This window comes from Dendrobates tinctorius, unplaced genomic scaffold (genome assembly GCF_039654945.1).
Source record: "Dendrobates tinctorius isolate UK_male_01 unplaced genomic scaffold, ASM3965494v1 ptg000332l, whole genome shotgun sequence".
Lineage (NCBI taxonomy): Eukaryota > Metazoa > Chordata > Amphibia > Anura > Dendrobatidae > Dendrobates > Dendrobates tinctorius.
In genome coordinates this window covers 18,073,779-18,144,719 of record NW_027361998.1, presented here as the reverse complement: position 1 = coordinate 18,144,719, position 70,941 = coordinate 18,073,779, and positions in this window count along the sequence as shown.

The following is a 70,941-nucleotide window of genomic DNA, read 5'->3' as shown; positions in this document are numbered from 1 at the left end:
TCTTATGTGCAGGATCCTCTCTCCTGTAGAGTGTCAGCTCTTATGTGCAGGGTTCCCTCTCCTATAGAGTGTCATCTCTTATGTGCAGTGCCATCTCTCCAATATTGTGTCAGCTCTTATGTGCAGGGTCCTCTCTCCTGTAGAGTGTCAGCTCTTATGTGCAGAGTCCTCACTCCTATAGAGTGTCAGCTCTTATGTGCTGTGTCATCTCTCCTGTAGAGTGTCAGCTCTTATGTGCAGGGTCCTCTCTCCTGTAGAGTGTCAGCTCTTATGTGCAGGGTCCTCTCTACTGTAGAATGTCAGCTCTTATGTGCAGGGTCCTTTCTCCTGTAGAGTGTCAGCTCTTATGTGCAGGGTCCTCTCTCTTGTACAGTGTCAGCTCTTAAGTGCTATGTCCTCTCTCCTGTAGAGTGTCAGCTCTTATGTGCAGGGTCCTCTCTCCTGTAGAGTGTCAGCTCTTATGTGCAGTGTACTCTCACCTGTAGAGTGTCAGATCTTATGTGCAGTGTCCTCTCTCCTGTAGAGTGTCAGCTCTTATGTGCAGTGTCCTCTCTCCTGTAGAGTGTCAGCTCTTATGTGTAGGATCCTATCTCCTGTAGAGTGTCAGCTCTTATGTGCAGTGTCCTCTCTCCTGTAGAGTGTCAGCTCTTACATGCAGGATCCTCTCTCCTGTAGAGTATCAGCTCTTATGTGCAGTGTCCTCTCTCCTGTAGAGTGTCAGCTCTTATGTGCAGTGTCCTCTATCCTGTAGAGTGTCAGCTCTTATGTGCAGTGTCCTCTCTCCTGTAGAGTGTCAGCTCTTACATGCAGGATCCTCTCTCCTGTAGAGTGTCAGCTCTTATGTGCTGTGTCCTCTCTCCTGTAGAGTGTCAGCTCTTATGTGCAGGGTCCTCTCTCCTGTAGAGTGTCAGCTCTTATGTGCAGGGTCCTCTCTCCTGTAGAGTGTCAGCTCTTATGTGCAGGGTCCATTCTCCTGTAGAGTGTCAGCTCTTATGTGCTGTGCCCTCTCTCCTGTAGAGTGTCAGCTCTTATGTGCAGGGTCCTCTCTCTTGTACAGTGTCAGCTATTATGTGCTGTGTCCTCTCTCCTGTAGAGTGTCAGCTCTTATGTGCAGTGTCCTCTCTCCTGTAGAGTGTCAGCTCTTATGTGCAGGGTCCTCTCTCTGCTGTAGAGTGTCAGCTCTTATGTGCAGGATCGTCTCTCCTGTAGAGTGTCAGCTCTTATGTGCAGGGTCCTCTCTCCTGTAGAGTGTCAGCTCTTATGTGCTGTGTCCTCTCTCCTGTAGAGTGTCAGCTCTTTTGTGCAGGATCCTCTCTCCTGTAGAGTGTCAGCTCTTATGTGCAGTATCCTGTCTCCTGTAGAGTGTCAGCTCTTATGTGCAGGGTCCTCTCTCTCCTGTAGAGTGTCAGCTCTTTTGTGCAGGATCCTCTCTCCTGTAGAGTGTCAGCTCTTATGTGCAGTATCCTGTCTCCTGTAGAGTGTCAGCTCTTATGTGCAGGGTCCTCTCTCTCCTGTAGAGTGTCAGCTCTTTTGTGCAGGATCCTCTCTCCTGTAGAGTGTCAGCTCTTATGTGCAGTGTCCTCTCTCCTGTAGAGTGTCAGCTCTTATGTGCAGGATCGTCTCTCCTGTAGAGTGTCAGCTCTTATGTGCAGGATCCTCTCTCCTGTAGAGTGTCAGCTCTTATGTTCAGTTTCCTCTCTCCTGTAGAGTGTCAGCTCTTATGTGCAGGGTCCTCTCTCTCCTGTAGAGTGTCAGCTCTTATGTGCAGTGTCCTCTCTCCTGTAGAGTGTCAGCTCTTATGTGCAGGGTCCTCTCTCCTGTAGAGTGTAAGCTGTTATGTGCAGCCTCCTCTCTCCTGTAGAGTGTCAGCTCCTATGTGCAGTGTCCTCTCTCCTGTAGAGTGTCAGATCTTATGTGCAGTGTCATCTCTCCTGTAGAGTGTCAGCTCTTATGTGCAGTGTCCTCTCTCCTGTAGAGTGTCAGCTCTTATGTGTAGGATCCTATCTCCTGTAGAGTGTCAGCTCTTATGTGCAGTGTCCTCTCTCCTGTAGAGTGTCAGCTCTTATGTGCAGGATCCTCTCTCCTGTAGAGTGTCAGCTCTTATGTGCAGGGTCCCCTCTCCTATAGAGTGTCATCTCTTATGTGCAGTGCCATCTCTCCAATATTGTGTCAGCTCTTATGTGCAGGGTCCTCTCTCCTGTAGAGTGTCAGCTCTTATGTGCAGAGTCCTCACTCCTATAGAGTGTCAGCTCTTATGTGCTGTGTCATCTCTCCTGTAGAGTGTCAGCTCTTATGTGCAGGGTCCTCTCTCCTGTAGAGTGTCAGCTCTTATGTGCAGGGTCCTCTCTACTGTAGAATGTCAGCTCTTATGTGCAGGGTCCTTTCTCCTGTAGAGTGTCAGCTCTTATGTGCAGGGTCCTCTCTCTTGTACAGTGTCAGCTCTTATGTGCTGTGACCTCTCTCCTGTAGAGTGTCAGCTCTTATGTGCAGGGTCCTCTCTCCTGTAGAGTGTCAGCTCTTATGTGCAGTGTCCTCTCTCCTGTAGAGTGTCAGATCTTATGTGCAGTGTCCTCTCTCCTGTAGAGTGTCAGCTCTTATGTGCAGTGTCCTCTCTCCTGTAGAGTGTCAGCTCTTATGTGAAGGATCCTATCTCCTGTAGAGTGTCAGCTCTTATGTGCAGTGTCCTCTCTCCTGTAGAGTGTCAGCTCTTACATGCAGGATCCTCTCTCCTGTAGAGTGTCAGCTCTTATGTGCAGTGTCCTCTCTCCTGTAGAGTGTCAGCTCTTATGTGCAGTGTCCTCTCTCCTGTAGAGTGTCAGGTCTTATGTGCAGTGTCCTCTCTCCTGTAGAGTGTCAGCTCTTACATGCAGGATCCTCTCTCCTGTAGAGTGTCAGCTCTTATGTGCTGTGTCCTCTCTCCTGTAGAGTGTCAGCTCTTATGTGCAGGGTCCTCTCTCCTGTAGAGTGTCAGCTCTTATGTGCAGGGTCCTCTCTCCTGTAGAGTGTCAGCTCTTATGTGCAGGGTCCATTCTCCTGTAGAGTGTCAGCTCTTATGTGCTGTGCCCTCTCTCCTGTAGAGTGTCAGCTCTTATGTGCAGGGTCCTCTCTCTTGTACAGTGTCAGCTATTATGTGCTGTGTCCTCTCTCCTGTAGAGTGTCAGCTCTTATGTGCAGTGTCCTCTCTCCTGTAGAGTGTCAGCTCTTATGTGCAGGATCGTCTCTCCTGTAGAGTGTCAGCTCTTATGTGCAGGGTACTCTCTCCTGTAGAGTGTAAGCTCTTATGTGCTGTGTCCTCTCTCCTGTAGAGTGTCAGCTCTTTTGTGCAGGATCCTCTCTCCTGTAGAGTGTCAGCTCTTATGTGCAGTATCCTGTCTCCTGTAGAGTGTCAGCTCTTATGTGCAGGGTCCTCTCTCTCCTGTAGAGTGTCAGCTCTTTTGTGCAGGATCCTCTCTCCTGTAGAGTGTCAGCTCTTATGTGCAGTGTCCTCTCTCCTGTAGAGTGTCAGCTCCTATGTGCAGGATCGTCTCTCCTGTAGAGTGTCAGCTCTTATGTGCAGGATCCTCTCTCCTGTAGAGTGTCAGCTTTTATGTGCAGTTTCCTCTCTCCTGTAGAGTGTCAGCTCTTATGTGCAGGGTCCTCTCTCTCCTGTAGAGTGTCAGCTCTTATGTGCAGTGTCCTCTCTCCTGTAGAGTGTCAGCTCTTATGTGCAGGGTCCTCTCTCCTGTAGAGTGTAAGCTGTTATGTGCAGCCTCCTCTCTCCTGTAGAGTGTCAGCTCCTATGTGCAGTGTCCTCTCTCCTGTAGAGTGTCAGCTCTTATGTGCAGGGTCCTCTCTATCCTGTAGAGTGTCAGCTCTTTTGTGCAGGATCCTCTCTCCTGTGGAGTGTCAGCTCTTGTGTGCAGGATCCTCTCTCCTGTAGAGTGTCAGCTCTTATGTGCAGTGTCCTCTCTCCTGTAGAGTGTCAGATCTTATGTGCAGTGTCATCTCTCCTGTAGAGTGTCAGCTCTTATGAGCAGTGTCCTCTCTCCTGTAGAGTGTCAGCTCTTATGTGTAGGATCCTATCTCCTGTAGAGTGTCAGCTCTTATGTGCAGTGTCCTCTCTCCTGTAGAGTGTCAGCTCTTATGTGCAGGGTCCTCTCTCTCCTGTAGAGTGTCAGCTCTTTTGTTCAGGATCCTCTCTCCTGTGGAGTGTCAGCTCTTAAGTGCAGGATCCTCTCTCCTGTAGAGTGTCAGCTCTTATGTGCAGTGTCCTCTCTCCTGTAGAGTGTCAGATCTTATGTGCAGTGTCATCTCTCCTGTAGAGTGTCAGCTCTTATGTGCAGTGTCCTCTCTCCTGTAGAGTGTCAGCTCTTATGTGTAGGATCCTATCTCCTGTAGAGTGTCAGCTCTTATTTGCAGTGTCCTCTCTCCTGTAGAGTGTCAGCTCTTATGTGCAGGATCCTCTCTCCTGTAGAGTGTCAGCTCTTATGTGCAGTGTCATCTCTCCAGTATTGTGTCAGCTCTTATGTGCAGGGTCCTCTCTCCTGTAGAGTGTCAGCTCTTATGTGCAGAGTCCTCACTTCTATAGAGTGTCAGCTCTTATGTGCTATGTCCTCTCTCCTGTAGAATGTCAGCTCTTATGTGCAGGGTCCTCTCTCCTGTAGAGTGTCAGCTCTTATGTGCAGGGTCCTCTCTACTGTAGAATGTCAGCTCTTATGTGCAGTGTCCTTTCTCCTGTAGAGTGTCAGCTCTTATGTGCAGGGTCCTCTCTCTCTTGTATAGTGTCAGCTGTTATGTGCTGTGCCCTCTCTCCTGTAGAGTGTCAGCTCTTATGTGCAGGTTCCTCTCTCTTGTACAGTGTCAGCTCTTATGTGCTGTGTCCTCTCTCCTCTATCGTTTCAGCTCTTATGTGCAGGGTCCTCTCTCCTGTAGAGTGTCAGCTCTTATGTGCAGGGTCCTCTCTCTCCTGTAGAGTGTCAGATCTTTTGTGCAGGATCCTCTCTCCTGTAGAGTGTCAGCTTTTATGTGCAGGGTCCTCTCTACTGTAGAGTGTCAGCTCTTATGTAATGTGTCCTCTCTCCTCTAGAGTGTCAGCTCTTATGTGCTGTGTCCTCTCTCCTGTAGAGTGTCAGCTCTTATGTGCAGGGTCCTCTATCTCCTGTAGAGTGTCAGTTCTTTTGTGCAGGATCCTCTCTCCTGTAGAGTGTCAGCTAGTATGTGCAGTGTCCTCTCTCCTGTAGAGTGTCAGCTCTTATGTGCAGGATCCTCTCTCCTGTTGAGTGTAAGCTCTTATGTGCAGGATCCTCTCTCCTGTAGAGTGTCAGCTCTTATGTGCAGTGTCCTCTCTCCTGTAGAGTGTCAGCTCTTATGTGCAGTGTCCTCTCTCCTGTAGAGTGTCAGCTCTTATGTGCAGGGTCTTCTCTCCTGTAGAATGTCAGCTCTTACGTGCAGGATCCTCTCTCCTGTAGAGTGTCAGCTCTTATGTGCTGTTTCCTCTCTCCTGTAGAGTGTCAGCTCTTATGTGCAGGGTCCTCTCTCCTGTACAGTGTCAGCACTTATGTGCTGTGCCCTTTCTCCTGTAGAGTGTCAGCTCTAATGTGCAGTGTCCTCTCTCCTGTAGAGTGTCAGCTCTTATGTGCAGTGTCCTCTCTCCTGTAGAGTGTCAGCTCGTATGTGCAGTGTCCTCTCTCCTGTAGAGTGTCAGTTCTTATTTGCAGGGTCCTCTCTCCTGTAGAATGTCAGCTCTTACGTGCAGGATCCTCTCTCCTGTAGAGTGTCAGCTATTATGTGCTGTTTCCTCTCTCCTGTGGAGTGTCAGCTCTTATGTGCAGGGTCCCCTCTCCTGTAGAGTGTCAGCTCTTATGTGCAGGGTCCTCTCTCCTGTAGAGTGTCAGCTCTTTTGTGCAGGATCCTCTCTCCTGTAGAGTGTCAGCTCTTATGTGCAGTATCCTGTCTCCTGTAGAGTGTCAGCTCTTATGTGCAGGGTCCTCTCTCCTGTAGAGTGTCAGCTCTTTTGTGCAGTGTCCTCTCTCCTGTAGAGTGTCAGATCTTATGTGCAGTGTCCTCTCTCCTGTAGAGTGTCAGCTCTTATGTGCAGTGTCCTCTCTCCTGTAGAGTGTCAGCTCTTATGTGTAGGATCCTATCTCCTGTAGAGTGTCAGCTCTTATGTGCAGTGTCCTCTCTCCTGTAGAGTGTCAGCTCTCACATGCAGGATCCTCTCTCCTGTAGAGTGTCAGCTCTTATGTGCAGTGTCCTCTCTCCTGTAGAGTGTCAGCTCTTATGTGCAGGGTCCTCTCTCCTGTAGAGTGTCAGCTCTTATGTGCAGTGTCCTCTCTCCTGTAGAGTGTCAGATCTTATGTGCAGTGTCCTCTCTCCTGTAGAGTGTCAGCTCTTATGTGCAGTGTCCTCTCTCCTGTAGAGTGTCAGCTCTTATGTGTAGGATCCTATCTCCTGTAGAGTGTCAGCTCTTATGTGCAGTGTCCTCTCTCCTGTAGAGTGTCAGCTCTCACATGCAGGATCCTCTCTCCTGTAGAGTGTCAGCTCTTATGTGCAGTGTCCTCTCTCCTGTAGAGTGTCAGCTCTTATGTGCAGGGTCCTCTATCCTGTAGAATGTCAGCTCTTACGTGCAGGATCCCATCTCCTGTAGAGTGTCAGCTCTTATGTGCTGTGTCCTCTCTCCTGTAGAGTGTCAGCTCTTATGTGCAGGGTCCTCTCTCCTGTAGAGTGTCAGCTCTTATGTGCAGGGTCCTCTCTCCTGTAGAGTGTCAGCTCTTATGTGCAGGGTCCATTCTCCTGTAGAGTGTCAGCTCTTATGTGCTGTGCCCTCTCTCCTGTAGAGTGTCAGCTCTTATGTGCAGGGTCCTCTCTCTTGTACAGTGTCAGCTCTTATGTGCTGTGTCCTCTCTCCTGTAGAGTGTCAGCTCTTATGTGCAGTGTCCTCTCTCCTGTAGAGTGTCAGCTCTTATGTGCAGGGTCCTCTCTCTCCTGTAAAGTGTCAGCTCTTATGTGCAGGATCGTCTATCCTGTAGAGTGTCAGCTCTTATGTGCAAGGTCCTCTCTCCTGTAGAGTGTCAGCTCTTATGTGCAGTGTCCTCTCTCCTGTAGAGTGTCAGCTCTTATGTGCAGGGTCCTCTATCCTGTAGAATGTAAGCTCTTACGTGCAGGATCCCCTCTCCTGTAGAGTGTCAGCTCTTATGTGCTGTGTCCTCTCTCCTGTAGAGTGTTAGCTCTTATGTGCAGGGTCCTCTCTCCTGTAGAGTGTCAGCTCTTATGTGCAGGGTCCTCTCTCCTGTAGAGTGTCAGCTCTTATGTGCAGGGTCCATTCTCCTGTAGAGTGTCAGCTCTTATGTGCTGTGCCCTCTCTCCTGTAGAGTGTCAGCACTTATGTGCAGGGTCCTCTCTCTTGTACAGTGTCAGCTCTTATGTGCTGTGTCCTCTCTCCTGTAGAGTGTCAGCTCTTATGTGCAGTGTCCTCTCTCCTGTAGAGTGTCAGCTCTTATGTGCAGGGTCCTCTCTCTCCTGTAAAGTGTCAGCTCTTATGTGCAGGATCGTCTCTCCTGTAGAGTGTCAGCTCTTATGTGCAGGGTCCTCTCTCCTGTAGAGTGTCAGCTCTTATGTTCTGTGTCCTCTCTCCTGTAGAGTGTCAGCTCTTAAGTGCAGGATCCTCTCTCCTATAGAGTGTCAGCTCTTATGTGCAGTGTCATCTCTCCTGTATTGTGTCAGCTCTTATGTGCAGGGTCCTCTTTCCTGTAGAGTGTCAGCTCTTATGTGCAGAGTCCTCTCTCCTGTAGAGTGTCAGCGCTTATGTACAGAGTCCTCTCTCCTGTAGAGTGTCAGCTCTTATGTGCAGGGTCCTCTCTACTGTAGAGTGTCAGCTCTTATGTGCAGGGTCCTTTCTCCTGTAGAGTGTCAGCTCTTATGTGCAGGGTCCTCTCTCTTGTACAGTGTCAGCTCTTATGTGATGTGTCCTCTCTCCTCTAGCATTTCAGCCCTTATGTGCAGTGTCCTCTCTCCAGTAGAGTGTCAGCTCTTATGTGAAGGGTCCTCTATCTCCTGTAGAATGTCAGCTCTTACGTGCAGGATCCTCTCTCCTGTAGAGTGTCAGCTCTTATGTGCAGAGTCCTCTCTCCTGTAGAGTGTCAGTTCTTTTGTGCAGGATACTCTCTACTGTAGAGTGTCAGCTCTTATGTGCAGTGTCCTCTCTCCTGTGGAGTGTCAGCTCTTACGTGCAGGATCCTCTCTCCTGTAGAGTGTCAGCTCTTATGTGCAGTGGCCTCTCTCCTGTAGAGTGTCAGCTCTTATGTGCAGGGTCCACTCTCTCCTGTAGAGTGTCAGCTCTTTTGTGCAGGATCCTCTCTCCTGTAGAGTGTCAGCTCTTATGTGCAGTGTCCTCTCTCCTGTAGAGTGTCAGCTCTTATGTGCAGGATCCTCTCTCCTGTAGAGTGTCAGCTCTTATGTGCAGGATCCTCTCTCCTGTAGAGTGTCAGCTCTTATGTGCAGTTTCCTCTCTCCTGTAGAGTGTCAGCTCTTGTGTGCAGGGTCCTCTCTCTCCTGTAGAGTGTCAGCTCTTATGTGCAGTGTCCTCTCTCCTGAAGAGTGTCAGCTCTTATGTGCAGGGTCCTCTCTCCTGTAGAGTGTAAGCTTTTATGTGCAGCCTCCTCTCTCCTGTAGAGTGTCAGCTCCTATGTGCAGGGTCCTCTCTCTCCTGTAGAGTGTCAGCTCTTTTGTGCAGGATCCTCTCTCCTGTGGAGTGTCAGCTCTTGTGTGCAGGATCCTCTCTCCTGTAGAGTGTCAGCTCTTATGTGCAGTGTCCTCTCTCCTGTAGAGTGTCAGATCTTATGTGCAGTGTCATCTCTCCTGTAGAGTGTCAGCTCTTATGTGCAGTGTGCTCTCTCCTGTAGAGTGTCAGCTCTTATGTGTAGGATCCTATCTCCTGTAGAGTGTCAGCTCTTATGTGCAGTGTAATCTCTCCTGTAGAGTGTCAGCTCTTTTGTGCAGGATCCTCTCTCCTGTAGAGTGTCAGCTCTTATGTGCAGTGTCCTCTCTCCTGTAGCGTGTCAGCTCTTATGTGCAGGATCCTATCTCCTGTAGAGTGTTAGCTCTTATGTGCAGTGTCCTCTCTCCTGTAGAGTGTCAGCTCTTATGTGCAGGGTCCTCTCTCTCCTGTAGAGTGTCAGCGCTTATGTGCAGTGTCCTCTCTCCTGTAGAGTGTCAGCTCTTATGTGCAGTGTCCTTTCTCCTGTAGAGTGTCAGCTCTTATGTGCAGGGTCCTCTCTCTCTTGTATAGTGTCAGCTGTTATGTGCTGTGCCCTCTCTCCTGTAGAGTGTCAGCTCTTATGTGCAGGGTCCTCTCTCTTGTACAGTGTCAGCTCTTATGTGCTGAGTCCTCTCTCCTCTAGCGTTTCAGCTCTTATGTGCAGGGTCCTCTCTCCTGTAGAGTGTCAGCTCTTATGTGCAGGGTCCTCTCTCTCATGTAGAGTGTCAGATCTTTTGTGCAGGATCCTCTCTCCTGTAGAGTGTCAGCTTTTATGTGCAGGGTCCTCTCTACTGTAGAGTGTCAGCTCTTATGTAATGTGTCCTCTCTCCTCTAGAGTGTCAGCTCTTATGTGCTATGTCCTCTCTCCTGTAGAGTGTCAGCTCTTATGTGCAGGGTCCTCTATCTCCTGTAGAGTGTCAGTTCTTTTGTGCAGGAACCTCTCTCCTGTAGAGTGTCAGCTAGTATGTGCAGTGTCCTCTCTCCTGTAGAGTGTCAGCTCTTATGTGCAGGATCCTCTCTCCTGTTGAGTGTAAGCTCTTATGTGCAGGATCCTCTCTCCTGTAGAGTGTCAGCTCTTATGTGCAGTGTCCTCTCTCCTGTAGAGTGTCAGCTCTTATGTGCAGTGTCCTCTCTCCTGTAGAGTGTCAAATTTTATGTGCAGTATCCTATCTCCTGTAGAGTGTCAGCTCTTATGTGCAGGATCCTCTCTCCTGTAGAGTGTCAGCTCTTATGTGCAGGATTCTATCTCCTGTAGAGTGTCAGCTCTTATGTGCAGTGTCCTCTCTCCTGTAGAGTGTCAGCTCTTATGTGCAGTGTCCTCTCTCCTGTAGAGTGTCAGCTCTTATGTGCAGGGTCTTCTCTCCTGTAGAATGTCAGCTCTTACGTGCAGGATCCTCTCTCCTGTAGAGTGTCAGCTCTTATGTGCTGTTTCCTCTCTCCTGTAGAGTGTCAGCTCTTATGTGCAGTGTCCTCTCTCCTGTAGAGTGTCAGCTCTTATGTGCAGGGTCCTCTCTCCTGTAGAGTGTAAGCTTTTATGTGCAGCCTCCTCTCTCCTGTAGAGTGTAAGCTCCTATGTGCAGGGTCCTCTCTTTCCAGTAGAGTGTCAGCTCTTTTGTGCAGGATCCTCTCTCCTGTGGAGTGTCAGCTCTTGTGTGCAGGATCCTCTCTCCTGTAGAGTGTCAGCTCTTATGTGCAGTGTCCTCTCTCCTGTAGAGTGTCAGATCTTATGTGCAGAGTCATCTCTCCTGTAGAGTGTCAGCTCTTATGTGCAGTGTCCTCTCTCCTGTAGAGTGTCAGCTCTTATGTGTAGGATCCTATCTCCTGTAGAGTGTCAGCTCTTATGTGCAGTGTCATCTCTCCTGTAGAGTGTCAGCTCTTTTGTGCAGGATCCTCTCTCCTGTAGAGTGTCAGCTCTTATGTGCAGTGTCCTCTCTCCTCTAGCGTGTCAGCTCTTATGTGCAGAATCCTCTCTCCTGTAGAGTGTTAGCTCTTATGTGCAGTGTCCTCTCTCCTGTAGAGTGTCAGCTCTTATGTGCAGGGTCCTCTCTCTCCTGTAGAGTGTCAGCTCTTATGTGCAGTGTCCTCTCTCCTGTAGAGTGTCAGCTCTTATGTGCAGTGTCCTATCTCCTGTGGAGTGTCAGCTCTTATGTGCAGCCTCCTCTCTCCTGTAGAGTGTCAGCTCTTATGTGCAGGGTCCCCTCTCCTGTAGAGTGTCAGCTCTTATGTGCAGGGTCCCCTCTCCTGTAGAGTGTCAGCTCTTATGTGCAGGGTCCCCTCTCCTGTAGAGTGTCAGCTCTTATGTGCAGGGTCCTCTCTCTTGTAGAGTGTCAGCTCTTATCTGCAAGGTCCTCTCTCCTGTAGAGTGTCAGCTCTTTTGTGCAGGGTCCTCTGTCCTGTAGAGTGTCAGCTCTTATGTGCAAGGTCCCCTCTTTCTAGTGTAGAGTGTCGGCTCTTATGTGCAGGGTCCTCTCTCCTGTAGAGTGTCGGCTCTTATGTGCAGGGTCCTCTCTCCTGTAGAGTGTCGGCTCTTATGTGCAGGGTCCCCTCTCCTGTACAGTGTCAGCTCTTCTTTGCAGAGTCCTCTTTCTCCTGTAGAGTGTCAGGTCTTTTTTGCAGGGTCCCCTCTCTCTAGTGTAGAGTGTCAGCTTTTATGTGCAGTGTCCTCTCTCCTGTAGAGTGCCAGCTCTTATGTGCCGCCTCCTCTATCCTGTAGAGTGTCAGCTCTTAAGTGCAGGGTCCCCTCTCCTATAGAGTGTAAGCTCTTATGTGCAGGGTCCTCTCTCCTGTAGAGTGTCAGCTCTTTTGTGCAGGGTCCTCTCTCCTGTAGAGTGTCAGCTCTTATGTGCAGGGTCCCCTCTCCTGTAGAGTGTCAGCTCTTATGTGCAAGGTCCTCTCTCTCTAGTGTAGAGTGTCAGCTCTTTTGTGCAGGGTCCTCTCTCCTGTAGAGTGTCAGCTCTTTTGTGCAGGGTCCCCTCTCCTGTAGAGTGTCAGCTCTTATGTGCTGTGTCAGCTCTTTTGTGCATGATCCTATCTCCTGTAGAGTGTCAGCTCTTATGTGCAGGGTCCCCTCTCCTGTAGAGTGTCAGCTCTTATGTGCAGGGTCCCCTCTCCTGTAGAGTGTCAGCTCTTATGTGCAGGGTCCCCTCTCCTGTAGAGTGTCAGCTCTTATGTGCAGGGTCCCCTCTCCTGTAGAGTGTCAGCTCTTATGTGCAGGGTCCCCTCTCCTGTAGAGTGTCAGCTCTTATGTGCAGGGTCCCCTCTCCTGTAGAGTGTCAGCTCTTCTTTGCAGAGTCCTCTTTCTCCTGTAGAGTGTCAGCTCTTATGTGCTGTGTCAGCTCTTTTGTGCAGGATCCTCTCTCCTGTAGAGTGTCAGCTCTTATGTGCAGTATCCTGTCTCCTGTAGAGTGTCAGCTCTTATGTGCAGGATCCTCTCTCCTGTTGAGTGTAAGCTCTTATGTGCAGGATCCTCTCTCCTGTAGAGTGTCAGCTCTTATGTGTTGTGTCCTCTCAACTCTAGAGTGTCAGCTCTTATGTGCAGTGTCCTCTCTTCTGTAGAGTGTCAGCTCTTTTGTGCAGGATCCTCTCTCATGTGCAGTGTCAGCTATTATGTGCAGTGTCCTCTCTCCTGTAGAGTGTCAGCTCTTTTGTGCAGGATCCTCTCTCCTGTAGAGTGTCAGCTCTTATGTGCAGTATCCTGTCTCCTGTAGAGTGTCAGCTCTTATGTGCAGTGTCCTCTCTCCTGTAGAGTGTCAGTTCTTTTGTGCAGGATCCTCTCTCCTGTAGAGTGTCAGTTCTTTTGTGCAGGGTCCTCTCACCTGTAGAGTGTCAGCTCTTATGTGCAGTGTCCTCTCTCCTGTAGAGTGTCAGTTATTTTGTGCAGGATCCTCTCTCCTGTAGAGTGTCAGTTCTTTTGTGCAGGGTCCTCTCTCCTGTGGTGTGTCAGCTCTTATGTGCAGGGTCCTCTCTCCTGTGGAGTGTCAGCTCTTATGCGCAGGGTCCCCTCTCCTGTAGAATGTCAGCTCTTATGTGCAGGGTCCTCTCTCCTGTAGAGTGTCAGCTCTTATGTGCAGTGTCCTCTCTTCTGTAGAGTGTCAGCTCTTATGTGCAGGGTCCTCTCTCCTGTAGAGTGTTAGCTCTTATGTGCTGTGTCCTCTCTCATGTAGAGTGTCAGCTCTTATGTGCAGGGTCCTCTCTCTCTTGTATAGTGTCAGCTCTTATGTGCTGTGCCCTCTCTCCTGTGGAGTGTCAGCTCTTATGTGCAGGGTCCTCTCTCCTGTAGAATCTCAGCTCTTATGTGCAGGGTCCTCTATCTCCTGTAGAGTGTCAGCTATTATGTGCAGTGTCCTCTCTCCTGTAGAGTGTCAGCTCTTATGTGCAGTGTCCTCTCTCTCTTGTAGAGTGTCAGCTTTTATGTGCAGGGTCCTCTCTACTGTAGAGTGTCAGCTCTTATGTGCTGTGTCCTCTCTCCTCTAGAGTGTCAGCTCTTATGTGCAGTGTCCTCTCTCCTATAGAGTGTCAGTTCTTTTGTGCAGGATCCTCTCTCCTGTAGAGTGTCAGCTCTTATGTGCAGTGTCCTCTCTCCTGTAGAGTGTCAGCTCTTATGTGCAGGGTCCTATCTCACCTGTAGAGTGTCAGCTCTTATGTGCAGTGTCCTCTCTCCTGTAGAGTGTCAGCTCTTATGTGCAGGGTCCTCTCTCTTGTACAGTGTCAGCTCTTATGTGCTGTGTCCTCTCTCCTGTAGAGTGTCAGCTCTAATGTGCAGGGTCCTCTCTCCTGTAGAGTGTCAGCTCTTATTTGCAGTGTCCTCTCTCCTGTAGAGTGTCAGATCTTATGTGCAGTGTCCTCTCTCCTGTAGAGTGTCAGCTCTTATGTGCAGTGTCCTCTCTCCTGTAGAGTGTCAGCTCTTATGTGTAGGATCCTATCTCCTGTAGAGTGTCAGCTCTTATGTGCAGTGTCCTCTCTCCTGTAGAGTGTCAGCTCTTACATGCAGGATCCTCTCTCCTGTAGAGTGTCAGCTCTTATGTGCAGTGTCCTCTCTCCTGTAGAGTGTCAGCTCTTACATGCAGGATCCTCTCTCCTGTAGAGTGTCAGCTCTTATGTGCTGTGTCCTTTCTCCTGTAGAGTGTCAGCTCTTATGTGCAGGGTCCTCTCTCCTGTAGAGTGTCAGCTCTTATGTGCAGGGTCCTCTCTCTTGTACAGTGTCAGCTCTTATGTGCTGTGTCCTCTCTCCTGTAGAGTGTCAGCTCTTATGTGCAGTGTCCTCTCTCCTGTAGAGTGTCAGCTCTTATGTGCAGGGTCCTCTCTCTCCTGTAGAGTGTCAGCTCTTATGTGCAGGATCGTCTCTCCTGTAGAGTGTCAGCTCTTATGTGCAGGGTCCTCTCTCCTGTAGAGTGTCAGCTCTTATGTGCTGTGCCCTCTCTCCTGTAGAGTGTCAGCTCTTTTGTGCAGGATCCTCTCTCCTGTAGAGTGTCAGCTCTTATGTGCAGTATCCTGTCTCCTGTAGAGTGTCAGCTCTTATGTGCAGGGTCCTCTCTCTCCTGTAGAGTGTCAGCTCTTTTGTGCAGGATCCTCTCTCCTGTAGAGTGTCAGCTCTTATGTGCAGTGTCCTCTCTCCTGTAGAGTGTCAGCTCCTATGTGCAGGATCGTCTCTCCTGTAGAGTGTCAGCTCTTATGTGCAGGATCCTCTCTCCTGTATAGTGTCAGCTCTTATGTGCAGTTTCCTCTCTCCTGTAGAGTGTCAGCTCTTATGTGCAGGGTCCTCTCTCTCCTGTAGAGTGTCAGCTCTTATGTGCAGTGTCCTCTCTCCTGTAGAGTGTCAGCTCTTATGTGCAGGGTCCTCTCTCCTGTAGAGTGTAAGCTGTTATGTGCAGCCTCCTCTCTCCTGTAGAGTGTCAGCTCCTATGTGCAGTGTCCTCTCTCCTGTAGAGTGTCAGCTCTTATGTGCAGGGTCCTCTCTATCCTGTAGAGTGTCAGCTCTTTTGTGCAGGATCCTCTCTCCTGTGGAGTCTCAGCTCTTGTGTGCAGGATCCTCTCTCCTGTAGAGTGTCAGCTCTTATATGCAGTGTCCTCTCTCCTGTAGAGTGTCAGATCTTATGTGCAGTGTCATCTCTCCTGTAGAGTGTCAGCTCTTATGTGCAGTGTCCTCTCTCCTGTAGAGTGTCAGCTCTTATGTGTAGGATCCTATCTCCTGTAGAGTGTCAGCTCTTATGTGCAGTGTCCTCTCTCCTGTAGAGTGTCAGCTCTTATGTGCAGGGTCCCCTCTCCTATAGAGTGTCATCTCTTATGTGCAGTGCCATCTCTCCAATATTGTGTCAGCTCTTATGTGCAGGGTCCTCTCTCCTGTAGAGTGTCAGCTCTTATGTGCAGAGTCCTCACTCCTATAGAGTGTCAGCTCTTATGTGCTGTGTCATCTCTCCTGTAGAGTGTCAGCTCTTATGTGCAGGGTCCTCTCTCCTGTAGAGTGTCAGCTCTTATGTGCAGGGTCCTCTCTACTGTAGAATGTCAGCTCTTATGTGCAGGGTCCTTTCTCCTGTAGAGTGTCAGCTCTTATGTGCAGGGTCCTCTCTCTTGTACAGTGTCAGCTCTTATGTGCTGTGTCCTCTCTCCTGTAGAGTGTCAGCTCTTATGTGCAGGGTCCTCTCTCCTGTAGAGTGTCAGCTCTTATGTGCAGTGTCCTCTCTTCTGTAGAGTGTCAGCTCTTATGTGCAGGGTCCTCTCTCCTGTAGAGTGTCAGCTCTTATGTGCAGTGTCCGCTCTCCTGTAGAGTGTCAGATCTTATGTGCAGTGTCCTCTCTCCTGTAGAGTGTCAGCTCTTATGTGCAGTGTCCTCTCTCCTGTAGAGTGTCAGCTCTTATGTGTAGGATCCTATCTCCTGTAGAGTGTCAGCTCTTATGTGCAGTGTCCTCTCTCCTGTAGAGTGTCAGCTCTTACATGCAGGATTCTCTCTCCTGTAGAGTGTCAGCTCTTATGTGCAGTGTCCTCTCTCCTGTAGAGTGTCAGCTCTTATGTGCAGGGTCCTCTATCCTGTAGAATGTCAGCTCTTACGTGCAGGATCCCCTCTCCTGTAGAGTGTCAGCTCTTATGTGCTGTGTCCTCTCTCCTGTAGAGTGTCAGCTCTTATGTGCAGGGTCCTCTCTCATGGAGAGTGTCAGCTCTTATGTGCAGGGTCCTCTCTCCTGTAGAGTGTCAGCTCTTATGTGCAGTGTCCATTCTCCTGTAGAGTGTCAGCTCTTATGTGCTGTGCCCTCTCTCCTGTAGAGTGTCAGCTCTTATGTGCAGGGTCCTCTCTCTTGTACAGTGTCAGCTCTTATGTGCTGTGTCCTCTCTCCTGTAGAGTGTCAGCTCTTATGTGCAGTGTCCTCTCTCCTGTAGAGTGTCAGCTCTTATGTGCAGGGTCCTCTCTCTCCTGTAGAGTGTCAGCTCTTATGTGCAGGATCGTCTCTCCTGTAGAGTGTCAGCTCTTATGTGCAGGGTCCTCTCTCCTGTAGAGTGTCAGCTCTTATGTTCTGTGTCCTCTCTCCTGTAGAGTGTCAGCTCTTAAGTGCAGGATCCTCTCTCCTATAGAGTGTCAGGTCTTATGTGCAGTGTCATCTCTCCTGTATTGTGTCAGCTCTTATGTGCAGGGTCCTCTTTCCTGTAGAGTGTCAGCTCTTATGTGCAGAGTCCTCTCTCCTGTAGAGTGTCAGCATTTATGTGCAGAGTCCTCTCTCCTGTAGAGTGTCAGCTCTTATGTGCAGGGTCCTCTCTACTGTAGAGTGTCAGCTCTTATGTGCAGGGTCCTTTCTCCTGTAGAGTATCAGCTCTTCTGTGCAGGGTCCTCTCTCTTGTACAGTGTCAGCTCTTATGTGATGTGTCCTCTCTCCTCTAGCATTTCAGCTCTTATGTGCAGAGTCCTCTCTCCTGTAGAGTGTCAGCTCTTATGTGAAGGGTCCTCTATCTCCTGTAGAATGTCAGCTCTTACGTGCAGGATCCTCTCTCCTGTAGAGTGTCAGCTCTTATGTGCAGAGTCCTCTCTCCTGTAGAGTGTCAGTTCTTTTGTGCAGGATCCTCTCTACTGTAGAGTGTCAGCTCTTATGTGCAGTGTCCTCTCTCCTGTAGAGTGTCAGCTCTTACGTGCAGGATCATCTCTCCTGTAGAGTGTCAGCTCTTATGTGCAGTGGCCTCTCTCCTGTAGAGTGTCAGCTCTTATGTGCAGGGTCCACTCTCTCCTGTAGAGTGTCAGCTCTTTTGTGCAGCATCCTCTCTCCTGTAGAGTGTCAGCTCTTATGTGCAGTGTCCTCTCTCCTGTAGAGTGTCAGCTCTTATGTGCAGGATCCTCTCTCCTGTAGAGTGTCAGCTCTTATGTGCAGGATCCTCTCTCCTGTAGAGTGTCAGCTCTTATGTGCAGTTTCCTCTCTCCTGTAGAGTGTCAGCTCTTGTGTGCAGGGTCCTCTCTCTCCTGTAGAGTGTCAGCTCTTATGTGCAGTGTCCTCTCTCCTGTAGAGTGTCAGCTCTTATGTGCAGGGTCCTCTCTCCTGTAGAGTGTAAGCTTTTATGTGCAGCCTCCTCTCTCCTGTAGAGTGTCAGCTCCTATGTGCAGGGTCCTCTCTCTGCTGTAGAGTGTCAGCTCTTTTGTGCAGGATCCTCTCTCCTGTGGAGTGTCAGCTCTTGTGTGCAGGATCCTCTCTCCTGTAGAGTGTCAGCTCTTATGTGCAGTGTCCTCTCTCCTGTAGAGTGTCAGATCTTATGTGCAGTGTCATCACTCCTGTAGAGTGTCAGCTCTTATGTGCAGTGTCCTCTCTCCTGTAGAGTGTCAGCTCTTATGTGTAGGATCCTATCTCCTGTAGAGTGTCAGCTCTTATGTGCAGTGTAATCTCTCCTGTAGAGTGTCAGCTCTTTTGTGCAGGATCCGCTCTCCTGTAGAGTGTCAGCTCTTATGTGCAGTGTCCTCTCTCTTCTAGCGTGTCAGCTCTTATGTGCAGGATCCTCTCTCCTGTAGAGTGTTAGCTCTTATGTGCAGTGTCCTCTCTCCTGTAGAGTGTCAGCTCTTATGTGCAGGGTCCTCTCTCTCCTGTAGAGTGTCAGCTCTTATGTGCAGTGTCCTCTCTCCTGTAGAGTGTCAGCTCTTATGTGCAGTGTCCTATCTCCTGTGGAGTGTCAGCTCTTATGTGCAGCCTCCTCTCTCCTGTAGAGTGTCAGCTCTTATGTGCAGGGTCCCCTCTCCTGTAGAGTGTCAGCTCTTATGTGCAGGGTCCTCTCTCTTGTAGAGTGTCAGCTCTTATCTGCAAGGTCCTCTCTCCTGTAGAGTGTCAGCTCTTTTGTGCAGGGTCCTCTGTTCTGCAGAGTGTCAGCTCTTATGTGCAAGGTCCCCTCTTTCTAGTGTAGAGTGTCGGCTCTTATGTGCAGGGTCCTCTCTCCTGTAGAGTGTCGGCTCTTATGTGCAGGGTACTCTCTCCTGTAGAGTGTCAGCTCTTTTGTGCAGGGTCCTCTCTCCTGTAGAGTGTCAGCTCTTATGTGCAGGGTCCCCTCTCCTGTAGAGTGTCAGCTCTTATGTGCATGGTCCTCTCTCTCTAGTGTAGAGTGTCAGCTCTTTTGTGCAGGGTCCTCTCTCCTGTAGAGTGTCAGCTCTTTTGTGCAGGGTCCCCTCTCCTGTAGAGTGTCAGCTCTTATGTGCTGTGTCAGCTCTTTTGTGCAGGATCCTATCTCCTGTAGAGTGTCAGCTCTTATGTGCAGGGTCCCCTCTCCTGTAGAGTGTCAGCTCTTATGTGCAGGGTCCCCTCTCCTGTAGAGTGTCAGCTCTTATGTGCAGGGTCCCCTCTCCTGTAGAGTGTCAGCTCTTATGTGCAGGGTCCCCTCTCCTGTAGAGTGTCAGCTCTTGTGTGCAGGGTCCCCTCTCCTGTAGAGTGTCAGCTCTTATGTGCAGGGTCCTCTCTCTTGTAGAGTGTCAGCTCTTATCTGCAAGGTCCTCTCTCCTGTAGAGTGTCAGCTCTTTTGTGCAGGGTCCTCTGTCCTGTAGAGTGTCAGCTCTTATGTGCAAGGTCCCCTCTTTCTAGTGTAGAGTGTCGGCTCTTATGTGCAGGGTCCTCTCTCCTGTAGAGGGTCGGCTCTTATGTGCAGGGTCCTCTCTCCTGTAGAGTGTCGGCTCTTATGTGCAGGGTCCCCTCTCCTGTACAGTGTCAGCTCTTCTTTGCAGAGTCCTCTTTCTCCTGTAGAGTGTCAAGTCTTTTTTGCAGGGTCCCCTCTCTCTAGTGTAGAGTGTCAGCTTTTATGTGCAGTGTCCTCTCTCCTGTAGAGTGCTAGCTCTTATGTGCCGCCTCCTCTATCCTGTAGAGTGTCAGCTCTTATGTGCAGGGTCCCCTCTCCTATAGAGTGTAAGCTCTTATGTGCAGGGTCCTCTCTCCTGTAGAGTGTCAGCTCTTTTGTGCAGGGTCCTCTCTCCTGTAGAGTGTCAGCTCTTATGTGCAGGGTCCCCTCTCCTGTAGAGTGTCAGCTCTTATGTGCAAGGTTCTCTCTCTCTAGTGTAGAGTGTCAGCTCTTTTGTTCAGGGTCCTCTCTCCTGTAGAGTGTCAGCTCTTTTGTGCAGGGTCCCCTCTCCTGTAGAGTGTGAGCTCTTATGTGCTGTGTCAGCTCTTTTGTGCAGGATCCTCTCTCCTGTAGAGTGTCAGCTCTTATGTGCAGTATCCTGTCTCCTGTAGAGTGTCAGCTCTTATGTGCAGGATCCTCTCTCCTGTTGAGTGTAAGCTCTTACGTGCAGGATCCTCTCTCCTGTAGAGTGTCAGCTCTTATGTGTTGTGTCCTCTCAACTCTAGAGTGTCAGCTCTTATGTGCAGTGTCCTCTCTCCTGTAGAGTGTCAGCTCTTTTGTGCAGGATCCTCTCTCCTGTGCAGTGTCAGCTATTATGTGCAGTGTCCTCTCTCCTGTAGAGTGTCAGCTCTTTTGTGCAGGATCCTCTCTCCTGTAGAGTGTCAGCTCTTATGTGCAGTATCCTGTCTCCTGTAGAGTGTCAGCTCTTATGTGCAGTGTCCTCTCTCCTGTAGAGTGTCAGTTCTTTTGTGCAGGATCCTCTCTCCTGTAGAGTGTCAGTTCTTTTGTGCAGGGTCCTCTCTCCTGTAGAGTGTCAGCTCTTATGTGCAGTGTCCTCTCTCCTGTAGAGTGTCAGTTCTTTTGTGCAGGATCCTCTCTTCTGTAGAGTGTCAGTTCTTTTGTGCAGGGTCCTCTCTCCTGTGGTGTGTCAGCTCTTATGTGCAGGGTCCTCTCTCCTGTGGAGTGTCAGCTCTTATGCGCAGGGTCCCCTCTCCTGTAGAATGTCAGCTCTTATGTGCAGGGTCCTCTCTACTGTAGAGTGTCAGCTCTTATGTGCTGTGTCCTCTCTCCTCTAGAGTGTCAGCTCTTATGTGCAGTGTCCTCTCTCCTATAGAGTGTCAGTTCTTTTGTGCAGGATCCTCTCTCCTGTAGAGTGTCAGCTCTTATGTGCAGTGTCCTCTCTCCTGTAGAGTGTCAGCTCTTATGTGCAGGGTCCTATCTCACCTGTAGAGTGTCAGCTCTTATGTGCAGTGTCCTCTTTCTTGTAGAGTGTCAGCTCTTATGTGCAGGGTCCTCTCTCCTGTAGAGTGTCAGTGTGACGAACAGCCCACGGCCGTTCGTCCACTTACGGAGGTCTAACGGGGGGTCCCGCTGCCACCAATATGCGACGGACAGCGGACCCTGTGTCACCACTATGTCACAGTCCCACCACTGACACGGGTGTATCAGCAGAAGGAGGGACGAGACACACTGCCGGCACACGGCTATCACAGGCACCGTTGGGGCTTATCTTAGTTATCCCACCACTGGCACCATGTGACCAAAAATATCCAGCAAGCTAATCTCGCTCTACAATTTGCCGCAGGGGGGTTTTATTTTGGATGCCCCACCACTGCTATCAACCTTCCAAGTACTGCGGGGATTTATGTATATCCCACTTTCTCAGTTCCACTTTGGAACTCGCAGCTCTCCGTCGCCCCCCCTTACCCTCAGGTCAGTCAGGGAACTGCACGTAGGATAATTGGTTGCCGGACGGGCTGCCTGTTGTGAACCGGCAATTAGGCTTCTGCAGTAAGGGAATTATCAATGCTGTGGCCGCAGACCCTTATTCAGCAATATAAGACCCTTCTGGACTGCCAGCAAGCCGCAATAGCCGTGCACAACGCGCTGCCACCAGCCACGGTTACTTAATTCACAGTGTTAAATTAAGAGGGTCCATGGCAAACCCCTTGAATTAGTAGCGATTATCTATCAAAGGCGTATAGTTCGATTCTTAGAGCATGGAGACAGATCTAAATAATTATTTCATTTATTTTCCGAAAGAGGACAGTGATTACAGATAAAAGTTGCTATAAAATTGAGACCTAAAATATGTACAGTACAGGTATAAAATAAAAGTGGAGAAAACAAAGAGATTACACTCACAGTTCCATATTGTTGTTAGGCATCCCATGTGGTTTTAAGGGGGGGTGGAGGCGGAGCTGCACTTCTCCACTCATCTGAGTTCTTGTCAGCACGGACTCTGCAGCTGTTCTGCTCTGGTTTTGTCCAGGAAATGCTTTATAGACTTGCTATGTGACATCACGGAGAGATGCATGCTGGGTTAATCCCACCTCTCCCTTTTGGATTTAGAATTACACTAGAAAACTTATACTAATCATAACTCCATGGGGGCAGCCCGCACAGACACATATAGGGCATCATTGGCTGTGATTTGTTGAGTACAATAATTCAAGACCAAATATGCAGTAGTTCTGATACACCGTTTAGCTGGAACACATATCTCAGGTTCTGAAAGGATTAGGCTTCACAAGAACCACGGCAGCGACGCTGTGACCGCCCGGATTACAAAAATATGATTTTTATATCTCTAGGGTATATGGTTTTCGCAGGTCAGGCTCTTAAAGGTTTACTTCTGATTCCTGATTTCAAACAAAGAGTTTATTTCCCGCACTTTTTTCTCTTTCAGCTGAGGCTGAGAGAAGCCAAATGGTGTGGCAGGAAGTTGATTTATAATCACCTGGGGGGGAAGGGAAGCTGCTGCAGGGTGCAATGTAACTGAGACACTGGCAGGCAGCTTCTTACAAAATGGAGGATTTTTTAGCACAGTGCAACAGAAAACATATCTTGCAGACATTGTACATCACAGTCAGCTCTTATGTGCAGGGTCCCCTCTCCTGTAGAGTCTCAGCTCTTATGTGCAGGGTCCCCACTCCTGTAGAATGTCTGCTCTTACGTGCAGGGTCTTCTCTCCTGTAGAGAGTCAGCTCTTATGTGCAGCCTCCTGTCTCCTGTAGAGTGTAAGCTCTTATGCTCAGGGTCCCCTCTCCTGTAGAGTGTCAGCTCTTATGTGCAGGGTCCCCTCTCCTGTAGAGTCTCAGCTCTTATGTGCAGGGTCCCCACTCCTGTAGAATGTCAGCTCTTATGTGCAGGGTCTTCTCTCCTGTAGAGAGTCAGCTCTTATGTGCAGGGTCCCCACTCCTGTAGAATGTCAGCTCTTACGTGCAGGGTCTTATCTCCTGTAGAGAGTCAGCTCTTATGTGCAGCCTCCTGTCTCCTGTAGAGTGTAAGCTCTTATGCTCAGGGTCCCCTCTCCTGTAGAGTGTCAGCTCTTATGTGCAGGGTCCTCTCTCCTGTAGAGTGTCTGCTCTTATGTGCAGGGTCCCCTCTCCTGTAGAGTCTCAGCTCTTATGTGCAGGGTCCCCACTCCTGTAGAATGTCAGCTCTTATGTGCAGGGTCTTCTCTCCTGTAGAGAGTCAGCTCTTATGTGCAGGGTCCCCACTCCTGTAGAATGTCAGCTCTTATGTGCAGGGTCCTCTCTTCTGTAGAGTGTCAGCTCTTGTGTGCTGTGTCCTCTCTTCTGTAGAGTGTCAGCTCTTATGTGCTGTGTCCTCTCTTCTGTAGAGTGTCAGCTCTTGTGTGCTGTGTCCTCTCTTCTGTAGAGTGTCAGCTCTTATGTGCTGTGTCCTCTCTTCTGTAGAGTGTCAGCTCTTATGTGCAGGGTCCTCTCTCCTGTAGAGTGTCAGCTCTTATGTGCAGGATCCTCTCTTCTGTAGAGTGTCAGCTCTTATGTGCAGGGTCCTCTCTTCTGTAGAGTGTCAGCTCTTGTGTGCTGTGTCCTCTCTTCTGTAGAGTGTCAGCTCTTATGTGCTGTGTCCTCTCTTCTGTAGAGTGTCAGCTCTTGTGTGCTGTGTCCTCTCTTCTGTAGAGTGTCAGCTCTTGTGTGCTGTGTCCTCTCTTCTGTAGAGTGTCAGCTCTTATGTGCTGTGTCCTCTCTTCTGTAGAGTGTCAGCTCTTGTGTGCTGTGTCCTCTCTTCTGTAGAGTGTCAGCTCTTGTGTGCTGTGTCCTCTCTTCTGTAGAGTGTCAGCTCTTATGTGCTGTGTCCTCTCTTCTGTAGAGTGTCAGCTCTTATGTGCTGTGTCCTCTCTTCTGTAGAGTGTCAGCTCTTATGTGCAGGGTCCTCTCTTCTGTAGAGTGTCAGGTCTTATATGCAGGATCCTCTCTCCTGTAGAGTGTCAGCTCTTGTGTGCATGGTGCTCTCTCCTGTAGAGTGTCAGCTCTTATGTGCAGGGTCCCCTCTTCTGTACAGTGTCAGCTCTTATGTGCAGGGTCCTCTCTCTCCTGTGGAGTGTCAGCTCTTATGTGCAGGGTCCTCTCTCCTGTAGAGTGTCAGCTCTTATGTTCTGTGTCCTCTCTCCTGTAGAGTGTCAGCTCTTATGTGCAGGGTCCTCTCTCTCTCGTAGAGTGTCAGCTCTTATGTGCAGTGTCCTCTCTCCTGTAGAGTGTCAGCTCTTATGTGCAGGGTCCTCTCTCTCCTGCAGAGTGTCAGCTCTTATGGCCAGGGTCCTCTCTCCTGTAGAGTGTCAGCTCTTATGTGCAGTGTCATCTCTCCTGTAGAGTTGGTGGGCCGGACTAGGGGGGTGATTGTGATGTACAATGTCTGCAAGATATGTTTTCTGTTGCAATGTGCTAACAAACCCTCCATTTTCTTTGAGAAGCTGCCTGCCAGTGTCTCAGTTACATTGCACACTACAGCAGCTTCCCTTCCCCTGAGTGCCATAAACCAATTTCCTGTCACCCCATTTGGCTTCTCTCAGCCTCAGCTGAAAGAGGGAAAAAAAGTGCGGGAAAGGAAAACTCTTTGTTTGAAATAAAGGTTAGAGGTAACCCTTTAAGAGCCTGCCCTGCGAAAACCGTACCAAGTAGAGATATGGAAATCATATTTTTGTAACCTGAGCGGTCCCAGCTTCAATACCGCGTATCTTTCGAAGTTCTACCCTGTCCAGCACCTGAGATAGGATTTCCGCCCAAATGGACGGTCATATCGCATAGATGTTTGATGTTTTCTTGATAGGCTCATTACGCTGGGAAACATGATACCACTGATGAGTCCATACCAGCTTCTCCCATAAAGTTATAGCTAATCTAAGTTTTGTAGCAAAAACATAACTTGGATAAGAGAGGTGGGATCAACCCAGAATGCACCTCTCTGTGATGTCACATAGGAAAGTCTATAAGGCATTCCCTGGCAGAACCAGCTCAGAACAGCTGCAGAGTCCGTGCTGACAAGAACTCAGATGAGTGGAGACGCGCAGCTTCGCCTCCACCCCCCTTAAAACCACATGGCATGCCTAACAACAATATGGAACTGTGAGTGTAATCTCTTTGTTTTCTCCACTTTTATTTTATACCTGTACTGTACATATTTTAGGTCTGAATTTTATAGCAACTTTTATCTGTGATCACTGTCCTCTTTCGGAAAATAAATGAAATAATAATTTAGATCTGTCTCCATGCTCTAAGAATCGAACTATACGCCTTTGATAGATAATCGCTACTAATTCAAGGGGTTTGCCACGGACCCTCTTAATTTAACACTGTGAATTAAGTAACCGTGACTGGTGGCAGCGCGTTGTGTATGGCTATTGCGGCTTGCTGGCAGTCTAGAAGGGTCTTATATTGCTGAATGAGGGGCTGCGGCCACAGCATTAATAATTCCCTTACTGCAGAAGCCTGATTGCCGGTTCACAACAGGCAGCCCGTCCGGCGACCAATTATCCTAGGTGCAGTTCCATGACTGACCTGAGGGTAAGGGGGGCGCCGGAGAGCTGCGAGTTCCAAAGTGGAACTGAGAAAGTGGGATATACATAAATCCCCGCAGTACTTGGAAGATTGATAGCAGTGGTGGGGCATCCAAATTAAACCCCCCCTGCGGCAAATTGTAGAGCGAGATTAGCTTGCTGGATATTTTTGGTCACATGGTGCCAGTGGTGGGATAACTAAGATAAGCCCCAACGGTGCCTGTGATAGCCGTGTGCCGGCAGTGTGTCTCGTCCCTCCGTCCGCTGATACACCCGTGTCAGTGGTGGGACTGTGACATAGTGGTGACACAGGGTCCGCTGTCCGTCGCGTTTTGGTGGCAGCGGGACCCCCGTTAGTCGCCTCCGTAAGTGGACGAACGGCTGTGGGCTGTTCGTCACATATTGGTGGCAGAGCGGTGGGATAATCCTAGAGCATTAGTGATTTGGTTTGAGCAATCATTCCTCTCACTAAAAACCTGCACGGTTCCTGCGGGAATCCTGCATCATAGGTTTTGGAGAACAGACTCAGTGGTTACTAGTTCTGAGACATTTGTGTGTACGTACAAGTATTCCCTCCCATTTCTTCATTTTTCTTTTCTATCTTTTATTTGGCAACCATGGCTACGTGGCGAGAATCTTATTATAAGCAGCTTAATAAGGACATCCTGAGGTCCCTGTGCACGTCAAAGCAGATTGATGTCGCCGACAAGACCAAAGCCCAGTTGGTCACGGCTCTAGTGCAATGGGAAGAGAGCCAGGGCGCAGAAGGCAGCACCCGTGCCGATGGTGCAGCTGCAGGGGTCCAGATGGTGCAGACCGCCAGCCGGGAAGTCCTGGACCCCTATCTGCAATTGGCTCTACAGCAACTCCCTGCCGAAGACCATGTTGGACGTCTGCAGCTGATCCAGCAAGCTCAGGAGAGAGCTGAGCGCCAAAGAGAGGCTGAGAGAGCCGAGCGCCAGGCGCAGAGGGCCCATGAACTGGAGGTACTCCAGCGGGGTGGGAATGCCCCCACAGCCCGAACCAGTGAGCCCAGCAGCGTCCAGACTCCTAAACCCCGGCCAGAGCATTTTCCCGTGATGGAGAAGGATGGGGACTTGGACACGTTTCTGCGAGCCTTTGAGAAAGCCTGCAGACAGTACCAGCTGCCTAGAGACCAATGGGCAAGGTACTTGACCCCAGGGCTAAAAGGCAAAGCCCTGGAGGCATTTGCTTCTCTTCTGCCAGAAGCCGATGACGACTATGACGCCATAAAGCAGGCGCTGATCGCCAAATACCGGCTGACACCTGAGGTATACCGAAAGAAGTTCCGGCACCTCCAACGTGGCCCACACGATAGCTACAGTGATGTGGTGCAAGGACTCAGGACCCACTTTGACCAGTGGATCCATGGACTGTCCGTTGAAACCTTTGAGCAGCTACGGGACCTGATGATCAAAGACCAGTTCCTGCATCTCTGCCCAGCTGAGGTCCGACAGTTCATCCTGGACCGCGAACCAACGAACGCGGACAAAGCGGCGCAGATCGCCGACAACTACGAGGCCAACCGGAAGCCCGAGACGCGGAGGCCAGTCGCCACCAGCTGGAAAGGGGGTAAGCCAGCAACCAACCCCAATGCCCCAGCTAGCCGTCCCTCCGGAGGCCCTGTCCCTGTTGCCAACAACAGGCCGGCTACTGACAGTCGCGTGTGTCACCACTGCCAGCGGCCTGGTCACTTATTTTAGGCCTGTCCGAATAGGCCGAAGAACCCCCCAGCCAAGGCCCCCGGGCCCAACGCCTCTGTTCTTTTGGTGGGAGGTGTGGTTGGGAGGGCTGACGACAACGTTCAACCTGTTCAGGTGGGGGCCCGTCTTGCTACAGGCCTCAAGGACACCAGGGCTGAACGAACCCTCATCCGTCCTGGACTGGCGGCCCCTGAAGAGTTTGTGGGGAAAACCCTGACTGTCACCGGGATTGGAGGCACCCGTTGTCCCTTGCCAGTGGCACGAGTTTTTCTTGACTGGGGTGCCGGGAGCGGGTTGAGGGAGGTGGGAGTGTCTGAAAACCTGCCCACTGATGTTTTATTGGGGACTGACTTGGGGCGGATGGTTGCATACTACGTCCCTGACACCCTTCCCCAAACTGATAATAAGGGTAACGTTAACCCTGATGATGAAGAGTTTGTTGAGGGGAAACTGAATGTGTTACCTGCTAATGCCTTGATGAGTAATGATGCAACTAACAACCATTCCTTCCCCAGGTATGATGCTGATGCTAATGTGAATGTACCAAAGCAAACTGATAACCATTCTTCTCCTAGGAAGGATGATGATGATGTTGATGTATCTGTGCCGACTGAACCCGTTAACCCTTTCTTTGAAGCGGTAGATGTGTCCACAGGTACCGAAGTGCTCAGCCCCGTCACTCTGCGGAGTGAGACGGCTGAGGAACCCCTGGCAGGAGTAAGCAACGGTGCTCAAGGAAATGGGGAGGTGCATGGGGACCATGAGGAAGGTAATGCCATGCAGCTGACCAGTGCCACCGAGGAAGGTAACTGGCCCATAAGTAGCACTGCTCCTGAAGTGTTGGGGGTGGATGGGGAGGTAGAGCCCAAGCCAGCACCGACTGGTGGGTCTGTAGAAATCCCCAGGGAGACAGCATACATAGCAGCTGTCACACGCAGTCAGAGTGCCCAGATCGCAGGTAACGCACTGTCTTCTGGACCCTCTGCTGCTACAGGAGAGACTGAACCAGAGGTGAACCCAGAGCCGGTTCCAGAGGGTCCCAGTAAAGGAGGTACCCTGACGTCACTTCTGGCAGCCTCCAGCATGGAGTTCCAGGCTGCTCTGCTCTCAGATGCCAGCCTGGAGAAATTGAGAGGTCTCGCCAAGACGCCCACCTCCAAGTCTGATAAGGAGAGGGTGTTATGGGAACGAGGAAGGTTGTACCGGGAGACAGTACCCAGAGATCCTAAAAAGGAGTGGTTGAGGGAAAGACAGTTGGTCGTCCCCTATCAGTTCAGAACTGAGTTGTTGCGGATTGCCCATGAGATTCCACTCGCTGGACACTTGGGGATCGGCAAAACAAAGGCACGGCTGTCTCAACACTTCTATTGGCCCAAGATGGGGACAGATGTAACACACTACTGCCGCTCCTGTGCCACCTGTCAAAAAGTGGGTAAGGCGGGGCCTGCTCTTAAGGCTCCCCTTATTGCTTTGCCGGTGATAGAGGAGCCTTTCCAGAGAATCACGGTGGACATCGTAGGCCCGCTGGCCGTCCCCAGCAGCTCCGGAAAGCGATACATTCTCACCGTGGTAGACTACGCTACCCGGTACCCAGAGGCAGTAGCTCTGTCTTCAACCAGGGCAGATAAGGTGGCTGACGCTCTGGTGACCATCTTTTCAAGGGTAGGATTTCCCAGGGAGATGCTTACCGATCAAGGGCCCCAATTCATGTCTCGCCTAATGGAGGCTCTCTGTGAGAAAATGCAGGTGACACACCTGGTATCGAGTCCGTATCACCCACAGACTAATGGTTTGTGTGAACGCTTCAACGGTACCCTCAAACAGATGCTCCGCATACTGGTTGAGACCCAAGGGCGCGACTGGGAGCGGTACCTCCCACACCTGCTGTTCGCTTACAGAGAAGTTCCGCAGGCCTCGACCGGGTTTTCCCCCTTCGAGCTCCTGTATGGCAGGCGAGTCCGGGGACCCCTTGGGTTGATAAGAGAATCCTGGGAAGATGAGCCAAACCCCACAGAAGTGTCCATCGTGGATTATGTCATGCGCTTCCGTGACAAGATGCAGACCTTGACGCAGTTGGTGCATGACAACATGACGCAGGCTCAGGCTGACCAGAAGTGCTGGTACGACCAGAACGCCTGGGAGCGGACCTACCAGGTGGGTCAAAAGGTGTGGGCGCTGGTCCCTGTACCAACGGATAAGCTTCAGGCAGCCTGGGAAGGCCCATACGTCGTCCACCAACAGCTCAACCCGGTCACCTACGTGGTCACGCTTGACCATGCTCGGGGTAGGCGCAAGGCCTTTCACGTCAACATGCTGAAGGCGCACTACGAACGTGAAGCTTGCGTCCTACCGGTCTGCAATCTGCCAGAGGATGGGGAGGAAGATCCTCTCCTGGACATGCTGGCCCAGGCCAAGGCCAATGGGTCCATTGAGGACATGGAGATAAGTGGTTCGCTCACCGTGTCCCAGCGGTTGCAGTTGATGGCCACCCTGGAACTCTTCTGGCCCGTGTTCACCAACCGTCCTGGGAGGACGGAGTTAGCGGTTCATGAGGTGGACACCGGGAATCACGCCCCATTACGGCAAACACCTTATCGGATCTCTGAAACGGTGCAACAAGTCATGCGCCAAGAGATCGATGAGATGTTAAGGCTGGGGGTGATTCGATGGTCAAAAAGCGCGTGGGCTTCACCTGTAGTCCTCGTGCCTAAAAAGGATCGAACCACCAGGTTCTGCGTGGACTACAGGGGGCTCAACGCCATCACAACCTCTGATGCCCACCCGATGCCGCGCATCGAGGATCTGCTCGAGCGGTTGACAAACGCCAACTACATATCCATCATGGATTTGAGTCGGGGATACTGGCAGATTCCCCTGAGCCCTGAGGCGCAGGAGAAATCCGCCTTTATCACCCCCTTTGGACTGTACGAGTCCACGGTCATGCCCTTCAGCATGAAGAATGCCCCTGCCACTTTCCAGCGGATGGTCAACCACCTGCTTCGGGGACTGAAGGAGTACGCGGTGGCGTACTTAGACAATATTGCCGTCTTCAGTTCCACCAGGGAGGAACACCTTCAGCACCTCCAGGAGGTGCTCAAGCATCTTCACCAGGCAGGCCTGACCATCAAGCCGGGGAAGTGCCAGATAGGCATGCGCAAGGTCCACTACCTGGGGCACCGGGTAGGCGGGGGTTCCATGAGTCCGGAGCCAGAAAAAGTGGACGCAATCGTGTCCTGGCCCACCCCCAGGACCAAGAAACAGGTGAAGTCCTTCTTGGGCACTGCAGGGTACTATAGTCGGTTCGTACAGGACTATAGCGCCCTTGCCAAACCCTTGACTGACCTCACCAAGCAGAGGCTACCCCAAACAGTCAACTGGACAGATGACTGTGAGGCGGCTTTCCAAGCTTTGAAAGCAGCCCTGTGCAACTCTCCAGTGTTGAGAGCAGTCGATAGCAGTCGCCCGTTTCTGGTACAGACCGACGCCAGCGAGTTTGGCCTCGGTGCTGTGCTTAGCCAGGTCGACTCGGGGGACCAAGAGCACCCCGTGTTGTACCTGAGCCGGAAACTTTTGCCGAGGGAAGTGGCATACTCGACCATCGAGAAGGAGTGTCTGGCCATGGTGTGGGCACTGCAGCGTTTGCAGCCCTACCTGTACGGGCGTGCCTTCACGGTGGTAACTGACCACAACCCTCTGAGCTGGTTGCACACAGTGTCCGGAACCAATGGAAGATTGCTCCGCTGGAGCCTTGCCCTTCAACAGTACGATTTTACTGTAAAACACAGGAAGGGCAGTGAAAACGGCGATGCCGATGGGTTGTCCCGCCAGGGCGAACCCGCTGAGGTGCGCATGGCCGATTACCGAGAGGTAATGCCTCCTTAGCGCCCTCTTAAGGGGGGAGGTGTGATGTACAATGTCTGCAAGATATGTTTTCTGTTGCAATGTGCTAACAAACCCTCCATTTTCTTTGAGAAGCTGCCTGCCAGTGTCTCAGTTACATTGCACACTACAGCAGCTTCCCTTCCCCCGAGTGCCATAAACCAATTTCCTGTCACCCCATTTGGCTTCTCTCAGCCTCAGCTGAAAGAGGGAAAAAAAGTGCGGGAAAGGAAAACTCTTTGTTTGAAATAAAGGTTAGAGGTAACCCTTTAAGAGCCTGCCCTGCGAAAACCGTACCAAGTAGAGATATGGAAATCATATTTTTGTAACCTGAGCGGTCCCAGCTTTGATACCGCGTATCTTTCGAAGTTCTACCCTGTCCAGAACCTGAGATAGGATTTCCGCCCAAATGGACGGTCATATCGCATAGATGTTTGATGTTTTCTTGATAGGCTCATTACGCTGGGAAACATGATACCACTGATGAGTCCATACCAGCTTCTCCCATAAAGTTATAGCTAATCTAAGTTTTGTAGCAAAAACATAACTTGGATAAGAGAGGTGGGATCAACCCAGAATGCACCTCTCTGTGATGTCACATAGGAAAGTCTATAAGGCATTCCCTGGCAGAACCAGCTCAGAACAGCTGCAGAGTCCGTGCTGACAAGAACTCAGATGAGTGGAGATGCGCAGCTCCGCCTCCACCCCCCTTAAAACCACATGGGATGCCTAACAACAATATGGAACTGTGAGTGTAATCTCTTTGTTTTCTCCACTTTTATTTTATACCTGTACTGTACATATTTTAGGTCTGAATTTTATAGCAACTTTTATCTGTGATCACTGTCCTCTTTCGGAAAATAAATGAAATAATAATTTATATCTGTCTCCATGCTCTAAGAATCGAACTATACGCCTTTGATAGATAATCGCTACTAATTCAAGGGGTTTGCCACGGACCCTCTTAATTTAACACTGTGAATTAAGTAACCGTGACTGGTGGCAGCGCATTGTGTACGGCTATTGCGGCTTGCTGGCAGTCTAGAAGGGTCTTATATTGCTGAATGAGGGGCTGCGGCCACAGCATTAATAATTCCCTTACTGCAGAAGCCTGATTGCCGGTTCACAACAGGCAGCCCGTCCGGCGACCAATTATCCTAGGTGCAGTTCCCTGACTGACCTGAGGGTAAGGGGGGCGCCGGAGAGCTGCGAGTTCCAAAGTGGAACTGAGAAAGTGGGATATACATAAATCCCCGCAGTACTTGGAAGATTGATAGCAGTGGTGGGGCATCCAAATTAAACCCCCCCCTGCGGCAAATTGTAGAGCGAGATTAGCTTGCTGGATATTTTTGGTCACATGGTGCCAGTGGTGGGATAACTAAGATAAGCCCCAACGGTGCCTGTGATAGCCGTGTGCCGGCAGTGTGTCTCGTCCCTCCGTCCGCTGATACACCCGTGTCAGTGGTGGGACTGTGACATAGTGGTGACACAGGGTCCGCTGTCCGTCGCGTTTTGGTGGCAGCGGGACCCCCGTTAGTCGCCTCCGTAAGTGGACGAACGGCTGTGGGCTGTTCGTCACAGTGATCCCTCGTTATACCACGCAGAGACGTACAGAGACAATTGGAGGCAACATTCGGGTACAACAGGTCCAGGTTTATTCGCTTGCCGTCCGCCTGACGGCCTCTGAAGTACACCGCACTTCACTTCACACTTCACTTTCCTGAGCCTCCGTTTCTAGACCCGCTTTACACACCGTACCTTAGCACCAGGGACGTACATGCACGTACCGTCCCCACTTAACTTGATGACGCTGCTGACATGTCCATCATTGTGGCCGCCTTAGGCCCGTACACCAACAGTAATTTTACTGGTCAGACGTCTTCATCCACACGGTATGTTTCGCCTCTGTCTCGTCCTTTTTGCGGTCCTTCCTGTCAGGACCACCCCCCTGACGTTCTCTCTCCTCAGTCCCCCTGGTCTGGATTCTCCTCACAGCGCACAGACTGTCGCAGTCCTCCTGTCACTGGAGCTCCCCCTGAGGACTGGAACCTTCTGGAACCCTCCCTCAGTATTTATAGCTCTCCCGGTCCCCTGTCACTGTAACCCCGCCCCCCATGACCAACGGTTTCCAAAGCGCTAAGCTGTTGTCAAGTCCTTTGTTCACACTCCTACCTGCCATCTAATGGTCAACCCAAGGTACTGCACGTCCACTACACTTTCCTAGCTGTTTCCCCACTGTAATAACTGACACCTACCTACACTGTGCAAACCTTTCCTTCTTCACTCTGACTAGTCCGTCCGTCAGCTCACCTTCCCTACAAGTGTCAGCTCTTATGTGCAGGGTCCTCTGTACTGTAGAGTGTCAGATCTTATGTGCAGGGTCCTCTCTCTCCTGTAGAGTGTCAGCTCTTATGTGCAGGATCCTCTCTCCTGTAGAGTGTCAGCTCTTATGTGCAGGGTCCTCTCTCCTGTAGAGTGTCAGCTCTTATGTGCAGGGTCCTCTCTCCTGTAGAGTGTCAGCTCTTATGTGCAGGGTCCTCTCTCCTGTAGAGTGTCAGCTCTTATGTGCAGGGTCCTCTCTCCTGTAGAGTGTCAGCTCTTATGTGCAGGGTCCTCTCTCCTGTAGAGTGTCAGCTCTTATGTGCAGGGTCCTCTCTCTCCTGTAGAGTGTCAGCTCTTATGTGCAGGGTCCTCTCTCCTGTAGAGTGTCAGCTCTTATGTGCAGGGTCCTCTCTCTCCTGTAGAGTGTCAGCTCTTATGTGCAGGGTCCTCTCTCCTGTAGAGTGTCAGCTCTTATGTGCAGGGTCCTCTCTCCTGTAGAGTGTCAGCTCTTATGTGCAGGGTCCTCTCTCCTGTAGAGTGTCAGCTCTTATGTGCAGGGTCCTCTCTCCTGTAGAGTGTCAGCTCTTATGTGCAGGGTCCTCTCTCCTGTAGAGTGTCAGCTCTTATGTGCAGGGTCCTCTCTCTCCTGTAGAGTGTCAGCTCTTATGTGCAGGGTCCTCTCTCCTGTAGAGTGTCAGCTCTTATGTGCAGGGCCCTCTCTCTCCTGTAGAGTGTCAGCTCTTATGTGCAGTGTCCTCTCTCCTGTTGAGTGTCAGCTCTTATGTGCAAGGCCCTCTCTCTCCTGTAGATTGTCAGCTCTTATGTGCAGTGTCCTCTCTCCTGTAGAGTGTCAGCTCTTATGTGCAGGGTCCTCTCTCCTTTAGAGTATCAGCTCTTATGTGCAGGGTCCTCTCTCTCCTGTAGAGTGTCAGCTCTTATGTGCAGGCCCCTCTCTCTCTCCTGTAGAGTGTCAGCTCTTATGTGCAGTGTCCTCTATCCTGTAGCATGTCAGATCTTATGTGCAGGGTCCTCTCCTGTAGAGTGTCAGCTCTTATGTGCAGTGTCCTCTCTCCTGTAGAGTGTCAGCTCTTATGTGCAGGATCCTATCTTCTGTAGAGTGTCAGCTCTTACATGCAGGATCCTCTCTCCTGTAGAGTGTCAGCTCTTATGTGCAGGGTCCTCTGTCTCCTGTAGAGTGTCAGCTCTTATGTGCAGTGTCCTGTCTCCTGTAGAGTGTCAGCTCTTATGTGCAGTGTCCTCTCTCCTGTAGAGTGTCAGCTCTTATGTGCAGGATCCTATCTTCTGTAGAGTGTCAGCTCTTACATGCAGGATCCTCTCTCCTATAGAGTGTCAGTTCTTATGTGCAGGGTCCTCTGTCTCCTGTAGAGTGTCAGCTCTTATGTGCAGTGTCCTGTCTCCTGTAGAGTGTCAGCTCTTATGTGCAGTGTCCTCTCTCCTGTAGAGTGTCAGCTCCTATGTGCAGGGTCCTCTCTCCTGTAGAGTGTCAGCTCTTATGTGCAGTGTCCTCTCTCCTGTAGAGTGTCAGCTCTTATGTGCAGGGTCCTGTCTCCTGTAGAGTGTCAGCTCTTATGTGCAGGGTCCTGTCTCCTGTAGAGTGTAAGCTCTTCTGCTCTTATGGATAGGGACCTCTCTTCTGTAGTGTCAGCTTTTATGTCACAATTGGTGAGTATTAAATGTAAAAGACCCAACACACCAGTACGGATTGAGTGCCTTCTAGTGTAGTGGTGCCTTGGAGCATATTAGTCTCAAATATTCCTTTTGCCACATCTGATACCAGTGCTATAAAACATCTATTTTGCTTTGGGGCCCTCATAAAAGTTTAAAGTCCCTTTTACTTTACATCTTGTCTAATTATCTACGATGCACATATAAGAATAGTTTTGTACCTGCGGGTACCTGTATATCCCGGCCAGCTGGGCTACCGCGTATGAGGAGGTGGTGGTCAAGTCTCCGATGAATCCCACCACGTGAGTCCTGTTCCAGCAGCTGTAGTTTGGGATAATTTGCTTTTTACCTGATAATATACGGAGCACGCTGCAGACCGACCTATGAACATTGGCACAAGAGTCAAATATTCTGTAACCCAAGGAAATATTGGCAGGAAATTGCAGATTCTTATTAATCTCTTCAAATGTGAGGAAGAAAATCATAAGATACCGATAAAATCGTAGAGACGGTCTGAAAGTCACAGAGATGAAAAGTTACTACAGGAATAATGGTCCAGTCTGTGATAATGTGCTGATGATATAAGGGCAGGTCTACAGAGGTGGTGGGACAGCGATTAGGGGGCCACTTACCGACCGCATTTCAGAGCTTTTGGTCTTGCAGTAAATGTCAGTTTACTTGGTATATATAAAGTATTGACTTGTATTATCCCTCCGATCATCAGGTCTCCTTCCCTGTAATAACGGTCCATATCGTATCCTCTCAGCTCACAAGCCTCAGGAGAAGAAGCCACCGGGAAAAGCTGCAGGAATAGGCAAAGTAAGAGAAGCATCTTCGGCTTATAGAGGAGCACAGAGGCTAGTAAGATGGGCACAGTGGCTCGGAGCAAGCAGGAGACAAGCGGAGGGTCTTGGCAGGGAGCTGGCACCATTTAAAAGGGACGTCTGACCATGACAAGGCAGCTTCTCCCGGTGAGAGGGCTGTCAGCGATGTGGAGCCTTTATAATAAGGTTCTGAGAATTATTTCAAAGCATCGACAAGTGACAATCCTAATTCTGAAATAGCCCCGAGTTGTGGAGAAGCCATAAATTATAATAATTATCAAATAATGGCAAATTTATCTCCAGAAAGAAGAATTAATAATTTAATTTTACCTGATGATATTTCGGGTTTTTGTAGAGAATTACAACAAGCCATAAAATGCACAAAATGGCCACTGCTGTTACTATAAACTACAGAAATCAATAGTTTAAGTAAACGTATGTTAGAGAAAGTTGTTTCTTTCCACAGTTATGAGACACTTATCCATTTATCCTCAACTTCTCAAATTATTCACTGGAAAAACTGCTAAAATCCATCTCAAAATAAGAATCTGTCTATTGAAATCTATGTAGGATGAGAGATAAGCAGAGAGGCAGCGAGAGACAGAGATATTGCTGCTGCTTCCTGTGTTTTATATCACATTTTTTGCAACAAAAATGTATAAATGAGCCTAAAATTTTGCATTTTTACAAGGGTAACAGGAGAAATTGTGTGGCACCCCAGGAGTGCGGTTGCCACAGTGGCATTGCCTCCCTCACAGGGGGTGATGTCATGCCTGGAAGCAAGGAGGGGTCCCCTTACCAGGTAATACCAGCATCCAACACTTTTCGTGACTCCAGGCCAGAAGGGGGAGCTCTAATACCTGGTTTTAGGAGAGCTTCCCTATAAGTTTCTGCCTGGAGGTGGGGTTGTCATGATCCCAGTGCAGGTTTTTGAGCTGCACACCGGGGGTTAATGTCTGGAGCTCTGTGCAGGTTTTGACCTGCACACTTGGGGTTAATGATTGTGGTCTCTTTCTGGTTCTGGGAGAGCTTCATAAACCCCTGGGTAGCTTCAATCCCTGCCAGTTATACTTTTGCCTTTGGCCTAGTGTGCTGACCCCGTGTGCCTGTTTGTTGCTATAGCTTGTTTATATGGTTCTGACCCGATTCTGTTTCCCGTTGTGAGTTTGCCTGTTGTTTTTGTACTGCGTTATTATCTGTGTATGACTCATTGCCTGTGACCTGACCACTCTCTGCTCGCCCCTCTTGTACCTTGCAGCTATCTGTGTTTGACTCATTGCCTGTGACCTGACCACTCTCTGCTCGCCCCTCTGGTACCTTGCAGCTATCTCTGTGTGTGACTCATTGGCTACGTCCTGACTATTCTCACTGTCTATGCCCCTTGATAACTTTGTCTCGCAGTTACTCTGCTAGGAATTGTCTTGCAGCTCCTAGCTCTGTGGAGTTTAGGCCACGCCTCTAGCAGTCACGTGCTTCAGGTCCTGCGACTCTGAAGTACGCATCTATTCGGTTGCTGCCCGCTCCACAGGTAGCTTTGAGCACGCTTTCGCTTTACTCAGGGCACGCACACTGGCTCAGTGAGCAAGTTCAGTGCGGTGTCTCTGACATTATAACTGGCCTACAATTTTTTTTTCTCTCCTCACTTCTGCAGCATGGACCCAATGTGTGCTTTATCTGAGCAGGTGAGAAGCTTGACTCAGTCACTGCAGAAGCTTAGTTTGGAACACCAAGCTCTGGCCCCGTCCCAACGGCGGGTTGAGGACTCAGTTCAGGGGGTACTTTCCGCTGGCTTCCAGCAGGTGGGGAATAGAGATGTCATTTTAATCCCACCTGAATCCCCGGTTAAATTGCCAGATATATTTTCTGGTAACAAGGATGAGTTCAGGGCATTTAAGGAGGGCTGTAAGCTTTTTTTTTTCTTTGAGACCCCGCTCCTCTGGGGATAAGAAACAGAGGGTGGGGGTGGTGATGTCCCTGCTTAGGGGGTCTCCACAAGCCTGGGAATTCTCACTTTCCTCTTCTGCCCCTGAGAGAATGTCTGTGGATGCATTTTTTGAAGCCTTAGGGCTTATTTATGATGAGCCTGATAGAGTGCGGTTGGCTGAGGACAAAGTGATGAGTGTCTGTCAGGGGGAGCACTCGGCCGAATTGTTCTGTACTGAATTCAGACGTTGGGCAGCGGAGATTTCCTGGAGTGATGCCGCCCTGCGGGGGCTGTTCCACAGAGGCCTGTGTGAACATCTGAAGGATGCTTTGGCACTTCATCCTCCGCCTGACTCCCTGGAGGATGCCATGGTCCAAGCGGTTCGCATGGATCGCAGGCTGCGGGCTAGAGGCATTATGCAACGGGAAACGCCCTTATTCTTCAGTGGAGATGAGACCCAGACTCTTCCTATGGCTATGGAGGTGAACGCTGTCACCTGTGAGGGAAAGGAAAGAAGACGCCGCCGGGAAAAGCAGTTGTGCTTCTATTGTGGGAAATCTGGACATTGGAAGAAGGACTGCCCCTCCTGTCCGTCATCCTCCAAGATGGCGGGAAACGACTAGGTCTGGGTAGTAATCGAGGAGGCTACCCAGACCTTCAGGTACAATTTTCCTTATGTGCAAAAATGGTGCTGCAGGTGGAACTGGAACTTGGTTATGGTCCTGTTCAGACTACTGCTTTTATTGACTGTGGTTCGGCTGTGAACCTGATTGATACCAAGGTTGTGACTCTTTATAAAATAGGGACAGTCAGGCTTCACGATCCTGTTAAACTTGTGGCAATTGATTCATCTCCTCTTAGCCAAGACGGTATCTGTTGCAGGTCTGAACTTTTTTCTCTAAAAGTGGGTTCCACTCATGTGGAGAAACTAAGTTGTCTGGTGGTAGATAACTTGCCTGCAGGACTGGTACTGGGGATGCCTTGGCTTCAACGCCATAATCCTACCATTGATTGGGTTACAGGGGAAATCACTCAATGGGGATGCAATAGTAAATGTGGTAACCAGGGACATCTTGTTAACACTGTTAAATCAGTGTCTGTGTCGTCTGTCGATCTGGAAGGTATTCCGGAGTACCTGAAAGATTTTGAAGACGTTTTTTCCAAAAGTGAGGCTGAGGCGCTGCCACCACATAGACCCTATGATTGTGCCATTGATTTAGTACCCAGAGCCAAGTTACCTAAGGCTCGATTGTTCAATTTGTCTGGGCCTGAGCGCCAAGCCATAAAGGAGTACATAGCTGAGAGTCTCCGCAAAGGGCATATCAGGCCTTCTGTGTCACCTGTGGCAGCAGGGTTCTTCTTTGTGAAGAAAATAGATGGTGGTTTGCGGCCGTGACTCGACTTTCGGGAACTGAACAAGATAACGGTTAGGAACTCTTACCCACTTCCCCTCATCCCAGACTTATGTAACCAGTTAGCTGGGGCCCAATGGTTCTCCAAGTTGGATCTGCGGGGGGCCTACAATCTGATAAGGGTTCGGGAAGGGGACGAGTGGAAAACGGCATTCCTCACATCAGAAGGACTCTTCGAGAACCTGGTAATGCCATTTGGGTTAACTAATGCACCCGCTATTTTCCAAAATTTCATCAATGTTGTGTTTTCTGATCTGATAGGCCGTTTTGTTATTATTTATTTGGATGATATTTTGGTGTATTCCCCGGACAGTCAATCTCACTTGCAACATCTTAAGACTGTTCTCCAGAGACTCAGGGAGAACCAATTGTTCGCCAAATTGGAAAAATGTTCGTTTTTTGTACAGGAGCTGTCTTTTTTGGGGTTGATTGTGTCCTGTGAGGGGTTTCGTATGGATCCTAAGAAGGTGCTGGCGATCGCTGACTGGGTTCAGCCTCGAGATCTCAAGGGGCTCCAGCGCTTCTTAGGATTTGCGAACTATTACCAGAGATTCATTAAAGGTTTCTCACAAGTGGTTAAACCACTCACGGATCTTACCCAGAAGGGAGCTGATGTAAAAAATTGGTCTGTACTCGCTAAGGAATCCTTCTCAGCAATTAAAAAATGTTTTATGTCTGCCCCGGTGTTGGTGCAACCTGACCCGTCCAAACCATTCATTGTGGAGGTGGATGCTTCGGAAGTGGGGGTGGAGGCTGTGCTGTCCCAGGGTCCGGCCACCCTTACCAATCTCAAACCCTGTGCCTTCTTCTCCAAGAAGTTCTCTTCAGCTGAGAAAAACTATGATGTAAGCAATAGAGAACTTCTTGCGGTCAAGCTGGCATTTGAGGAATGGAGGCACTTTTTGGAAGGGGCGGCTCACCCTATCACGGTTGTCACGGATCACAAAAATTTGGCATACCTTGAATCTGCTAAGAGGCTTACTCCTAGACAGGCCCGTTGGTCACTTTTTTTTCACGATTTCAGTTCTCAATTACTTTTCGACCGGGATCCAAAAATGTTAAAGCGGATGCCCTGTCCAGAAGTTTTGATCCAGTGTCTCCCCCTGAGCCGCAGTCCTCCATTCTTCCCCCAGGGGTGGTAGTGGCGGGGGTATCAACTGAGTTGGAACAAGAAATCCTAAGGGCTCAGGCCCTAGCTCCGGCATCCAGGCCAAGCGATAAACTGTTTTTTCCAGATTCATTGCGGCCTAGACTTCTGCAGGAGTTTCATGATTCTAGGCTGAGTGCTCATCCAGGTATCACGGCCACTAGAGAGGCAGTAACCAGGGGTTTTTGGTGGCCTTCATTAAGGTCCGATGTCAAGGAATTTTTTTCTGCTTGTGGCATGTGTGCCCGTTCCAAAAGCTCGCATAACCGACCGGCTGGGGAACTCATACCTTTACCGGTTCCTGATAGGCCATGGACTCATCTTTCCATGGATTTTATTACCGGTCTTCCACCTTCCAGGGGCAATACAGTGATCTGGATGGTGGTGGACAGGTTTTCTAAACAGGCCCATTTCATTCCCTTGGCAGCATTACCTTCAGCAGAAACATTGTCAAGGTTGTTTGTGCAGCATGTGGTCCGATTGCATGGGGTACCCCTGAATGTTGTGTCTGACAGAGGTGTGCAGTTTGTGGCCAAATTTTGGAGGGCGTTCTGTATGAAATTGGGCATCTCACTCTCCTTCTCGTCGGCATATCACCCGGAGAGCAAAGGTCAGACGGAACGCACCAATCAATCCCTGGAACAAATTCTCAGGTGTCTGACCTCCGCCAGACAGGAGGATTGGTGTGATGCATTACTGTTGGCTGAATTCGCTTTTAACAACCGGGTGAGTCAGTCCACCAACATGTCCCCATTCCTGATTAACTACGGCTTTAATCCGCATTTTGGGGAGTTTTCTCGGGTGGATTCCGGTTGTCCAGGAGCAGAAGGGTCCGTTCAACGGTTAAAAAACCTCTGGGCTGAAGTCCGGCGTAATATCTCTCGGGCCCAGGGGAGATACAGATATTTTGCGGACAAAAAGAGAGCCTCGGGAGACATGTTTCAGGTGGGAGAGAAGGTTTGGCTCTCCATGCGTAACATCAACTTAAAGGTACCATCAGTTAAGTTGGGACCAAAGTTCATTGGTCCGTACGAGATTATGGAGATAGTCAACCCTGTGGCATATAGGTTGCGTCTTCCCGCCTCCTTAAAAATATCTAATGTGTTCCATAAGTCTCTGTTGAAACCAGCAGGATCTGTCAAAGAGAACTCTGAGACTGTTGTTCCTCCAGTGCTGGTGGAGGGTCAATTGGAGTATGAGGTCGGACATATTGTGGACTCTCGGCGGGTGCGCCGCTCTTTGCAGTACCTGGTCCACTGGAAGGGATATGGACCAGAAGAGCGCTCATGGGTCCCTGCTCGTTCGGTACATGCAGATCGCCTGGTTCAGGCGTTCCATGCCAAGTACCCGGGGAAGCCTGGGGGTCCAGAGGCCCCCCGTTGAGAGGGGGGTACTGTCATGATCCAAGTGCAGGTTTTTGAGCTGCACACCGGGGGTTAATGTCTGGAGCTCTGTGCAGGTTTTGACCTGCACACTTGGGGTTAATGATTGTGGTCTCTTTCTGGTTCTGGGTGAGCTTCATAAACCTCTGGGTAGCTTCAATCCCTGCCAGTTATACTTTTGCCTTTGGCCTAGTGTGCTGACCCCGTGTGCCTGTTTGTTGCTATAGCTTGTTTATATGGTTCTGACCCGATTCTTTTTCCCGTTGTGAGTTTGCCTGTTGTTTTTGTACTGCGTTATTATCTGTGTATGACTCATTGCCTGTGACCTGACTACTCTCTGCTCGCCCCTCTGGTACCTTGCAGCTATCTCTGTGTGTGACTCATTGGCTACGTCCTGACTATTCTCACTGTCTATGCCCCTTGGTAACTTTGTCTCGCAGTTACTCTGCTAGGAATTGTCTTGCAGCTCCTAGCTCTGTGGAGTTTAGGCCACGCCTCTAGCAGTCACATGCTTCAGGTCCTGCGGCTCTGAAGTATGCATCTATTCGGTTGCTGCCCGCTCCACAGGTAGCTTTGAGCACGCTTTCGCTTTACTCAGGGCACGCACACTGGCTCAGTGAGCAAGTTCAGTGCGGTGTCTCTGACAGGGGTTAGGCAGTCTGAGTCACAGAGAGAGCAGTGAAGGAGGAAGAGGGAAGTCAAGGAGAACCTGGGAAGTGGAGCTGTAACCAAGCTCACCCTAGAGCTAAGCGCTAGAAACTGGACGCCGGAGTCCGTGGCTGCGCGGGTACAAAAGTCCCAGCAGCTAAATCCGGAAGGCAGGGGACTGCATGTCTCATGGCCCCATCAAACACACATTGGCACAGCAGCCTCCTGCGAGCCCGGAGCCGCCACAAAGGAGCAACATCTGTAGTAGGCTCAAACTGCCTGTCATACAGGCAAGGACTTAAGGACAAGAAGGAACAGAGGCCTGAGCATAGGTTTAGGCAGCAAGGACCTCAGAGGACAGTGCAATAGGAAGGCCTCCAAACCCAACTGTCTTAGTGGATCCCAAATTTCTTCCAGGCTGCCCGGATCTCCATTATCATCTGTTATCAGTGCTACAGTCTGCACTTCTAACCATCAAGTAAAGGTAAAGGAAAGCACAACCCCTGAGTCTTGAGTCATTCCTCACTCCCTCAGTCCTGCTCCCCAACATCTGCGATCCCTTATAAGAACAGTACCGGTATCCCTGGAGCCCCTCTCCACCTGGGGTGAGCAGAACCATCCTGAATGCATCACCATCGGCCCCAGTGGACTCCTTAAGCAGCGTCGGCCATCCATTGCCGAACACCACAGGTGGCGTCACGTTAAATCCCCTATAAACTTTTCCTCATTATTTTATTGCACGCCCAGGGCCACAGACCAGGTCCCTGGTGCCGTGACAACCTCCTGGAGAACTGTCTGGCCCAGACCGAGTACCCCACGGCCCTGGTGGGCGAAGCAATCTTAGCGTCATGAGCAGGATGTCGTAGTCCGGCATTACCGGGTACTGTGTGCCATAGACTTTATTGAACTTTAAAATCGCCACCATTACTGTGTCACACAGTGCCCGGGAGGAGAGGGGTGTGTCGTCATGGGCGGAACCCGAAAACGGGTGCAAAGTAAAGTTTGGGCCGCATTCTGTCATCCGCAGGCGAAAAGCAGGAATCCCCGACTTGGAAATCTGAAGGAGCTCAATCCATCCCGCCTTCGGGGCAGCCGCTTACTGTGGTAACGATACCCAGAGCCTGGCTAAGGTTCACTAGGGGGGAAGAAAATATCCAACCCGGGTGGAGATCCAGTGGCAGCCACAGTCGTAGCTCCCATAATGCCACTATCAATGCCATACATACCGGAGCGGCCTAGTTACCTCAGTACTCAGGGGAGTCGCACAACCTGAGTGATTTCAAGGAGAGACTATGTAGTTTGTTTGAAGTGTTCCCTCTGTCTGAGAGTCAAAAAGTCAGCATCCTCACTGGCCAGTTAACTGGTGCAGCCCAGAGGGAAGTAAAGTCCCGGTTGGACACTGATAAAAGAACTGTCAAGCAAATCTTGGCCAGGCTGAAGGACACCATTGACACACGCATTGCAGCAGAAATAAAAAAGATTCTTTGGATGCAAACAAAGGGTGCAGGACAATATATGGGACTATGCCCTTAATCTTCAGGAGGCGCTACGAGCCATATAGCAGGTTGACCCCGACAGCGTGCAAGATGAGTATAGGTTGCTAACAAAGCAGTTTATTGAGGGACTCCTGCCTAACACCCAAAGGACACAGCTGCGCATAATGGCCCTACAAAACCCTGACCTGGACATTGCGCACTTTAAAGATTGGGTCATCTAGGTGCTGCGTGAACCAAATTCTAGTGACACAGCGCCCCCTAGGTGCCCAGCAATTGCATACCAGCAAGAGGCAGCATCCTTTCCCCAGACCCCTGTTGTGAACTCATTTTCTGGTCTGCCTCTGGTTTCTGGTGAGGAAACTGGTTGTGCTGACAGAGGAGTTTTGAGTTCTCTTTCAGGGCTCCCTCTGGTGGTGGCAGGAGGTAGTGAAGCTGATCTAATTAACAGAGACCTGCCACCTGATAATGAGGAAGAGGATTCGACATCTCAAAGTCTCAGAATGGATTTAAGACAGCCAACTCCCTATTCCCATGCTGGTGATTTTTTCCTGCCTCCTGAGGTCTTAGTTTCCAGCTCAGTTCCTGCCTTCTCAAGCTAAGTTGTCTTTGCTTATGTTCACATTTGATTTGGTTTCGTGTATTCACTTTTTTGTGTGGTCAGCCAGCCCTGGCTGGGGCTGTGCTGAATTTCCACTTTAATGTCACAGTATGTGCCAGTTTGCTTTTTGTCCCTTATTAGATTGGCCTCTTTTTCCTCTGTTCTCAGAATATGCTGACATAGTGGGAGAAGTCTAGTGACTTCAGGGTATTTTTTGCTATCAGAAGTGTTGGACATTTTTGCAGGTTTTTTTGGCATGATTGCAGACAGTATCTTTCCTTTCCTGTCCTTTCTAGCTAGTGTGGGCCCCATCGCTTGCTCAGCCTATTTTCCTACCTGTGTTCGCGTTTTCATCTTGTCTGACCATCAATACATGTGTGGGGGCTGTCTATTCCTTTGGGGTCTGCTCTGGGGCAGTTTTAGATTTCCACTTTTCATGCTTTAGGCTTATTTAGTCCTCCGACTGTGACGAGGCATCTAGAATCATCGTAGTTACGCTCCACGACTGCTGTTAGTTGTGTGGTTAGGATCAGGGGTCTGCAATCCGCGTAGTTACCAACCTCTCTGGTTTTCTGTGACTTGGCTTGGTCTTGTTTTCCTCCTCAGTGACCCATTCATAACAGACCCCCGTTGAGGCCAACGTGCCGACCCAAGATAATGACTCCTCTGCATGTCTACGACTCCAGGTCAAGAAGCTGACCAAAAGTGTGGCTGCACTAACTAAAACTGTGCAGTCCATGCAAGTGGCCCCAAAGGAGAAGATCCAGCTGGCCTCCAATCAAGATGATGTCCCGTAGCGATGGCAGAGGAGAATCCCACCATCCAGAGGGAGAGACAGCGATCGTTACTACCAGGACGGAAAGCCCATATGTCGCCTCTGCAACAAGGCGGGTACATCGCAAGATTCTGTAATTTAAACAAGCAACCCCTGGGGCAGAGGGCCAACCCCCAGGAGTAAGACATCCAGGGGCACAAAGCTGGCGAGACAAGTACGTGGGAGGACAGCCAGTCCTGCCTGTCGTGATTGATGGCATCCGTATGAATGCTTTACTGGACATCGGCTCCCAGGTGACAACGATGCTATATATCCTATATAAACGGTACTGGGCTGATTCAGACATTACTCGCAGCCCAAATGAATACTTTGACATCTTTGCCAGCAGAGGTCAGCCCCTGCCTCAGGAGGGGTATAAAGAGGTGACCATCAAGGTTGGCAGAGTAGAATTGCAGTCGCAAGGTTTGATTATAGTTGATATTGACCAACGAGAATGCCATCCTATGATTACTTTAGGCACCAATGTAATAGTGAATTGTCTTGGAGAAATTATTGTTTTGTTGCAACAGGTAGCCGAGACCGCCAGCTCCAGTCATCAGCGGGTCCTGTAAAAGGAGATCAGAGCCCTGATGCAGAGACAACAGGTAGAGCTGTCTGGTGGAGAAGTCGGCGGTGTCAGTGTGAGTGATCCATTCCCCACTGCAATACCCCCTAGGAGTGAAATGTTAATTTGGTGTCAGTTAGCAACAGGCTTTAGAGGTCAAGATTTCCAGGCCCTGTACAACCTGTGTACTCTGATAGTCAGCCCACCATCCTGACAGCCAGAGGGGTAGTTGATGTCCACAAGGGGAGGGTACCGACACTCATTCTGAATTGTGGGAGAAAGAGGTCTATTTACCCTGGTATGCCACCCTTGCTGAGCTGTTCGCTGTTAGTAACAGTGCAATAGAGGCAGCGGAACCCTTGCTTTCGTCCGACCAGGTGGAGGACAATGGCTCTGAGGGGCAGCTGGAGGATTGGTGTGAGAAGCTACACGCAGGCATTGACTCCACTCCTTCACACCAAATGCATGGGGCTTACCGGGTGGCTTGAGAATATGAGCGGGTCCTCAGCAAACACCCTCTAGACTTTGGGCAGGCAAAAGGGAACTAAAACCATATCCCCACCGGAGATCATCCGCCCATTAAAGAGAGGTACCAGCCTGTGCCCCCAGCGCACTATCAATGTGCCAAGGGTATGTTACAGGAGATGAAGGAGGCTGGGGTAATCAGAGATAGTTTTAGTCCCTGGGCAGCTCCATTAGTCCTTGTTAAAAAGAAAGATGGCACCATGAGAATGTGTGTTGACTACAGGCGGATTAACCGCATTACACATAAGAACGCTTACCCATTACCTAGAATTGAGGAATCATTAGCCGCACTAAAGTCTGCTAACTAGTGTTGAGTGACTTTTGGTTTTTTAGGGTCAAGTTTCGTTTCATGAAACCTGACTTTTCCAAAAGTCGGGTCGAGCAAAATCGGCCGACTATAGGGAAAAGTCGGGGTCAACCCGAAACACGAAACCCAATGTAAGTCAATGGAGAATTAAAGTCGGCAGTGAGAGGAGGACAGGAAACACACCAACAGTGCCCATTTGAATGCCAAAAGCATAAATTCTTGTTACTGAAGCTTGTCAACCTTAATTAACTTCATAATACTAGTTACGCACTGAAAAATGGGGGTTATTTGGTTACAGTTGTGGGGGGGAGGGCTGGCTCCAGGTTTTCGTGGGCCCAGGGCCAAAGAGCGCTCCTTTAACACATACCACAACTCATGATGCTCCGATACGGCAGAGAAATAGCAGTATAGTACAATGAAAAATACTTCACTTCTTACATCTCATGACTAGAGTTGAGCGATACCGTCCGATACTTCAAAGTATCGGATCGGAATGGATCGGCCGATCTTAAAAAAAAAAGTATCGGTATCGCCGATTCCGATACCGGAAGTCCCATTCAAGTCTATGGGACTTCCGGTATCGGAATAAGAAAAATCCTGTTTTTCCCTTGTACAGCCTCTCTGGGGTCTGTACGGGCCTTTCGGGGGGCTGTGCCGGCCTGCCAGGGGGTCTGTGCAGGCTCCGGTGGTCTGTGCCGGCCTGCCGGGGGGCTGTGCCGGCCTGCCGGGGGGGCTGTGCAGGCATCGTCCGATGGGACTACAAGTCCCATCGGGCGATGCCTGCTACCATGACAGTGATTGACACATTAGCCAATGATGGGACAGTAGTAGTCCCATCATCCGGCTAATGTGTTGAATGTTAAAAAAAAATAAAAAATACTACATACATACTACATGCATGCTACATAAATACTACATGCTACATACATACTACATACATACCACATACATACTACATACATACCACATATATACATACATACTACATACATAACACATATATACTACATGCATGCTACATACATACTACATGCTACATATATACTACATACATACTACATATATACTACATGCATGCTACATACATACTACATGCTACATACATACTACATATATACTACATGCATACTACATACATACTACATGCTACATACATACCACATACATACTACATACATACTACATGCATGCTACATACATACTACATGCTACATGCATACTACATATATACTACATACATACTACATGCTACATACATACTACATATATACTACATGCATGCTACATACATACTACATGCTACATACATACTACATATATACTACATACATACTACATACATACTACATGCATGCTACATACATACTACATGTAGTATTTATGTAGCATGCATGTAGTATGTATGTAGTATTTTTTTTTTTTTAACACATGCGGATGATGGGACTACTACTGTCCCATCATTGGCTAATGTGTCAATCACTGTCATGGTAGCAGGCATCGCCAGATGGGACTTGTAGTCCCATCGGACGATGCTTGCACAGACCCCCGGACATCAGCACAGCCCCCCGGCAGGCCGGCACAGCCCCCCGGCAGGCCGGTACAGACCCCCACAGGGTGCACAGCCCCCCGGCAGGCCGGCACAGCCCCCCGGCAGGCCGGTACAGACCCCCACAGGGTGCACAGACCACCGGCAGGCCGGCACAGCCCCCCGGCAGGCCGGTACAGACCCCGGGCAGTCCACACAGCCCCCCGGCAGGCCGGCAGAGACCCCCGGAAGGCCCGAAATGACGGCGCATCATGATGCGCACACACCGCGCATCATGATGACGTCAGGCTGTCAATCAACTTTGAACTTCCGATTCCGATGCCGACTTCCGATATTGAAAAAATATCGGAAGTCGTTATCGGAATTCCGATACAGCAAGTATCGGCCGATACCCGATACTTGCGGTATCGGAATGCTCAACACTACTCATGACTGATATCCATTTTAAATTCTCCAATACCTCCAAAAACGGACAGTATATAACTCCATACAGTATTATGGCCAGCGCTTAGTGCGCTATATAGAGTAATGAGGCCCATATATTTATCCATATGGAATCATTATTCCCATATAATGTTTCAAACCGTATATGATGAGCTCCACATAATGCTACAGTATATGTTGGTCCCAATGGATGAAGCTCCACTGTCTTATGGGCCCAAATAATGCTCCATATATAATGGGCCCCATTTCTACTGCTCTAGTGTATAATGGGCCCTGTAAATGCTGCTCCAGTGTCTGATGTCCACCTTTGGAATGCTCCAGTGTATGGTGGGCCCCATATATCATTCACCAGAGTATAGTGCTCCCCAAAAATTGCTGTCCCAACATTGAAAACAATTACATAAGTCTCCTTGCTAGGGAATCCCTGCACTACTCTGAACTCCTTGTCGTCCCCATCTTCCATCTCACTGCACTTGGCTGTTTAGGCCCTCCCACCGGCAGAGACACTTTTGCGTACTATGCGGTGCCCTGTGCCAGTGCCATCGCCCATGAGTATGCCCCCCCACCTGCTCAAGGAACCTGCACTTTCATTTGCACCTTCCTCTTTGTCACCGTGTAAGGTGGTATAGTATGCGGGAAGGGGAACCTGAGTTTCCTCTGGGTCAGATTCTGGCTGTGTAGAGTGCGAGGGGAATGTAGTGGTCTGGGTCAATGTACCAGTAGCATCATCCAGCAGTGGCTGGGCCTCAGTGCACTTGTGGCGTCCCCAAGAGTACGGTCGCCACTGTGGCATTGCCTTCCACCTAGGGAGTGTGTTGTCAAGCTTGGGAGCAACAAAGGGTCTCTCTAGCAGTGAAACCAACACACAACACATTTCCCACTCCAGGCAAGCAGGGAGACCTCTGAACCTGACTGCTGAGGAGCTGCTCTCTGTGGTCGGGAGGAGGTAAGTTAGGGCACTCTGTGCAGGGAAGGGGAAGTGTGTGGACGTGAGAAGGGGAGCTGGAGGATGAGCAGAGTTAAGGCTCACTCCTAGCTGGAGCGCATGGTCCGGATTCCGGTCTCCGAGTTTGTAGGGACACTGACGTTCCTGCAGCAGAAACCGGGGGAAGTAGCATCTATAAATGCTCTGTACCCAACTAAGGCTCGGAGGCCCCAGCATCGACGTGTGCGAGGCAGAAGGAAAAGGCTACAGCTGTCTGCCATACAAGTAAAGTCTGAGGAACATCTGTTAGACAGGAGGCGTTTCAGTGAACCACGGTCCTGTGAGTGCTTCCCCCACAAGCGCTAGAAAGGAGACGTTCAGGAAGGTACATGTTGGCAGAGTGTTGGAAGGGAGCTTTCCATTCTGGTCCCGGAGGTTGGCAGAGGTCCTGACCTGGAGGACACAGCACGGAGGCAGGCATCTGTGTAACCTGCAGACTGTGAGTAAAGCTTTGGAACTGCACGCTCTGGTGTCCTACAGTTATTCCAGCATCGCTACATCTGGGTACCAGCACCTACACCGCCTGTGCCTTTCCCCCATCACTACATCTACACTTCCCTGGGACTCCAGCTCCACCTGTGAGGAGCTTCACCATCTTTGCTGCACAACACCATCAGTCCCAGAGGATCTGCATGCAGCGTCGGCCTAACATCTATGTTGCCGAACACCACAGGTGGCATCAAACTATCTATATAAACTCTTTACCATTATACCACGCCATTTACATGGGCGCCCAGGGCCACCGACCGGGTCACCGCTGCTGTGACACATCCCACTGACACCGGCCCAGTACCGAGTACCCCACAGCCCTGAGAGGGCGACCCATATGCCGACTGCTGATCGGGCGGCGTTATTCCCACGAACCTCCAAACAGCGTCCCTGAAGGCAAAGTTTTTGGTTTCCGGGGGCAGTATGATTGCAAAGCTGAACCTTAAGGAATGTCCAAAAGGGCACCACCAGGAGTGGAGCCTGTGGCTTAATTGGACTGCACCCGGGAAACCACTACCATACAAGCTACAGAAAAGATGGACAGATCGCAAGCTTTGTCGATTCTGTGTGTGGTGTGGTATGTCCGTTTGTAGTTGTGCTAGCGATTTCTCAGCTTTATTCCGTTAACGACCGAGACTCCGGCATGGCCCCGCGGTACGCGTCAAGCTTACTAGAGGGATACGCGAGGCTGTGGCACGTGAGATCGAGCAATAACAGGTCTAGCATTCCAGTACATGTCCGGGGCTGCATGCACGCTACACTGAAAGGACCAGCTTTTGTCACTTACAGGTGCAGATAACCTGCTGAACTCCGTTAGTGATGGGGATCTGGGATTCAGATTATTCCCCGCGAACGATGATTTCCCAGTAAGTTCAGGTCAACCGCAATTCTGGAGTTAGGCCTAACCGTCATTCCTGAAAAAATTACGTGTCCAAACCACAGGTGCTGTAGCTTGCTTAACAGCTCGGCAGCCGTTCTCAGGCCCAGTATGGATTCAACAACATTGTAGAAAGTTGATAAAGGGTACAGTTTCACCGGATAACACGTATATATGTAGCCTAGTTTACACATTAAAAATATATGTCTATAGATGAGGAGGCAGACTAAGATGTTCTCAGGCCCAGTATGGATTTGACCAGATTGTACAAAGTTGAGAAAGGGTACTTTATCACTGGATAGCAGGTATATATAGCATAGTTTAAACATGTAAAATCTCCGTGTTCTCAGTATGGATTACACAGCAATCTAAAAAGTGGAAAAAAGGAAATGCATTTGAGGCGTACACAACTATATACTTTTGGTGTTATTTTTAAATCTTCATATATATTTCTGTCTCAGTAATACAGTCCAGCCTCTACGCAATAGGAAATGAGATGCATACAATTAGTGACATAAAGGCTAATGATTGCAAAAATCTAGGAATTATTATTCATGGGAAAAACTTTCGTCACAATTCTCATAGGTGATGCTGACCCTCAATTAATTTGTGTGTTGAGACAGTGAAAACATTTTTTTGTGAATAAAGTCTTGCTGTATCGCACTTCCGTTGATTCCATCACTGTTACTCATCTCAATCTAATTTTTATAACAGGGAGCGATGTAAACATGGTGCTCACTGGCTATCATGATCTGTCACGTAACTTTGGAGTGCAAAAGACAGAAGCCACAGGCCGTAGGCGATTCTATTTGATTGGCATGAGAGGGCACATTTTGAAATGTGCGCCGGAATGTCACACGTTTGTGAGCAGGAAAACTGTGAAAGCTGATGGTAAACCACCACTGCATGTAATTGTGAGTCGACGTCCATAAGAAATGGAAGCCACTGATCATCTGGAGCTAGAGCCCGGCCAGCAGGACAGGGCATAGCTACATCTTAACCATCATCTCTCAGTTCAATCAATTTGTAGTGGCAGTCCCAGTGAAGGATTTGACAGCCCAGACTACACAGCGGAGGAGCAGGGAGAGGTAAACACTGCAAATGCTGGGGCCCTGCCCAAGCAAGGGGGGCACACTCGTGGGCGTCGGTACTGGTACTGGGCCCCTCATAGTACGGCGGTGTGTCTGACGGCAGGTGTGCACCACCACTGTCAGAGACACTTGACTGCACTATGAGAGACCCTATGCCAGTGCCCCCGCCCAAGAGTCGGCCTACCCACCTGTCCAGGGCAATGGCACTCGCACAGTTTTGTGCGCTAGGTGGTGACCCCAGCCATGGGGGGGCCGCCCACTTAGGGAGGTTTACAAAGTGGCATATGTAGATGTGGGTCATTCAGCTGCTGCAAAAGGCAAAATAGGTCAAGTTCGCGGAATAGGAGGAGGACCAAAGCAAGCCATTTTTCTGGCAACCTATGTGTCATCAAGGGAAGGTGGGACAAAATCCTTGGAAACCCATGCATGGTTCATTTTAATGAAGGTTAGATCATCCACATTTTGGGTTGACAGACGGGTCCTTTTTTCTGTCAGGATTGATCCAGCTGCACTGAAGACTCTTTCCGATAGCACACTTGCAGCTGGGCAAGCGAGCTCCTGTAAGGCATATTGTGCCAATTCAGGCCAGGTGTCCAGTTTAGCGGCCCAATAGTCAAAGGGGAATGACCTGTGCGGGAGAACATCGATATGGGAGGAAAAGTAGTTGTTAACCATAGTTGACAACTGCTGTCTCCTGTCACTTTCCATCGATGCAGTATTACCAGTTGTGTGAGCGGTCCGTGAAAAATCAGTCCACAACATTGTCATGAAACCCCTGTCTCCAACGCCACTTCTGCTGTGTGCACCACGAACACCTCTGCCAAGCTGCCCCTGGCCCGTACGGCTTGTGTGAGAACCATCACCGCTGCTGTGTGCTGGGAATGCCTCAACCAACCGGTTAACCAGAGTTGCTTGTTTAGTAGCCAATATTAGGTCAAGGTTCTCCTGTGGCATGATGTTTTGTAATTTGCCTTTATAGCGTGGATCCAGGATGCTGGCCAACCAGTAGTCGTCATCGTTCATCATTTTGGCAATGCGTGGGTCCCTTTTTAGGATCTGCAAGGCATAAATTGACATGTGTGCCAATGTTCCCGGTGTCAATGATGCACTGCGAGTGCTGGGTGGAGGAGCACTTTCTGGCAAATCCACATCCCTCCTGTCACGCTCAAACCCTGTACCAGACCTTGCCACGCCAACATTTTCACTTGCCCCACGAGATGCATCCTCCTCCCCTAAGTAATCCCCATCATCATCCTCCTCCTCTTCTTCCTCCACCTCGTCCAGAAGAGGTCCTTGAGCAGACAATGGCTGAATGTCATCAAGGATTCCCTCCACCTCTTCCTCCATGTCAACATTGGCTGCAGACGCCTGCTCCTTAAGGTGCGTCAAAGTTTGCATGAGCAGACGCATAAGTGGGATGCTCATGCTTAGGATGGTGTCGTCTGCGCTTACCAGCCGTGTGCATTCCTCAAAACACTGAAGGATTTAACAGAGGTCTTTCAGCTTCGACCACTGCACACCTGTCAACTCCATGTCTTCTCTCAAAGTGCCTGACAGTGTATCCTACCACAAATGCATTATGGCCTGCCTCTGCTCGCACAGCCGCTCAACCATGTGCAGGGTGGAGTTCCACCTTGTTGCAATGTCGATAATGAGGCGGTGGTTGGGAAGGTGGAGCAATCGCTGCAGCTTCTGCATATGAATGGAGTGTACAGGCGACCGGCGGATGTGCGCGCACAGTCTTCGCACCTTCTGGAGCAGGGCTGTCAACTCCGGATAATTATTGAGGAAGCACTGCACCACCAGGTTCAAGGTGTGAGCCTAGCAAGGTATGTGGCTGAGTTTTGAAAGGGTTATGGCTGCCACAAAATTACGGCCGTTATCACTAACTACCTTGCCTGCCTCAAGATATATACTGCCCAGCCATGACTCAGTTTGTCGCTGAAAGTACTCGGCCAGCACCTCCGCGGTGTGTCTGTCGCCCAAACACATCATCTGCAACACAGCCTGCTGATGCTTTCCACTAGCTGCTCGATAGGGGGACACCTCGTGTGCAACAGTGGCAGCTGCAGATGGAGTGCTCGTACGACTGCGCTCTGTGGACGAGCTTTCGCTTCTGGAGGAGGAGGAGGAGGGTCGAACGCCTACAGCCAACTGTTTCCTATACCGTGGGCTAGGCAGCACTGTCCCACCACCGCTGTCCCCTGTGGACCCTGCATCCACCACATTAACCCAGTGCGCAGTGATGGACACGTAACGGCCATGGCCATGCCGACTGGACCATGCATCAGTTGTGAGGTGCACCTTTCCACTCACTGACTGCTTGAGTGCATGGACAATGCGGTCTTTCACATGATGGTGGAGGGCTGGGATGGCTTTGCGAGAGAAGAAGTGGCGACTGGGTAGGTCATAGCGTGGTACTGCATAGGCCATGAGTTCGCGGAAAGCTGCGCTTTCCACCAACCGATAGGGCATCATCTCTAACGAGATTAGTTTGGCAATGTGGGCGTTCAAACCCAGTGTATGCGGATGAGAGACTGAGTACTTTCTTGACCTACTCATAGTGTCTGGGAGGGTGAGCTGGACTTGAGAGCTGCATATGGTGGAAGTAGCGGTGGACAGGGTGGACTGAGAGAGGGTTGATGATGGTGATGGAGTTGGTGTTCTTTCTGATGGCCTAGAATCAGTCTTTCGTTGATATAACAGTGGGATTCCCTGACTGCTGTGGCCTTGCAACAACACCTCAACATTTGCTGCTGTGCTAACCGGTGGGCTTACAGTGGGGGAAACAATGTAGCGTTGCTGACTACCTTCTTTGTGATCAGTTGCACATGTGGTACTTGTGGTTTGGTGTTGTGTCCACGCTTGCAAGTGCATGCTGGTTAAATGTCTAAGCATGCAACTGGTATTCAAATTTTTCAGATTTTTCCCTCGGCTAAAGGTCTTTGCGCACTTCTTACACATAACCTTGGCCTGATCATGAGGATTTTGTTCAAAAAAGTGCCACACTGCACTCTTCCTACTTTGGCAGACATTTTGCGGCCTAGCACGCTGTGATATTTTGACCCTCTGGACAAGCTGTCCAGCAACTCTTTTGATTTTTGGAACCTGTCTTTGGAGTGCTCCGGGCCTGCCAGATAACAGCTGTTGCGATGTCGATGTCTGCTGTGGATGCTCCTCCTCCTCATCTGAGCTATTGGAAGCAGCACCCTCTTCCCCCAATGGATGCCAATCTGGGTCAACAACTGGGTCATCCATCACCTCCTCTTCATTGTCATGTGCACCTTCCTCTGTGTCACCGTGTATGGTGGTATAGTGTGCGGGAAGGGGCACCTGAGTCTCATCAGGGTCAGAATCTGGCTCATTACACTGCGAGGACAATGTAGTGCTCTGACTGAATGTACCAGCAGAATCATCTATCAGTGGCTGTGCATCAGTGCACTCCATGTCAGATTCATCTTGGCCTGGGTAATTCACCATTTCACTTGATAACCCAGTCATGGTATGTGAAAACAGCTCCATGGAGTAATCAGTTGTATGGCCTGCGTCATCCTTCAATCTTGGTTGGGGTGAAGGACACGAGGAAAGGTGTGGTTCATGAACATGAGCCTTCAATGACGACTCAATGCTTTTTTACTACTTCAGAAGAGGAGGCGATAGAGCTGGAGACTGAGTCAGCAATGTAAGACAAAACTTTTTCCTGAAGCTCTGGCTTTAAAAGCGGTTTGCCAACTCCTAGAAAAGTAAGCCTTCGAGGCCTTGTGGACCCAGACGATGATGCAGGCTCAACACCTCCTGCATTCGGTCCTATTTTGCTTTTGCCACTACCATCAGATCCACCACCAACACCATCATTACCAGCTGCCAACCCCCGCCCAATTCTACGGCCTCTTCCACCAGCCTTCCTCATTTTTGGCAGAAATGTAGACAAAATCCAACAAGCTATATAGTAATGTAAAACAAGGTACAAGGTGTCTATAGGACAGGGGAGATTTTAAATTTCTTCACACTCTTGTGGACACTGGACACTTTTGGATTGTGTGAGGCCCACTGAATATCACAGCGCTATGTCACAGGCTCGATGTCGCAGGTGTGAAAAATGTCACTAGAGGATAACGGAGATTTTGTATTTCTGCACACACTTGTGGACACTGGACACTTTTGGATTGTGTGAGGCCCACTGAATATCACAGCGCTATGTCACAGGCTGGATGTCGCAGGTGTGAAAAATGTCACTAGAGGATAACTGAGATTTTGAATTTCTGCACACACTTGTGGACACTGGACACTTTTGGATTGTGTGAGGCCCACTGAATATCACAGCGCTATGTCACAGGCTCGATGTCGCAGGTGTGAAAAATGTCACTAGAGGATAACGGAGATTTTGTATTTCTGCACACACTTGTGGACACTGGACACTTTTGGATTGTGTGAGGCCCACTGAATATCACAGCACTATGTCACAGGCTCGATGTCGCAGGTGTGAAAAATGTCACTAGAGGATAACGGAGATTTTGTATTTCTGCACACACTTGTGGACACTGGACACTTTTGGATTGTGTGAGGCCCACTGAATATCACAGCGCTATGTCACAGGCTTGATGTCGCAGGTGTGAAAAATGTGACTAGAGGATAGCAGAGATTTTGAATTTCAGCACACACTTGTGGACACTGGACACTTTTGGATTGTGTGAGGCCCAGTGAATATCACAGCGCTATGTCACAGGCAGAAATTGGCTAGTGTATGACAAACTACAAGGTGTATATAGAATTGGGCAGAATAGGAATCTCCCTAGAGTGTAGGTCTGTAAGAACGGAACAAGTCCTCGACTTATCCTTACAGAGCGACACACAGATAGCTTCGCTGTGGCCGTGATAACAGCCGTTACGTGGTACTGAGAGAGGAGCGTGCACGTACACGGCTGTACGGTGTACGTAAAATTGTCAAGCTCCATGTTTTTTAAGTATACGGACCGACACACGCTGTCGCTCTACAGTTTTGAATGTGATCAAACAGCAAATATATTTAACTGTTTGAAAACTAGACAAAACTAGAAGGTGCAGGTCTGTAAGAACGGAACATGTCCTCGACTTATCCTTACAGAGCGACACACAGATAGCTTCACTGTGGCCGTGATAACAGCCGTTACACGGTACTGAGAGAGGAGCGTGCACGTACACGGCTGTCCGGTGTACGTAAAATTGTCAAGCTCCGTGTTTTTTAAGTATACGGACTGACAGACGCTGTCTCTCTATAGTTTTGAATGTGATCAAACAGCAAATATATTTAACTGTTTGAAAGCTAGACAAAACTAGAAGGTGCAGGTCTGTAAGAACGGAACATGTCCTCGACTTATTCTTACAGAGTAACACACAGATAGCTTCACTGTGGCTGTGATAACAGCCGTTACACGGTACTGTGTGAGGAGTGTGCACCGCTGTATGGTGTGAAAAAATGCACGCTCAGTACCTCACCAGGACAAAAAAAAAATTGGGATTGCTTTTAAAAAAGCAGTTTGCAGAGCAGTGGGTAAACAGCAATGCAGCCGTCAGGAAGCCTTAGAAGGCAGCCTAACAACCAACACCGCTGATCCAGAAAAATATAGCCTCCACTTGCACTGCACACACAGTGACTGGTGTGTTGTACAGGCAAAATCGCTAGCAGCAGAAGCAGTTTTTGGTGTCTTCTTCCCTGCCTAACGCTCTCCCTACAAAATCATCATCAGCAGCTCTCCCTATTCTGAGATCAGCATGAGTAACATGGTGGTCGGCATGCACACCCTTTTATACCCCCTGTGATGCCCACCAAAGCAAGCCAATCACTTGCATGCCCTTCTGAAAGATGGTGGTGACCCCTGCCTATGTCATCACGTTGCCCACAGTGTCCGTGGATCCTGATTGGCTGAAAAAGAGCGCAAACAAACTTTTGAAACGCGACTTTGGCGCTTAAGTCGCCGACCTCATGGCAGACCTCATCCTAGGGTCGGGTTTCGTTTCATGAAACCCGACTTGGCCGAAAGTCGGCGACTTTTGAAATTTTTCGACCTGTTTGGCTCAACTCTACTGCTAACTATTTCTCTATTTTAGATCTCACCAGTGGGTATTGGCAGGTTCCCGTGGCAGAAGCAGACAGAGAGAAGACAGTGTTTACGGCCCCAATGGGCCTCTGCGAGTTTAACTACATGCCATTTGGGCTCTGTAGTGCACAGGAGATGTTTCAGCGGTTAATGGAATGCTGCCTATGACATAAAAACTTTGAAACCGTTCTGCTGTACCTGGATGGCATCATCGTCTTTTCCAAAACTATGATGACCACTTTAAGCACCTGGCCGAGGTGTTCGAAGCCCTGTCCAACTTTGGCTTGAAAGTAAAGCTGTCCAAATGTCACCTTTTGAAGCCCAAAGTGCAGTATTTAGGCCATATGGTAAGCGCGGAAGGTGTGGCACCAGACCCTGACAAATTCGCCGTTATCCAGGATTGGCAAAGACCCAGCACCATGACGTTGGTATTGTCAAGTTGTTTGCTTGCGGGGAGACGAGAGTATCTCGGCATCCCCGGCCACCCCCCACATAAGTAAAACCCGCTACGCCGATCACCAAGACACTGAGACAGGTAATTTCTTTGGAATTGTAAGGCCACAGCAGCCTTTTATTAAGTCAACAAACAATAACAACATACTATGAATGACATAAATACAATAACTTGAATACTGAGGAGGAGTCCTTGAAGCCACAAGATCTAGGTGAAGTAGCCCGAAATGCTGTGAACAAAACCCATCATATTGCTCCCAGCCGTTACCCCACAAGCTCAGGAGCACCAACACACCAAGTTATATTGTCCACTAAGCTACTTGGGGATCCGCCCACTTCAGTCGGAAACTCCCCATACACCTTTCACCAGATCACCACCAACACACCTTTGAACGGAGGAGACCCTATACACTGAGTCTCCAAAACCAACTTCCAACCAACTCCAAGGACTCCCCCCCCCCCTCAGAATCGCCGTGACCCAAAATAGCTTGACCTTCCACTTTCAACAAAGTACAGGGAGGGAGGGCGGGACTGCTTTTTCATTGGAAGAGCGGGAAATGTAAAGGAGGGACGTCCCCAACGTTCCCTTATATACCCATGACGCCCACCTTATTAAAAGGCACTCCCCCACCAAACCTTACCACCCCCCCGTCATGTTGGCCTCCGCCCACGCCTCGTATTGGGAGGGTGGGAGGCTCGGCTCTAGCCATTTCTTTCATGAAGTGCATCAGTTTCTTGGGTTGGTGGGCTACTACCGGAGATTCATCAAGGGCTTCACCAAAATAGCCACACCCCTGCAAGACCTACTAGTGGGCCAACCCAAAAGGCCAAGAATAAGAGTCCTCTGTTCGAGTGAAACAACAGGATAGAAGAATGCTTGACCCGATTGAAATTGGCTCTCATGGGAGATGAAGTCCTGGCCTATCCTGACTATAACTAACCATTTGTACTTTAGACTGACGCTAGCAACGTGGGATTGGGAGCAGTGCTGTCACAAATGCAGAAAGGCAGAGAGAGAGAGTGATTGTCTACACCAGTAGGAAGCTTTGTCCCACTGAAAGGAACCCCAACAACTGCAGTTCCTTTAAATTGGACTTCCACGCCATAGTCTGGGTGGTAACGGAGCGCTTCAAGCACTACCTGGCTTCAGCAAAGTTTACCATTTATACGGACAATAATCTGCTAACCCACCTTGAAACGGCAAAGCTGGCTGCACTGGAGCAGCAATGGATGGCCCGGCTGTCCAACTACGAGTTTATCATCAAGTACCAAGCGGGGCATAAGAACACTAATGCTGATACTATATCCAGGATGCCCAATTTACCAGATGGGGGAGAAGACCCAGAAGAACTCGAAGAAATCGAGTTACCAGCCTTCCAGCGTCCCGGTGCGGCCAAGTGCTCCCAGGGTATGAGGAACAAGCGATACATCGTGCAAGAGGCCACGTTTAACCCACTGCCCCGCCATGAGTGGGCAGAGACACAGGATAGCAACCTGGCAGTCCACCTATTAAAGGAGTTGCTGACACAGGCTGACTCACACCCTGGTCCAGATACTCCACAGGAAGCACAGCAGTTGTAGAAGGAAAAGGGCAAGCTGTGTGCAGAGAATGTGGCCCATGCAACCTGAGCAGGAAAGACCATAGCAGCCAGGGAGACCCATTACAGCCAATCATCACGAAGCAGCCACTTGAACTGATAGCTTTGGATCATGTGAAGTTGACTCTGAGTAGGAATGGCTGCACCTACGCTCTGACCATCGTTGACCATTACTCGAGGTTCTTGGTAGTCGTGCCTCTCAAAGACCAAACAGTGAAGACAGCAGCCAAAGCGTTTCAAGAATACTTCTCGACCGCACGGTTACCCTGAACAAGTGCTCACCGACCAAGGCCCAGCCTTTGAGGCAGAAGTGTTCCAGAAGTTCTGTAACCTGTATGGCTGCAAGAAAATCAGGACGACGCCGTACCATCCACAGACAAATTGCATGTGCGAGAAGATGAACAAGGTGGTAATTGACCTGTTGAAGACCTTGCCTCTAGAAGAGCAAAACCTGTGGCTATTGAAGTTGCCAGATTTGATGGATCTATACAATCATATCCCTGTAAACTCCACCAACTGGACCACGGCCTACCTAATGAGGGCAAGACCTGGCAAGTTACCCATTGACTTGGATATGGGAGTTTTAACACCTGAGACGACATCACCCGATGCAGACTGGGATATGGAGTGGCAGCAACAATACCGCAAAGTGCAAGAATGCACTGGTCCCAGGCAAGACAGAGGCAGGAAAGAAATTATAATAAGCATGCCCTTGCAGTTCCCTTGTCACCTGGAGAACAGGTACTCAGAAGGAAAAAAAACAAGTTAAAAAACTAGACAATCAGTGGGAGGCTGTGCCATACACCATTTTACCTTCAGACTTTGATAACACCAAGGTGTGCCTCATCAGTAAAGGTGGAGGAGAAACCTCAGCGGCAGTGTCAAGGGATCATCTTAAACGTGCCCTGACCAACTAAAGGAAAGGATTGAAGACCAAGACATTCCTCAGCCCGTGGAAGAGGTGTAGGAAAAGGTCAGCACTGAACTCGGCGAGTTCCCTACAAATTGGACAAGGGTAAACCAGGCCATAGTTGTGCCCATCTTGACCGTTCCCCAGCTAGTAGCGCCAGAAAGGGATACAACTAAAGACCAGCCTGAAGACCAGCGGGCTCAAGCAGCAGATGCCACACCAGCAGTGGAGCAAGAAAATTTAACCCCTGCCAGCGGCAAATCTGTCATGCCCACAGTGAGCATCAGTGGTCATAGAAAATCAGGTATACTCGTGCTACGTAGAGTCACCCGTAGCGTAGCCAATAGAGAACACACTAGACCAGTGGTAGCAAGCACAGTGTATCCGGTTAGATCACTCACTAGCAATACCAGTGCTATGAAGGTCTAGCCGTAGTACCCAATATCAAACCCCCATAAGGTTCCGCATGTAAGTAGATTGTGTAAATATGTAATGTAAATACGTAACCGTCAAGCATATGAGCCTACAGAGACTCTGTAAGAACTCTTGAGCAATCCTACTTTACTTGACTTAATGAACGATTGGGTCTCTGGACTCGTGACTAGGACAATACTTGTATATAGTTACTCAACTGGCTCAGGAGTGAACCATGGACAATGATACAAAGATTAGTTATCACCAGGACTATTTTGGAGCTTTGGTTTTTGTAATTTTTATTTTTTAAATCTTGTAAATAGTTATGATTGCTCACTTGTTAATATGCTATAGTTCCACAGTTGGGGAGTACTGAATTTAACAAGAGGGGAATTTGGCACCCCAGGACTCTGGTTGCCACAGTGGCATTGCCTCCCTCACAGGGGGTGATATCATGCCTGGAAGCAAGGAGGGGTCCCCTTACCAGGTAACACCGGCATCCAACACTTTTCCTGACTCCAGGCCAGAAGGGGGAGCTCTAACACCTCATTTCAGGGGAGCTTCCCTATAAGTTATGGCATGGAAGTGGGGTTAGGCAGTCTGAGTCAGAGAGATAGCAGTGAAGGAGGAAGAGGGAAGTCAAGGAGAACCTGGGGAGTGGAGCTGTAACCAAGCTCACCCCAGAGCTGAGTGCTAGAAACCGGACACCGGAGTCCGTGGCTGCGCGGGTACAAAAGTCCCAGCAACTAAATCTGGAGGGCAGGGGACTGCACGTCTCCTGGCCCCATCAAACACCTGTCGGCACAGCAGCACCCGAGAGCCTGGACAAGAAGGAACAGAGGCCCAAGCATAGCTTTAGGCAGCAAGGACCTCAGAGGACAGTGCAATAGGAAGGCCTCCAAACCCATCTGTCTTAGTGGATCCTAAATTACTTCCAGGCTGCCCAGATCTCCATTACCATCTGTTATCAGTGCTCTGGTCTGCACCTCGAACCATCAAGTAAAGGTAAAGGAAACCACAACCCCTGAGTCTTGAATCATTCCTCACTCCCACAGTCCTGCACCTCAATGTCAATGATCCCTTATAACAACAGTACCGGTAGCCCTGGGGCCCCGCTCCACCTGTGGGGAGCAGAACTATCCTAGCTGCGTGACCATCGGCCCCAGTGGACTCCTTAAGCAGCGTTAGCCATCCATTGCCGAACACCACAAGTGGCGTCACGTTAAATCCCCTATAAACTTTTTCTCAATATTTTATTGTACGCCCAGGGCCACGGACTGGGTCCCTGCTGCCGTGACAACCCCCGGGAGAACTGTCTGGCCCGGACCGAGTAACCCATGGCCCTAGTGGGTGATGCAATTGTTCAATAAAATTTGTTGTTAAATTTCTCCTGAATACGCCGATACCCATTATGTGGAAGAAAACCACTTTTTGGGCACACGGCAGGGCTCAGAAGGGAAGGGGCGCCATTTAACTTTTTGAATGCAAAATTTGATGGAATAATTAGTGGACACCATGTCGTTTTTGGAGAGCCCCTGATGTGCCTAAACAGTGGAAACCCCACAAAAGTGACACCATTTTGGAAACTAGACCTTTCAGAGAACTTATCTAGATCTGTGCTGAGCATCTTGAACCCCCAGGTACTTCACAGAAGTTGATAACGTAGAATCGTGAAAATAAAAAAATCATATTTTTCCCACAAAAACTTTCTTTTGGTCCAACATTTTTTATTTTCACAAGTTAACAAGAGAAAAAGGACCCCAAAATTTGTTGTGAAATTTCTTCTGAGTATGCAAATACCCCATATGTGGTTAAAAACTACTGTTTGGGAGCACAGAAGGGCTCAGAAAGGAAGGAGTGACGTTTTGGAACACAGATTTTGATGGAACGGTCTGTAGGTGTCATGTCGCGTTTGTGGAGCCTCGGATGTGCCTAAACAGTGGAAAACCCCAACAATTGATTCACAATTGCAGTCTCGAAGATTAGATCAGAGGTGAGAGGAGAACATGTGGCCACCAGCCTCGGCCAGAGGTGTCAACACCTATCTGTTACTCCCATGGGGTCTACAGAAAGGAACAACAGCGGGGAGATTGCTTCAAGCTCCTGTTGATTCTCGGTAGTGGACAAGGCCACGGGGTTGCTATAAGCAGTGGTTAACCAAGGTGTATGCAGTGCAATGCTTTAGAACTGTGACAGACATCAGAAAGTGAAAGTACCATGGGAGGAACTTAGTAAAAAAAAAGTAAAAAAATTGTAAAAATATTTTTTTTAATCACAAAATAATAATAAAGATCTAAACAAATGTAAACAAAAATGGTATTGCTGAAAATGTCATCTTGTCCCGCACAAAAGAAGCCATCATACAGCTCAATCAACAGAAAAGTATAAAAGTTACAGCTCTCAGAATAGAGGGATGCAAAACTATTTTTTCTATAGAAAAAGTTTCTTTGGGTAAAAGCGCCAAAACATAAAAAAAACTATATAAGTGGAGTATCGCTGTAATTGCACTCACCTGAAGAGTAAAGCTGTCATCAATTTTACCACATGTGGAATGGCATAATCCGCCCCCACCAAAAAAAAACAATTCCTGAATTGCTGGTGTTTTCTCATTCTGCCTCCCAAATATTGGAATAGAAAGTGATCAAAAAATGTCATGTGCCCAAAAATGGTAACAGTAAAAACATCAACTCATGCCGCAAAAAACAAGCCATCACATGACTCTGTTGGCTGAAAACTTGAAAACTACAGATCTTGAAATAAGGCAATGCAAAAACTTGTTTTTGCAAAAAACACCTCTTTTAGTGTGTGACATCAGCCAAACATAAAAACACAATATAAATCTGGCATCACTGTAATTGCACCGACCTGAAGAATTAAGTCACCTAATCACTTATCCCACATGAGGAATGGCTTAAAAAGTAAATAAAGCCATTTCTTCACCTGCTGTTGGTTTGTTCATTCTGCCTCAAAATATTGCAGTAAAGCTCAGCTTACATTTATCTTGCACTCTACGCTGAGCACTTACATTGGAGTTTTCGTGTAAATCTCTGAAATACTTGATTTAGATGGAACCCTCGGCAGAGAACTCTTTTCTCTCTTGTCCTCTATATTTACTAGAGATGAGCTAACTTGTTCAGAAACATTTGACAATCTCAAATTCGGCACAAATGTAGCACATTTGGATTCCTGAGCATTTTCCCTCAAAGTTGGCATAACTTGGGCACAGTTCAGTAAATGATTGCATGTATACTAATGCTTTTGGCTAGGATAGTGGTGCTGACAGGACTCAAACCCAGCAGCTCTTGTGCACCAGGCAGCAGCTCTTCCCTGTGAGCCAATCAGCTCGCTGGACAGTTCCTTCCTAACTCAGACACTAGTACCTCTGTTGCTCCTGATTGTCTCCACCCTGAGTTTCTGATTGGTTCCACCTTGATTGAACACCCTACTTAAACTTGGCATTGCACTTCCTTCCTTGTGATATTATTGAGCTACGAGCCTTTAGTCAAGCTTCCTTTCACCTGCTCCTTCATTCCAAGATTATACTGCTGCTCCTGTGTACTGAACCCTTGGCTATTCATGACTATGCTACCTGTTGTTCCCTTAACTACATTGCTGCTCCTGTGTACCGACTCCTTGGCTATTCCTAACTATGCTATCTGTTGGTGCTGCTACTAGTGTTTGCAATACCACCATTCCAACCTAGGTCCATGTGCTATGTAATGAACGAGGGGGGATGTGTTTGATGAGGTGAGAGGGTGAGTAGTGATGGGAAAGGGGGAGTAGCAATGGACTGTAATTTATTTTTTTAAACTTAATGGGTGGAGAATAAATCAGGGCACAAAAACTATACACAACATCTAGACGCAAGGGCTTCTGTCATATGCTACTGAAGTCACGTGTCCCTCTATATATAACATGTTGTTTGGCTCCATTCTTGTCTGTGTAACAGCGCAGAGAGTTTGCACCTGCTGCTGCAAGCAGTCAGATAGTTAAACAGGTGGTTTATTCTCAGCTAGTTCAGATAGATAGGATCCTGTGTGTAATTGACCTTCAAGCATGTAGCACATTTGAGCTAATATTGTGGTGCAGGCAGGAGGCCACATTTCCTAATCTAATTGTTTGTGCTAATACTGTGGGGCAAGCACCACAGTACATTTCATAATCTAAGTCACTAATGCTAATACTGTGGTACAGGCACCATGCCACATTTCTTAATCTAAGTAGTTTGTGCTAATACTGTAGTGCAGTCACCAGGCCACATTTCAGCACATCAACACTTTGTGTCAATGCTGTGGTGCACGCACCACAGTACATTTCAAAATCAGGTCACATTTCATAATCTAAATTATTTGGGCTAACACTGTGGTGCAGCTTACAGTCCTTTGTGCTAATACAGTTGTGGCCAAAAGTATTGACACCCCTGCACTTCTGTCAGATAATACTCAGTTTCTTCCTGAAAATGATTGCAAACACAAATTCTTTGGTATTATTATCTTCATTTAATTTGTCTTAAATGAAAAAACACAAAAGAGAATGAAGCAAAAAGCAAAACATTGATCATTTCACACAAAACTCCAAAAATGGGCCAGACAAAAGTATTGGCACCCACAGCCTAATACTTGATTGCACAATCTTTAGCCAAAATAACTGCGACCAACCGCTTCCGGTAACCATCAATGAGTTTCTTACAATGCTCTGCTGGAATTTTAGACCATTCTTCTTTGGCAAACTGCTCCAGGTCCCTGATATTTGAAGGGTGCCTTCTCCAAACTGCCATTTTTAGATCTCTTCACAGGTGTTCTATGGGATTCAGGTCTGGACTCATTGCTGGCCACCTTAGAAGTCTCCAGTGCTTTCTCTCAAACCATTTTCTTGCGCTTTTTGAAGTGTGTTTTGGGTCATTGTCCTACTGGAAGACCCATGACCTTTGAGGGAGACCCAGCATTCTCACACTGGGCCCTACATTATGCTGCAAAATTTGTTGGTAGTCTTCCGACTTCATAATGCCATGCACACGGTCAAGCAGTCCAGTGCCAGAGGCAGCAAAGCAACCCCAAAACATCAGGGAACCTCCGCCATGTTTGACTGTAGGGACCGTGTTTTTTTCTTTGAATGCCTTTTTTTCTTATGTAAACTCTATGTTGATGCCTTTGCCCAAAAAGCTCTACTTTTGTCTCATCTGACCAGAGAACATTCTTCCAAAACGTTTTAGGCTTTTTCAGGTAAGTTTTGGCAAACTCCAGCCTGGCTTTTTTATGTCTTGGGGTAAGAAGTGGGGTCTTCCTGGGTCTCCTACCATACAGACCCTTTTCATTCAGACGCCGACGAATAGTACGGGTTGACACTGTTGTACCCTCGGACTGCAGGGCAGCTTGAACTTGTTTGGATGTTAGTCGAGGTTCTTTATCCAACATCCGCACATTCTTGCGTTGAAATCTCTTGTCAATTGTTCTTTTCCGGCCACATCTAGGGAGGTTAGCCACAGTGCTATGGGCTTTAAACTTCTTGATGACACTGCGCACGGTAGACACAGGAACATTCAGGTCTTTGGAGATGGACTTGTAGCCTTGAGATTGCTCATGCTTCCTCACAATTTGGTTTCTCAAGTCCTCAGACAGTTTTTTGGTCTTCTTTCTTTTCTCCATGCTCAATGTGGTACACACAAGGACACAGGACAGAGGTTGGGTCAACTTTACTCCATGTCAACTGGCTGCAAGTGTGATTTAGTTATTGCCAACACCTGTTAGGTGCCACAGGTAAGTTACAGGTGCTGTTAATTACACAAATTAGAGAAGCATCACATGATTTTTCGAACAGTGCCAATACTCTTCTCCACCCTCTTTTTTATGTTTGGTGTGGAATTATATCCATTTTGGCTTTAGGACAATTCTTTTTGTGTTTTTTCATTTAAGACAAATTAAATGAAGATAATAATAACAAAGAATTTGTGTTTGCAATCATTTTCAGGAAGAAACTGAGTATTATCTGACAGAATTGCAGGGGTGTCAATACTTTTGGCCACAACTGTACTGTGGTGCAGGCACCAGGTAACATTTAATAATCTAAATTGTTTGTGCTAATAATGTAGTGCAGGCACCAGGCCACGTTTCATTATTGAAATCATTTGGGATAATATTTTGGTGCAAGTACCAGGAGACATTTCATAATCTAAATCCTTTGTGCTGATATTTACAGTTCCATGTTTCTTTGTTAATATGTAGATTGTACATTTTATTTTGTGGTTAATAAACGAATAAAAAATAAATAAAAAAATAAAATAAAAAATTAAATCCTTTGTGGTAATACTGTGGTCCAGCCATTAGTCAACATTTCAGAATCTAAGTCCTTTGTACACATCGTGTGGTCCAGCCAGAAGTATACAGTTCAGCATCTAAAATCTATTGTCCTAACTGTTATGTCCATCCAGGAGTGCACATTTCAGTATCTAAATCCATTTTTCTAATTGTGTGGTCCAGACATCAGTCCACATTTCAGCATCTAAATCTTTTGTGATAATTCTTTGGACCAGCCACACTATCTCAGGAAATAGATTCAGATTGTTAATTTACTGACATGTGACTAACAGGACTGAGCCTAGGGTTCTGAAAGAGCTTGTCAAGAGGGGAAGGGTACATCCAACATGAGTGGGGAAAAAAGCGAGGCCATGGTGGAAGGGTTAATAGTAGTGATGAGCGAGCACTGAAATGCTCGAGTGATCGTTGCTCGGGTCGAGCAAATTGGACAGCTCGGGTGTAAGTCTATGGGAAGCTCCAGCTTTTTTCCGGCTGCCCCCCCCCGGCGGTCTGCAGAGGGACTAGAAATTGCGGAAACCAATGGGAACAGTGTCTAATGACATGGGAACAGCATGGGGAAGACCCCTGGAAGCATTTCTGACTCCCAGGTCAAAGCTGTGAACAAGGTTGTCAGAGTGTTACGCCACTTTTACAGACTCACAATAAAACATACAAAAACAAAATGGATTTTCCTGGGAAATATGTTAAGGAACATCCTTTCCAGGGTAATGACTTGTACATAAGGCAAAATAAATAACCAAAAACAAAATTGCTCCTCCACACCTTGGGCTACGTTCACACGTAGCGTTTTTGAACTTTTTTTTCAACCAAGACAAATGCATTCACTGGGAAATGTCATTTTAACATTTTACAACCTTTTCTGGCCATGTGGTGTGTGACGTATTATCAGACACATTCTGTTTCATTTATGAAGGAGGGACTCTGAAAGTCACAAAGCCTATTTTTATATGGCCATCAGGTGGCCTTAACTATTCTTAAAGGGCCAGCAGTTGGCCCTCTCTATTCTTAGAGAGCCATCAGCCGGCTATGCTTTGTTGTTCCCATTATTAAACAGTGGGTCTCCTATACTGTTATTGTGTATACAGTGAGTGGTAGTGCTGCCCACAAATTTGGACGCACCCCAATAACCCTTTGAAGAGACGTAGAGGAGGGCTTCAAGAAAAAATGTTCCCATTATTATGAAGTGGGTCTCCCATAGTGTTTGCCTATGCAGTGAATGCAAGGGCTGCCAAAAATTTGGAAGCACTCCAATGCTCCTTGCAAGAAGCATGGAGGAGGGCCTCATGAAAAAAAAATTCCCATTAGAAAGGAGTGGGTCTCCTATACTTGTAATGCCGATGCACTAAGTGTATGGGCTGACAAACATTTACCCCTGGGGGTATACAGTATATGCACATACTGTATAACTATTATTTTTTGTATGGGCATCATAAACACCCTTTAAAACAATTATGTGGGTGTTGCATTATGGAACACGGTCATCCTGGTGATATGGTGGAGGATGATGAGGAGAAGGAGGAGGACAACAGCAAATAGCCAAAATCAGGAAGCGTATACCCATATGTGGATGTGAAGAGGTGCATGGGAATAGACCTGCCAAAAAAAGACACTGGATTTGAGTTTATGTTACACTGCTATCATTCTGCGGCATTGAGAAGTCTGGCCCAATCCAGCCCTTGTTCATTTTTAAGAGTCAACCTGTCAGCATTTTTATTTGACAGGCGGATGCGTTTATCAGTTATAATTCCACCAGCGGCACTAAATACCCGCTCTGACAGAACACTAGCTGCAGGGCAGACCAGGACCTCCAAGGACAGTTCATGCCACGTGTCCAGCTTGGATACCCAATCACAGATGAATCATGAAGGATGTTGATACGGTCAGCAAGGTACTCCCTCAGCATCTTCCCAAACTTTGCATTCCTTGTGAGAGTACCCCGTGCCTCAGGGTCTGTGCGATGGGATGGTCTGAAAAAACTCATATACCTTTGACAGTGATTCCCTGCCTCTGCTGCATTGGAGTTGTGTCTCTCTCGCCTGTACCTCTGCCGCCAGTGTTTTCAGATGGGAATTTTTTAAATAATTCCACAGCAAGGGCCCTCTGCTACTGCCCCAATTTTGTAGACCTGTCCACCTCGGGAATAAGAGATAGAAAGTTCTCCTTGTAGCATAGGTCTAGAAGTGTCACCAACCAGTAATGACTGTCAATCAAAATTTGGAGAATGCGAGGGTCACGGAAAAGGCAGACTAACATAGACTCAGCCATGTGTGCCAGACTGCTAACAGACAAGACTTCCATGTCCTCACCAAGAGAACGACTGACCATGCTGTCCTTCTCCTCCTCCTCCCCGTCCTCAAGCCATCCACGCTGAACAGATGGAATGACGGTTTTGCAGGTAGTACCGTCTATAGCGCATGAAACTAGCGCCAGTTCTTCCTCTTCCTCCTCATCCTCCTCTTCCTCATTGTCACCCAATCCACGTTGGGATGAGATGGGGCTGGGCTGTGTAATTGCCCCGTATGGTTCCTTGATCCATCTCATCATGCTCCGCCTGCAATGCATCTTCTTTGATTGTGAGCAGAGAGCATTTCAGAATACAGAAAAGCAGGATGGTGACACTAATTATGGTGCCATCACCGCTCACCATCTTGGTGGAGTCCTCAAGGTTTTGGAGGATGGTACATATGTCTGACATCCATGTCCACTCTTGACGTCTTATATGTGGAGTCTGAACTGAATACTGATGTCCTTGTTGATGCTAGTAGTCAACAACTGCCCTATTCTGCACACAAATCCTTCCCAACATCTGCAGTGTAGAGTTCCAATGTGTGGGGACATCACACAACAGTCGGTGAGCTGGAAGCTGCAAACGCTGCTGAAGCACGGCAAGGGCGGCAGAAGTTGTAGCTGACTTCCTAAAATGGGCACATAGGTGAAGTGCTTTGACAAGCAGATCCAGCAGCTCCGGATAGGTTTTGAGAAACCGCTGAACCACGAGGTTAAGCACATGGGCCAGGCATGGTACGTGTGTAAGCTTTTCTCGCCTCAGAACCACCAGCAGTTTCCGGCCACTGTCACACATGACCATGCCTGGCTGTAGATTCAGCGGTGTCTGCCACAGATCTGCCTGCTCTTTCAGAACTGTCCACAACTCTTCAGCATTGTGCGGTTTGTCACCTAAGCATATTAGCTTCAGCACAGCCGGTTGCCACTTGGCTGAGGCAGTACTGTAGTGCTTCCAGCTTGTGACTGATGTGGTCATTTCAGAGAGGGAGGCTAAAGAGGAGGGGGAGGTGCAGGAGCTGTAGAATGTGGGGGCAACCCTGATTGACCTAGGGACCGTAATCCTCGGCGTCGGGAGGACGTGTTCCATCCAAAGGTCCGACTGGGTCCTGACTTCCACTATGTTAACCCAGTGTGCCATCAGCGAGATGTACTGTCCCTGCCCACAAGCACTTGCCCACGTGTCCGTGGTTAGGTGGACTCTCCCAGTAACTGCATTGTTGAGGGCATGGCTAATGTTGTGGGACACGTGCTTGTGTAATGCGGGGATGGCAAACCGGGAGAAATAGTGGCAGCTGGGGACTGAATACCAAGGGACGGCCGCCGCCATCAAGTTGCGGAAAGCTTCCGTCTTTACGAGCCTAAAAGGAAACATTTCGATTGCAAGCA